Genomic DNA, 72,089 nt, shown 5'->3' with positions numbered 1-72,089 from the left:
TATTAGCCTATGTCCCAATGTTGGGCAAAAGCCCTGATCCTTCCACGAATCACGATCCTGCACTACTGATATAAAAAGACTGCTCTCTCGCATAAACCGATCCGCAGTAAAACTACGACAGTATTGTGCCGGTACAGTAAACATGGCTAGGTCGGGCGATGCTCAGCGAAACGCGCCGATTCAATTCTGTTTTATGAGTCAAGTACATGCTGAATACACAACGCTACCAGCTATATGTGAAGAACAAGTATTTGTTACGAATTTACACTTCGTTTGACTACTGGAAAGGTTTGGTTAAATTAACTGTAAAACATTAAAATTACGTTAGGAAAATCAAAAGTTGCAATTATATTAGTTGAAAGTTAATAGAGTCAATGTGTACCTAGTTAGTATGGCTGTCGACATGGGAAGGATAAGTATAATGTCTCTCTTTAGTCGAAGTTATATTTCGATTACAATATGGCCACTTTCAAGTCACTTTGCCGTTTCAGGATAAAACTGATTGTGTAGTCAAATACTATATTAATAAAGCGGCATTATACAAAAGTTATGCACGAAAAATATGCCACCTTTCAAGTTAAACAAAATGCACGCCTACAAACATTCATTGTGTATTCTATAAAAAATAATAGGTGCATTTGAGCGTACATTGTAATAAAAATAAACAAAATGGTCTATATAATATCGAGCCAAGCCCCCGGGCGATGAAAAATAAATAAAAATGTGAGGCCGGGGAAGAGCGCGCCGGGAAAAATGAAAAGCCACTTAGTACACCCTCCTCCTACGAGTGAGGGATTTTGTAACAAACTAACACCCTGCCGCGTACAAAGAATTTTATAGACAGCTTATACATAATATGTAGATGTATATATAAGTATGTAATTATATATAACAAGGTGAAGAAATAAATATTGATTATCTATACTTTCGGTATGCTATGGAAATCGTGCAAATTTGTTAATTTTGCTGCTTTTTCACATATTAGGAAGAGGCTTTGGCGTTATTATATTCGGTGAAGGTTCCGTTTATTCGCTGAAGGTTCAGTTTCGGTAAATAATGACTACTCAGTGCTTTATTTATAATATTTTTAATGAATTAAAATTTGATTTAATTGACATGGAAAACCTAGACAATATTAAAAAGATTATTAGGCATCGTCTTTTACAACAGATGATTATTACATGGGTACGTTCTGATACCAAACGTTTTTATAGTCCTCTATTTATATGTTTTGACTGAATTAAAATTTGATTTAATTGGCACGAAAAGCTAAATCTAGAACAATATTAAAAAGATAATAAGTATTAGGTATTGTTTTTTTCAACCGATGATAACTACACGGGTACTTGAAACCATACAAAGTCCACCTATCGTAACATTTGAGGCGACTGGGCATTTTTTGCGAAGAGCAATATTTCCTCCGAGATAAAATTTACGAGCACTAATGACATTGGGCGGACGAGCCGCGAATCGGCCCGGTCGGTCATATTTCATGATTTTCCGCGCTTTTCCCGACAATATATTATTTTTTCACGGCTCGACGTCGTCGCTGCGCTTGTAAGAACCACTCATGTTCTGAATATGAAATCGGTCTTGGTTATAGTGTGTCAAAGGATTGTTTCTTTTAAAACTTTACATGTGTACATAATAATAGTAAGGTAGTTTTAAATATTACAGACATACAGTCTTACTTAAACAAATTGGCTAAGCTATGCTTAGTTAAAACACAAATTTACTCATTCAGCTGTAAGTCAAAACCCGCCATCTTGCCTCTAATAAGGTTTAAACTAGGAACCGGTGATGTTTTTGACAGCTATTTAAGCAATTCTTAACTACCTCTTAACACTAAAACAAGTTTATAAGTAACACTGTGACTTATAAATTCGTCTCATATTTTAATCAAATGCTTTGTCACCGATTACCAAAAATTTTACTTAAATAATTGTCAAAATTAAACATTTCCAGTGATTAAAAGTTTAAGAGCAGATTAGTCAAAACGTCACTAAGTATAGATTTGCAAAATTTTTATCAGTTAGAATGTTAATATTAAGCGTAGTTAATGAAAATGATATCAAGTACGTATTTAGAATAGTAAACCTAATGAGATATAATTGCTATCGTCCAACGTTTTCATAAACTTAATTTATGCAAAGATTTTTAGGCATCGTAATCCCATTTCTCATTGTATTAATATTATTATCCAGTTCTGGATTTGTAAATAGGCCGTATAGGCCGCGGCCTATGGGCGGCAGCCTCTTAGAGACAGCAGATTTCAGAGGACGCTCACTCGATTTAATTAATCATTCGTTTATATAACTTTAGTGCCTTCCAAAACACAAACAAATGGAAAATTATTAAGTATATATGAAACCTACATACATACATAAACCTATCTACATGGGGCGGCAGAAATAAAGTGGCCTATACTCATAAAAAATATAAATCTGGCACTGTTATCCAATAGAGAACTGTACGCATATTAGGAGAAACAAAAGCCGAACGATTTTGGAATGCGGTTTTGTTTCATCCCACAAAAAGTACCAAACTTAAAAATCTCATACTGAATAACAAATATGTAACCCTTGACTTCTAACGCGGCCACAATGGCCCACCCCTGGCTCGCGGCGGGACAGAATATTTTGCCAGATGTGACAATTACAACAAAACCCGGTTGCGATTGCGGCTGAATACATCCAGATAATCTTTTAAACGGGTCTACTATTGAAATTTCGTTCAACGACCCTCGCAATGTTTTTATTTCATCGCTGTTTTCGTACTTATTCTTTTATAAGAGTATTTGTAATGAGAGTCAATGGACTCGATATCGTTTTAAAGTGGATGTCGGAGTGTTTGCGATTAAATTGTTTAAGCAGTTTAGTTTTCGCAATGGTACTTTCTTATTTATATTGTTAGGTGTTAAGTATTGTTACTAATAATTATGTCGCGGACACTCATAAAGTATTATGTCGTGAATTAATTTTACCTGAGAAATATTACTAAAATGGATCACGCTATCTCCCGGATATTATTATTATATTTATTAAAGAAAAAAAACTAGATATAAACTAACAATTAGGATACTTTTTAGCTTAAGTTTATTACTAGTTATGCGTACGAACGCTTATCCCACTTATGTTGTTCCAAGGAAGAAGGAATTAATAATTTTCATTATAAAATCTGTGGGCTTAATAATTATCAATCGATATATATCGGAGCTCAAATATAACTAACTATAGTTTTGAAAATAAAAAAAATGCGTCCATGAAGTATCATATTTTGAGCATGTTTGCTTGTCAATAATTATGGAACTTCATAAACGTGTTTATGTCAAAAGTGAAATAAACGGTTGGACGTAGTATAGCATCTACTCTCAGTAGAACATTCGGTTTATTAGAGATGGGCAAATGTTGCCGAAAAGAGATAACAGATAAGAATAATTGAAACATGTGTCGTGGTGTCACTTTTGACAGACACTGCCATTGTTTACGACTCTTTTAGCGGTTACTGTACTTTATCTACTATCTGTATTGGAGCAATAAAAGCTGTTAACCAGACACCTGTCATTAGTTCGGTTATTGCGTGGCTATTTCAGTAAGTGCGTATCTCGTAGATAATGGTGTCAAAAAAGGCAATTGATTATGTCTCCCTTGACTCGTTTATATGGTTAAGACCAATATAGTGTACCGAAAATATTGTACATGCTAATTTATTTGATTAAAACTTTTTAAAATTGTTTTCTCAAAGCTAATATCAAATATTCATTTGAAAAACCGATTAAACAAAATTAAAAACGCGATAGAGATTTGAATGTGATCAGCAAGTAATGACTAGCGGGTCGGCATCGTAACTGCACCCCGTCATCTCCCGAGAGCGCCTCCCAAACGTGCCATAATCTTTAACTAGCGCATCTGTCCCTCTGCTCCGTTGGCAACCTCACAGCGTGGACACCATTAATATTCGATAGCTATTTGTATGTGGTTTACTCGATAGATCATTGTAGTCTTGATGATGCTTGAAGAAAGATGGGAATGATAACGTTTTGATCGAATGATAGTCATCATTGGATAGTAATTAAGATGACAAAATCATACGACTTAAAAATTAATCAATTCAAATCCATTCCATTTTTAAATTTGTAAACGTTCTTTCGCTATTAGGTAAAGGCGATTAACGTTCGATAAGAATTGCATTTCGTCATTCCAAATTTAAAATCTATGCATGTATTAATAACGAACGTGCAAAGACTGTCTATCAAATTAAAGCAGTTCAGTTGGTCATTGACAGAGCACGTGATATGTCGCGATTGTAAATAATAATAGTTTATTTATTTTATAGTTTTAAATATGATTCGGTAATTGAACCGGCTTAACATGTGAAAATGTTCCAGAAAGGTGAGTGTTCTAACTAAATTATAAACATATTCTAGGCAACTGAGCGTCCACACGTATATTACAATGTTAACCATACATAGTGCATGAACAACGGACCGACTGCAGTAGACTGAGGAGCTCAATATGCATCGATTTAACCTCCACGTACGTCGCCCGATATTGCATGGTTCTACACTACAATTTCACGTCAGTTTTCTATGAGATAGTAGTATCTCAGTCCAATCAAATTGTAACCGAAACATACGGCGCCTACAAACGTTTTAAATAAACATAAAAAAACCAATTGTAATTAAAAAGAGTCGACGTGAATAAACCGTTATATTCCGGAATGAAAATCACGGTGGAGTGTAATCAAAACTCTATTACGACACAGTCAAGTGCTAATATAATTGGTGGTGTTTTAAACTGAACGCAAATAATTAGGCGGGTGTCATACCGGTAGGATTCCGCGTTGTCTATTTATCGAAGTTGCGCGCACTTATTCTGAACACCCCTTTATATTTCATTTGGTGTCGGTTTTATTTTATTATTGTTTTTAAACGAACTATGGCTTCTCTAGAAATTTGGTATAAGCTTACTTCATATCGAGGTTTTCGGGTCTTATGTATGTTTTACTACGTTTTGCTCGCAATTTTATAGGAGTAAAAGTTAGGGGCTAAAATAGCTAGTAGCATTCTATGATAACATAACTTTCTGCAGATGAAAAACAGATTTAAATAACTAATTTTAGACTAAAATACTAACGCCCACTTCTTACATGCAACGCTGTAATAACTTTTACAATATTGTAATGTATCGACCAAGTTTGGTGGGCTTTTAAAAAATCAATTCATAGCGTTTCCTTGCAGATTGTTCATTTAGATATATGGTTAAGAAAGAAATATATACTTAAGCTGGTGACACATATGGCGTTGGGGTGTTGATATCCATAGTTCTTTATGCATGCCTATAAATAAAATTAACTGATCATGCTCTTCAAATGTACGCAATACTGATAAACTTACTTCTTCCGATTGTTATTTGCTATGTTGTTTTAATGAGCTCACTAATCATCCATTGAAGTATAATTTCAAGTGAATTTACTTTATATTAAAATAATGAAATAAAAGTAATTTTGAATATAGAAGTCACATTGAATATTATCTTATTCCATAGATAAATGGCAATACAGTCATTATATTCGATCGGTATCCATTTTACATCTACGTATTTCTACGAAATACAATTTAGTAAATTCCGTCTATACCTTGTGTTTTCTGTACTTAAAGACAAATAAATGGTTGTCAACATAAAAGTCGGCACCAGAATATATCTGAAGTGGAGCCACATCTCGCCCACCGCCGCCCAAGGTAGGGGGAAGCTATTAAGCCAAGCCAAAACTAATTTAAATTAAATCCTAGTGAATTACCCGAGGAGGAAATTGTCGAGCGCACCCTCGATGCTCTCAGAGACGTACTGTCAGTAACAGAAGTATTTAATTTAAATATTGTTATTAATACGAGTTTTTTCACGTGGAGAAATAAACAGAATTTTAATGCTAGTCCACAGTATGTATTACATCGTCCTCACTTATTGAAGCGCAATGTTTAGGCTTAGTGTTAGAAAGATCTTATTGGCAAGGGATATGTTAACTTTTTTTTAATTTAATAATATTTCTAATAATAATATAAACTTTTTTGAGCCGTTAAACTTGAGTCGATTGCTTCGCAGACAACTCATTTAACACTATTATTCCTTCGTAATACGATTCAAGAGGTGTCAGCAATACCTTTTGAATTGGCATATAACCATGTTGAAAATGAAATGTATACCAAAATATATAATTAACATCAGAAAAGCTTTGAACGCTTCTATCAGCGTCAGTACTCTCTATATTGCTTGCGGGCGGCGAGGCTCGGGCTTCGAGCGCGTCGTTACATGTACCATTTGAATATTATCTAACTCCCCGACACTCCGACCACCTCAGCCCTCCTCCCTCTCAAGAGTTTAGACACAACCGTGAGGCCTCAGCGCCTTAATTAATGCAAATTTGAGTGCTAACAAGATTATGAATCCGGCCGCTTTTTGAGTTCGTGCCTACACTTAAGAAGCGCGCCACTTAAGTGGCTGTATGCATTAATGTAAGCATTTTGTTAATTTTGAACAACACTTACCGTTGTGTTTAGGTAAACTGTCGTATTCTAATTAAGAGGGTGTTATGTTTTATTGTTAATGCTTTAGTAATTTGACGAGTATTTGCGGCTTATGTGCTCATAATGTATGTTTATCGCTATATTCTACATACATAATAAGTATTTATGATTATGTTTTAAATATATATGTTTTTTTAATGAAGGTATCGTTTCGATTTTTAGGACGACAATATTAAGATTACTGTAAATTTATTTTTCTTATCACAAGTGTTAATTAGATATACAACCGATAATTCCCTGAGAATAATTGCGCTAACTTATGAGCCAGCAGCCCAAAAACAATTTATTGCATAGTTTAAAACAACCAATACTTCTCTGGGAAAATTTACGCTAGCTATATGAGCCACCACTCCAAAATCAATGCATTGTTTTGAACTTTTCGCAGAACAAAAAGGAAACATTTGTCCATCGTTAGAACATCGACTCGAAGTCATTATCGATATAGACCATTTATCAATCGGGATCGGTTTTCATTCGCTACACATTTGTTTGGTTACGATTCGCCGCTAATGATCATAACCCTAGAACAAAAAACGATTTGGCGAAATTCGTTTATCCCAACCCGTTCCCAGGAAGCTGGGGCGTGACGGCCCACACCGCCGCATCAATCATTTCTATACATTTTCTATTTAATTTTAAATCAATTGGTATCGCGCGTGCCCGTCATCCATCTTGTTTTTATCAATATTTATAAAAACATTAGCTACGGACGGGTTGAGTTTTTTAAAGGGGTTGCAAATGGAAAATCTGGTGACTTGGGTAACAGTTTCGTCTTTGAAGGAATATTAATGTTTGATATATTCCGTGTAATTATACTTTAGTTTAATATACGAGGAGTTTTCAGTTATCTTCGCAAGTTGAATTATTGGACCACAATATTTTGATTTTCGATTGCGCTTTTTTTAATCCTACTACATATTTCATGATGTAAACGTTCAGAAAACCTTTATGTTATAATTTAGCGAAATTGATCGATAATATTAAAATTAAGAAGTTCTTAATGTCCAAATTAACGAATTTTCCGACATTTCCAAGGATAAGGCATGAAAATCATCGATTAAATTTTGATATCATTCAGACATCATTAAAATACTTTACACAATTAAAAAGTAACCATAAAGAAATAGTCACAACCTAGTGAATGCAATGCATCATCAATCATACGAGTTCATTTCTCACAGCTAACCCCCCTGGCCCCACTCCGCACCCCGCCCAACCCCACGTAGGCTGATTGCTTTCACCTGAATAGCCAATAAGTGGGTGACACGAATGTAGGTTGCAAAATGGTTCCTAAACCAGACACCTAATGTTGGCGTTTTGAATGTGATTGTGGAGTTTATAAAGGAAATGTATTTAGAGAGACCGGAGTAGATTTTCCAATAGGACTTAAAGGTTATTAAAATATGCATACTTAATATTTCGCCATATGTAATGCATGTTATTTTGTCTCGCTTTAGTTTCAAAAACGATGTTAGCCTATAGTTCTGAATTAACTATATTTCGTAGTGGATAAAATCTGCATTGTTATAACATTGATAGTCAGTTTCGCTACGTAGTCGATAAATAATGAAAATGACTGAGTTCTGAGGTAAGTAATATAAATAAATACTCGTTGAATTGATAACCTCTTCCTTTTTTTTAAGACGGTTGAGAATAGTAATAGTTATTTTTGAACTGACGCGTATGTTCAGTTAATATTGACAGGAATCCTATAGACTTTTTTAGGGATACTCTAGTAGTAGATTGACTATAATCCGTGCCCGTTTTCGCTTCAATAAAACACCATTGGATTCGATACAAATCCAAATTTCTTTATTAGTGAAATGTGAGGATACATACAATGCATGAGAGTTGATCAAGTATAAATATAAAAGTCAATCAATATAAAGCGGCTTTATGGTAGGATTTACATTACATACTTAATACTAGCTTTTGTTCGCGGCTTCGCCCACGTGAAGGAGTTTTCCGGGATATTTTTTTTCCGACTTACTTGATATGTATTTATATTATGACGTAATTACACAAAATCATTATAAATTGTAGCCTATGTGTTACTCTGATGTATAATCAACATTACTATAAAGTTTTATCCAAGTCCATTCATTAGTTTTTACGTGAAAGAGCAACAAACATACATCCATACATCCATCCTCACAAACTTTCGCATTTATAATATTAGTAGGAATATCTACAAATATACGTTTAGTAATAAAACCAGCTCTGTATATATAGATGACTAAGGACGGGGCGACTCTACTACGAGATTGTTAAGTCCTTTATCCACTACGTGTAGTGCAGGTTGTCAGAATTCTTGGACACTTAGGTTTGCTTAAGATGTTTTCCTTTACCGTTAAAATAAATTATAATTGATGAACAATACATATATAATGTCGAAAAGTTTGAAGTTTGTGCCTTGGATTTGGAGCCTGCGGATTTTCGTCTCAGTAATCCGTTTTTTTTTCCACTATGTTATTGTACATTTGAATATGTAGGTAGGTATATTATAAGCTAACATTTTTATGGCTCCTCACGACCTTTGTGATCCAGGTAAATGACTGTCAGCAATCGTATATAACGATGTATAGAAGGCTAGAATTGAACGAAGATTTTACCACGCTGAACTAAAAGCATGTATCGTGTAAAAATCACAATAAAAAAGTCAGAACGTTAAATAATATTTGCGCTGGGTTATCGCATGCTTAAAGTTTTTCTAGTTATAAGGTATAACAGATTCCGAATTTTCCGGTTTTAGTAGTTTTAACCGATCCATAAAATTCATGAAAAAAGTATAAGAAAGAATGCAATCGATTTATTGTATAATAAAATGATAAACACGCTTTCACATAAGATCAGCAAGGTGTGCATAATACCAGTATGTCTACTGTAGGAAATAAAAAACAAAAAGATAAAATTCTAAAGTTTTATTTCGATTGAATTCGCGTAAACTTAAAAAATCATTGGGAAAATAAGTTATTGGTATACGGTAAAGATTAGCTTATCTTAGGCCATCCAGAAAGGACACGACATATACTTATTGCCGCAAACACAAAATTCTGCCAACAAAACTTATATTTATTTGTAAACGAGCACGATAAATTGACCCCTCTGCACTTGATGGTAAGTGTAGTAGGGTCAAATAGAATGTCGACTGACGGGAGATGATTACCCCTCGGCAGTCGACACAATTATGCTGACCTGTTGGAACCAGATATACACAGGCTGAACCCAGAGCGCGACCCACTTACGTGGGCCACTACGGCACCTTAACACCTTGCGGTTGTCGCTATCCGGACGGATATAATTATATCCTACCACTAGCAAAATGCAACACTATACTTATACGGTTTTGAATCATGAACGCACACATAAATACCATACACTAGTCTGTTATATGCACACTATTCTGACAAATACAGCAGTTTTTATACATATGTGTATGTGCATTTGATCTTATACTTTAAACGGAAAGATCATACAAGCCATGTCTTATGTTGTTGAAGTTGTAAAGCATGTATACGGCATTTCGGCTAGAGAATAACCTTACAGAGAAGTAACTACGCATTACAGTGGTTTCTAGGACAAGGTAACTGGAATAACGCTAGAAGGAAGAATAAAAAATACTGTTTTTAGTTTTTTCTATTTTAATTGAATGACGAGACAAGCATCACGCTCGCCTGATACAATACGACAGTCTATGAGCATAGCAGAGACGGTAATACCATCCAGAACTTCGAATTACAAAGTACTATGTGGCACTCCACTAAGCTCGTCACCTTGAGATATAGGATGTGTTTTATAATGCCTAGTAATTACGCTGGCTACAATGTCCTTCAAAGGGGCTACAGAAGCACATACACACTGCTGCTCGACGGAAGTAATAGACAACCTACCACTAGTTTCATCTATATAGAGGAAGAATAACGTAGTAATCCGTCTGCAATCGTCACATGGTCTTGAGACTCTAACCAATTCCTATGAAGCTTTGGTTGATTATAATTCTCTTTTTGTAGGTGTCGATGCCGATTATATCTAAAATATACGCAAACTTCTGTGTAATATTGTTAAAAATTACAGGTAACTGTAAGGTTTATGATTAGGAAAGCGACTTGCTATTTTTCTTTTCTAATATGGCTTAGATATATGGTATGGTATGATAATGGCTTCCACCATTTATCGGTGATTTCATCAGTAAAGTAGAATCAATAAACATGGCATTATTATTAGTAGACTGATTAGTCCTTTCCTCGTCATTTACGATTAAATCCAGGTACTCACAAATCGCAGTTCAATTTGTATGTGAAAATGTACAACTGAAAAGCCCGATATTTATATACCTAGTCTTGCCATAAATATTGTAATAAAGAAAAAAGAAAATTGTTAACTGCAAATAACATTTATTACTTTTACAGTGTGTCAGTTTAATACATAAATATAAAACAATTAAAAATATAAAAAGCTTATTCGAAGTGGTCTCCATTGGCTGCAATACAGTCCTTTAAACGATGAGGCCAGTTATCAATAGAAGCACGCACTCTTTCCATGGGAAAATTCTTCACTGCCAATCGTATAGATTGTTTTAGGGACTCCAAATTATCATGGCGTTTAGAGCAAGCTGTACTCTCTAAAACTGACCACAAATCATAATCCAGCGGATTAAGATCGGGACTAGACGACGGCCAGTCTTCAGCTCTGATGAAGTCCGAAACGTTCGATTCCAACCAAGACTGCGTGGACCGAGCTTTATGACCCGGCGCCGAGTCTTGCTGGAAGGACCATACTTGGTTATTGAACATGGTGATGTTAAGGGGCTTAACTACCTTCTCAAGAATGGTATCTTGATACACTTGTGCCGATGTTTTGATACCTTTTTCACAAAAATATGGCTCAGTCACTCCTTCATAGCTAACACCCCACCAAACCATCACTGAAGTCGGATAATGTCCACGTTGCACTCTGTCGACTAATTGGGAAGCTTCCTTAGAGCTTTGAGCATAAATACGGTCATTTTGTTTGTTAAAATGTTGCTCAATTGTAAAAATTTTCTCATCCGTAAACAAAATTTTTCTGTGACCTCCCTTTGCGTACCGCTTCAGTAGTTGTTTCGATTTTACCACCCTATTCTTCTTTAAATTATCAGTTAAGAAATGGCCAGTGCGTCTCTTATAGGCTGCAAGTCCTAAGTCATCTTTTAAAATACGCGACATGGTTCTAGGTGCTATCTTCATTTCCCGAGATAAAATCTTTTGCTTTCGGACAGGATTTCTTCGAATTCTTTCCCTTACTGCTTTGACCACCTTTTTCGTACGAACACTACGTGGACGGCCAGATCTTTTTCTGTCACAAACAGAGGAGGTCTCATTGTACCTATTAATAGCCCGGTACACAAACATTTTACTAATACCAAGTGTATGGAGAGTTTTAAAAATTGCATTTGGCTCCATACCTACTTTGTGTAATGCTATCACAGCGATTCGGTTCTCTTTATCACCCCACACCATTTTAATATCGCAAAATATTTTACAATGTATTGGCGCCAAAATGAGAAAACACAATGAACAATCGTATAAAAATGACAGATTCGAAATTCAAATGTAATATTTTTTTATAATTAAGTGTAACAGTATTTATGGCCAGACTAAGTACAAAATAAAAAAGAAGAAACAGAGCAATGCAACATCAATAAAATAACTAAAGCGCCCCATTCCCGACAGACAATACATAACGCGCGGGCACGTAAGCTGCGACCTAATGAAAAGTAACGATGCGCGCGTGTATGGCCCGCCTAATGTTGTAGAATAGGACGACCATATACGGCCCACTGTGTGTGCGAAAGAGACAGGGGGATGTTCGTGATTTTTGATGGTTGAAAATGTTGATAAATGCGATGTATGTTTGCGGTTGAAAATCTATTTGCACATAAGTATAGATGAAGACGGTTGTACACTGCATTATTACGCAACTTAGTAGTGGAGGAAGTACGATGTATGTAAAAAATCTGGTATCTTCTCTATATCTGCATAGCAGCTCCTACAATAAGGGCCTATTTCCCACATTCTGCGTAAATGCTAGTTATCATATAAATGTACATGTCGACGAAAAAAAATCACACTCTAATCTACCCTAAATCAATGGTAATAAAATGAGTATTAAAAACAATCTTTTCAATACGATAGATGACAAGTCTAATTTACTTAAAGCCTGTAAAATAAGCCCTTATACATTGTAGTCCAAATCTAAAGTATCAAGACTTAGTATTCTTCAATTAACGCCAGAATATTGTTACTTGTCAATAAAAAGTTCGTGATGAAGAAAATAATTTATTTCCAACATCATTTACCGAGCTAAGCATTCGAAGTCTCTCGTATGCGCAAGATCATCTGGGCATATGCCGCGAGTTTGTCCAATTCTGATGTTAATTCGTCTCATGGTGACGAGCGCCGCTAAAATCTGGCCAAGGTTTTAAAATTCGATCGCCTTTGATTGTTGCTATGTTTGATACATAGTCGTGATTATCATTAACACGCAAGAAATAAGTCATTTAATAATATGAGCTCTATATTATCTACTGTCCCACTGCTGGGCACGGGCTTCCTCAACTACTGAGAGGGATTAGGTCTTAGTCCATCACGCTGGCCCAGTGCGGGCTGGTAGACTTCACATACCCTAAAATTCTTATACAAAACTTCTAAGATTCTTAGTCACGATGTTTTCATTCACCGTTATACCCAGCGATAATTTTCAAAGAATACACACATGATCTTTTAAAGGTCAGAGATGTGTGCCCTTGGGTATTGAATCTGTGGCTACCTATTCGTCCCGAACAATCCACAACCAATTAGGCTATCGCTACTTTTACTCATTTTATTCAAGTAAATAAAGAAAACAAATGATAAAGCTTGATGTCACCAGAATTCATCATTCTAAGGGACCATCTGACCCTAGTTGGTGTAAATTCGATTGTCAGATGAAGCGTCATTGTCACTTAATGATTTCTTATGTTTACGCGAATGTTAGACATTGAAATTAAACTAATTTTCGGATTCTATCGCGGTGTTAGTATTTTATTTTCTCCCGACGTTTCGAAGACTTTGCAGCCTTCATGGTCACGGGGGGGACTGAGGTGTTGTTCATCCGTAAAGTCAAAGTTACAATATCTACCTACATTACATACCAACTAAGCTTGAGAGCGCTTCGCAGATTTGTTCTTGCCAATTAGAAATACTGTAAAAATACTATTTTTATAGCTTTCAAACACCGAATGGACCTTACCATTCGTACCATTCTTACGATACCTTTATCGTATCAACAATAGTTATCAGTTAAGATAGGAGTACGGACGCTGTCATCAGCGGAATATCTTCTGTGTATCTCGTTTGAAGGAAATGTCAGGGCTTGACTAAAAAATCGCGAAGTGTCCCAACTGAATCCATTCTATGCGTAGTATCTTCAAGAACCGCACTATATTGGGAGTAGGTGTCAGAGTATAGAACTTTCTTAAAGCTACGAGAGGGAAATGATAGAAGTGAGATAAAATTGTCTCTAACTGTTCTGTAGAGCATTTCCTATGGAAAATACTTTTACTTCTACTAGGCAGTGGACCCATTTATAGTTTAGTTTTATAATCTTTGACATAGCTAGACTAAGGAGGTAAACTATGTTAATGAAATAAATAACACAGTATAATGTGATTTTTAATAAATACATAACTCTATATTTAAGTAAACATGTGTGTCCTCCGTGCCCGATCGAGAAGTTCAATGCCCTGTCATCGATCAAATAAAATATTACAATATTAATAGGTGACATAGCTTAAAATGTCTATGAATGCTATAACTGAGCACGAGTTTCAAAGCTCTAAAAGAAGAAACCCCTGTATCAAAACTATAAATGCAAAAAATGCTCAAAATAATTTAATTTCACAAAAAAAGCTCAACAATGAAGTCTTTCATAACATTATTATACGATAAATGACTTAGCCATTAAATAACCAAACTCAATAGGGACAGCTAAAAAAACATATTTCAAAGTGTTGAAACTCCAAAGAAATTCCATCAATAACCAATTATCCGAAGCGAAGAAAATGGCCGCACTGAAAACACGAAGAAATCAGAACGAATCCGGCGAAACTCTCATTAAGCGTGTTCTAATTAAAATGTAATTAAATTCGCCAGCGAAAAAGAGAGCACCACATTTAACTGATACTAATAAGATCGTCAAACAATTACGAGCGGCTCATCTGTGGAGCGGCCGGCGAGGCGAGAGAGACGCCGGGTCGGAGAGACGCGCGGGCACCACGCACGCGCTCTCTCTCGCGCGCCACACCGCTCTCTATTTAACTTTTAATTTATACTCATTCCTTTATATCTTTTATTGCTTCGCCCATCGCGACTCCTAATGCGCCCGAGGTGCTCCTCACACTAATTAAATTCATGCAACACTAAGCTTTGGGAGCTCACCCCGCCCCACGGGCGCGCCGCCGCCGCTCCGCCGCCGCTCCTCCGCCGCTCCGCCGCCGCGCCGCCGTCGCCAATGGGCGTCGCGCTCGGGCGCGGGCCCGCTCGCCCCGCCGCGCCGCGCCGGTGGGCGGGCTGCGGCGGTACACTCAGTGCGAGATTTCTGATAGAGCTGTCATGTCGCGTCCGAGCGCTCGTTACGCTCTGTCTTGACATATTTTATTATTATTTATGTCAATTACGTTATTACTTTTTTGTTTAATGGAATAAGGAATCGGTTGTGAAATTGATTGCCTTTCGCTTATGATTCATCACTGTCAAAAATATAATCCGAAACGTGTTAATTCTGTATGATTGATAGTTGGGCCGTCATTAGAGCGGTTGGACAGAGAACGGACATAATCTAGTTTTACGCAACTCTATTGTAACAGGCTAATAACTGTGGCTCGGTTCCTAGTCCGCCGCATTAGGCGTTGATTGCTCGTCCGCCAGTCTATCACCTGTCAAATTAGATGAAAAATGAACCAAACCTCAAATTATCTGCTCGCAATTACATTGCCTTTTAACACGCAGAATAGTAATCTTCTCTCATTGTTGCCGATCTACATTAAGACTCATTTACAGATATAGACACGCAAATAATAATAAGTCATTTATTGTAATTGCATTTTTTGGACAAAAGCTATTTATGCTTCTTCTTTTCGTAAAATTAGAAGAAGTAAAAACATGTAAAGGTTAAACATGCTTGTCGTAACATAACGTTTGCGAGTTCATAACACATTTGAGGCGAAATTCCACACTATAAGATCTTGCCGAACGTACGCTACATGTCTCTTTGTGGCGGCGCGGCGTGCGGTTAAAAAAGATTATGACAACCCCACCGACCCGTGCAGACGAACGGCAACCCTATAAATCCGATATCCAAGCGACAAACATTCGATAACGGACACTATTTGCTCGTAAATAGAGTCCATTTCCTCTCGCAGCTCGACGTCGTCCATAGTGCCGTTAATTCAATGTATGCCGTCCCTTAATTTATTACCCGTTATTCAATACAGATCTGTAACTTTGCGGCATAAGGTTTGAAAGCGTTTAACAGCACACCGCGATGTACTGTCGGAGGAATAAATCTATAATATGAAGGAGGCGGAGAATTAATTTGCGTCGGGGTGGGGGCCGGGGGTCGTCGCTCCGCCCAGCGGCCGGCGCGCCATCTCAGTGCCGGGCCCGAGTGCGCGCGACCACCACTCGCAGTAGCGCCGCGCGCCCGACGTATGTGCCGACCGTACGCGCACCAGTAAACATCGCACCACCGCCGCCGGACTCGCGACTACGCGGGACATGGACCAGTGTTTGTGACAAATACTATCACCGAAACAATAGCGTGTATCCATTACCGAACATGACATTTGAGAATGCTATGTGCTCGCACCAGGAGCGTCTTGAGCTCCGTCGGTGAGCGGTGTAGTGTTGTGCGCGCTGTCGACGAGCAAGATACCGAGCGCGGGCGGCGGCGGCGGCGTCGGCGGCGGCATGGTGCTGGAGGGCGGTCTGCCGGCGCCGCTGCAGCTGTACGCGGCGGCGGCGGCGCACCTGGCGCCGCGCCCGACCTGGCCCCCTTTTCTGCCTTTCTTCGGGGTGCCCCCGCCGTTCCTGGCGAGGCCGCGGCTGCCGCACCCGCTGCCCGCCAGGGCGCCGCACGGCCCGCCCAGCGAAGATTCCAATGAGGATGGTAGCAGTAGTAAAGGTACGCAACGGTTTTAATATTTAGTATTTACGTTAAAAAATCAAAATAAATAATGTCTTTATTTAAGTTGTGTGGATAAAAAATCTCGTATTATACCATTGATCTTACTATTACATTGGATGTAGTTATATATGCCGAGGATAATTTTTGAGATATCGGCAGTAAATTTTTCAAACATGTTTTCTTCCTCTGTTATTGTAAATAATGTAAATTTTAAATTGTTATTCGATTCCCGTAGTGATGTGTGAAGTTCATTAACGTTTTTAAAACTTTAATAAGTCCAACATTTGAACATACTCGTTAATTAATCGACAGCCGGAAAGGTTATCATTAACAAGAAATACAATTAACAAACGAAATGATCCCGAGCGTTATTCTAATGTAAAAAGCACCAGTATAGCGTGAGATTAGCCTATATTTATGATTATTGGCATTCATAGTTTTAATTATATACCATTAGTACGTTATACGTGTGTTGTAATCAAACGCAAGTGAATATCTAACTCTCGAGCTGACATCATAATTTATTTTATGTTAACTCATAAATAATTACTAAATATTTTTGTGTGCGCATATTCTAATCAGAATAATTCAACAAGTAACTTAAAAAAAATAATAGAATAAATTATTTTTATTATGAACTCAAAAGAGTTTTGTTTATTTACAATTAAGGAAGAATTAGGCACCGTTTCATTAAATTTAAAACTTTACAATCGTGTCATGCGTAAAATAATTACCGAATTAATGTCTATTATTACAGCTTTGCTAAATTAAAATATTTTTTATAACATCGATAATCATGTATAAATCAATAAATCTTAAAACTAGAGATGAAGTATGTTAAATAATAAATGATTTATATTATAAGATCAAATATTTAAATAGTATCTAGGTATTTCAAAGGAGGTTTTTATTAGAAGAACATGAGTATAAAATCATCAAAGTATCAGGGCAAATAGGATTAATTTTTATTTGGTAATCAAAGTATAACTCATTAAAAATAGGGAAAAAAAATTGTTTTGTATAATTTAAAATTAAAAAACTACATAAATAACTCTATATATAAGTGCAATTGTAAACTATTCAATTCGAACAAATGATTCCAAACCTTTGTAATTTTTTTACACATAAAGAATCTCGTGTTTATTTCATTTCTAATATTTAACACTGTTTTAGTACAAATGGTTAATATTCATCATTTTTACTATTAAACAAACATTATTTTGAGAATTAATATCTGGGTAATAAATAAATGACCCAAGTACAAATGAGAAATAAATCTAAAAAGGCACTACATGCATAAAAGTTAATCAAATAAATAATTATTTAACAAAACAACAAGTTATTAAATATTTTACAACAATAAAAAAAACTTTTTTTATTGAACTGTTATTTTGTGCGAACAATTGAAATATGGGTTCCGTCGGCATCCATATATCGTTTATACAGTTTTAAATTACTTTGCTACACTTTAATTTCACTCTAATTTATGTAATCAATTAAAGTTAGTCAATAAAAAATATTCCATAGTAAAATAATCTTAATTTGTGGAAATAATCGACTTAATTTAAAAGAAAATTTTCTTGGAATAATGAAATATAAATGAGAATTAGACAATTACAAACAATAATAAACTCCTGAATATAATCATCGCATACAATAATTATATGTAGTTTGTTTTTGAGCAGAAATAATTAACTTACGATTTAGATATTCGGTGGAGGTTCGGGCCGTGAAGGTTTCCATCAATAGGCTCGCTAAGTCTATTCTTTGCTGTGCCATTAGGCATGGAATATCTCGCGGCTTTAGAATAGTTTGCCGGCGTGCGTTTTCCCTTCTTCCTATCATCCTGAGTCCTTCTGCCGTAGCGTGAAGAAGCACTGGAGTAGGCCGGCATGGTTGTGTCAAATAAAATACGGCTTTTGAGGGCCTGTGTCTCTACTTCTTAGTAATCTCACACTAAACTATACTCCCAAATAAATGGTAATAAAATAAATATTATTTATATTTGTTGTTTATTATGATGATAAACTAATAAAATTAACTTGTAGATTTGAAATAGGGCTTAAATATCGCCCCGTTCAATGCTAATCTAAAATATTATGCACCCATTCATCGTTTTGTAACTTTGAAACGAGAATTCATCGTGTAATAAATACAAACAAATAAGGTAAAAAAGAAAGACAATAATTGGTAAAGTATGATAATCTTCTATTTTAGTCCGTATTTGATAGCAAAGAATATATCGACGGTTGAAAGGCTAATTGACTAAGGCGAATTTTTTTTTTCGATTTTTTAAACTAGTTTAAAAATCATAGAGAGAAGAGCTGATTTTAAATATGTATGACGCTTAGTGTCCCAATAAATTTTTTTTTAATTCAATTAGCCTTTCAACCATCGATCTTACAGTATTTTCTGATAAAAAATAAAATAACACATCAGTCTAATAAATCGGTAAATCAACCCGCTCTACAAAAAATGCACACTCACATACACTCAAGCCGTTTATCCCCGAAGGGGTAGGCAGAGGCGTAACTGGTGCACCCACTTTCTGCCGTGTGTATTCCATCCCATGATGTGATAGGCGGTGAATTTATTGTCATATTGGACGCAATATCCAGGCTGATAATGAGTAGAAAAACTGAGTCTGAAAATTGCCAAACATAATATAAGTGGCATTGCGGAAAGGAGATTCAAAACATAGATAATATATTATAGCTAAAAACGACCTTTTTATAAAATCATTAAAGAGTTCGTCAAAGCTACTATGGCTTTGGGATAAATGGATTATCAAGATCGCAGTCTGAGGTTTAATAACGGAGCACGAACAGGCCTCAGATTTCGTAAAGAATAGTACATTTAGTAAAGTCTAGTATCTCTCTAGTCTACCTCTAAATATCGATAAGAAAATGATACTTCCATAAATAGTAAATGATACTTCCATAAATAGCAGTGTTTGAGGTATACAATTGAAATGTATGTGATGCCGTGTAAGTCGTGGATACAATCTCTACATTGAGCAGGCGAGAAGTCTCTTGTTGGTATAATTCCGTGTCCAGTAGTGGAACAATTCATACATACGTGTATAATTTATGTTATTAAAGACTTTATTGACATTTTGTCTAATAATTAGGTTTATTTAGGACACGAAAGGGAAAGGTTGTTGATACTTCAGTTGATTCTAAAATATTAAGAGGTTTGTTTTGGTACTAAATCCAGTTACTTAAAGATTATATTGTTTTCTAGCGCAAAACATTCTTACAAACGCGCTCTCAATGTACTAATTTTCTACAATACTGCATTTTGCAAATCTACACTATTATGATAGTACAGTCAAAACCTATTTTTAATGTTGTCAAAGGTACAGAAAAATATTTAAACTCTTGACTGGTATTCCTTTGAGTTAACGAAGTTTTCATTCATCAGTACCTTCACGTAAGTACCTATAAATAATATTTAACACGCATAATAATTATTAAATAAATTTTATTATTCTGTACAAGGAAAGAAAGGTTATAAATTCCAACCCCGGAAATATAAATCGGGTTTATATAATGCGCAGAAAGTTATAGTTATACTCGGACAATTATCGAGTTGTCGCAATTAATTGTCTTCGAGATAGCAGTGACAGCCGCAATCGCGCGGCGGATTCGCGGTCACGACTTTAAAAAAGCGCGCGGCATTGCGCCACGGACTGCGTGTTCACTCGTAACCAGTCAAAATCGCTTATGAATTAATGGCATCTCACAACTAATCTTATAATACGCTAATCAACCGACGAGGTCAGTCGCTCGCTTTAAAAACCTCCTTTGTTATCCAATAATAAAACGGCCTGACCGGTCACAGCCGTTCGAAAGTATTCCTGACCTGAAGATTAAAAACACCCAAATAATGAAATAAATAATGACTATACATACATCGGCTCGCCACACTTATCCTCTAGGCGTAAATTATTGCCTTTGTTGTGTAATACGTATTATTTCCGAAATATTTTCGGTTCTCGTTTGAATAAATTTTGTATTAATAAAAAATAAACGTCGGCCAAGGTGCTAAGAGGCTAACGAGCGTAATCCAAATGTAAGTTATTAGTAGGGCGCGGGGACGCCTGCTGCGCGCTGTGCCGAGCCGCGCCGCGCGAGGCCGCGTGTAGAGCGCGTCCAACGCCCGCAGTCCATAGCCTGTACGTCGATAGCTTGATTTTATCGAATCTTTTGTCGGTGCGTCCGCTGAGGTGTTACTCACGAAATTAGGATGTTAAATGTTTTGTGCATGACGCACGCGGCACGGCCCGATCTCGCTTTGTGCTCTCTATCGGTTTTATACCTTTTTCATATATTCATAATAGAAATATCAATAGGTTTTTTTTTTACATTTGTAATAAATTACGATGATAATGTGTGAAGTTATTATTTATACAAACTAGTTTGGATGTTGTGTCGTTAGGAGCGTGCTGTCTAATTGGAACGATTCTGGTATAAGCGATGCACGATCGATGATACATGTGTGTATCGGCTTTACATTTTTTATATAATTATATTATTTTTTGTTGGAAAACAGTTTATAGTTCTTTCACATTATTGTATGATAAACATACAGCCACTTACGATAACATATTTGCCAGTTGTGTAAAAGTGGTTACCAAATCATTACTTAATAATAAATTTAATTAATATTGTTTTTTAAATATCATATAGATCATAAAAATTACAAAAGTAATTATTCGGTGCTTGTAAGTTATAATAAAGTTATTTTTTACGTCGCAAAGCACCGTGTCGTTGTCTTTCTAATTGTAAACCGAAGAGTAACAAATTATTTAGAGTGGACATTGGGAAGATTGTCATATAAAAATTTTGCGCTCATGCTATAGTCATTCAATCTATCGCGAAATAGCAAAACACCAATGTAAAATACTTCAAATTAATCCATATCCTGATTTGCATGTTTTTAATGCGCATAATATTTTCTGTAAATATGATATTTTTGTATTAAACACATCTTGTTACACGAAAATTTCCAATAAGACAAAAAAAGAAAGTTATTACCGATTGGTAATAACTTTTGGAGTACAAATATGGTCTCGGTGCCCGGTCTATAACTTGACTGTTTAAAGTCTATCGTAAATAAACAACGACGGCTGCTAAGTCATGTCTATCAAAATAGTAACTTAGTATTTTAACAATACAGCCTATAATTCAATTATTTAATTTATTAGAATACAAATTAATTTAAAATTTAATTTATTATTTTTAATTTATGATTTAATTAATTTATCTGACACGAATTTTAGACATTGATATAAAACTATTTATCGGATTTTTAAATGTAGATATTGTAACATTAACTTTTCGGAGGACCACCTCAGTCCGTCCCATGGCCAAGAAGGCTGCTAAATCTTCGAAACGTCGAAATAAAATTGAAATATACAAAACCACGGTAAAAAAAAAAAATTTTATTTCAACATAGACTATGATTAAAATTATGTTTTATCTAATTGTCGGTATATTAGTTGCATATCTGTCATTATAAGTGTTGGTATAAACTATAGTGTAATAATGAATGACTTTAATAAATAACGTAAACGCAATATTTATAACATATCTTTCCAAGGTGAACATATGTTAATAACAATAGATCAAGACCTTTATTATTTTCTATGTCTAGCGTTGTTATCACTTTTTATTTTGAATGCATAAAGCCGTGCGACGGCGAACATTCTTTGTACAAAAAACTAAATAATAGCAAACTGTATCCATCAAATAAAAAGAATAATGAAACAATAATTCTACATTTAAAATTTTTTTTATTATTTATGCCAATATATAAAGCAGTAGAGTTTGTTTGTTTGAACGCAATAATCTCAGGAAATATGATACCGTTTTTTTTTTATCTAATAAGAAGCTACATTACTTCTGAGTGCTATAGTCTTCTTTTTATCCCGGGATTTTTTTTATCCCGGAAAAACTTTTTACCGTGGGTAGAGCCACAGGCAAAATCAATACTTTCTATTTTACCTAATTAATTATATAAAAAGCCGAAAAAACTCGCAAATTCAAGCATTAAGTAAAATAGAATAAAACATTATATTAATAATAAAAATAAACCTACATTCTATTGGCAACAAATCAAACGTATAATTAAATCATTACTGATTGATACATGTGTTTACACGCTGAAAGTAATTAAACTCATTATCATACGTAATATAACGCTGACAAGACTATTGTTCAAATGCTAAAGGAAAGCAAACTTGTACGCATTTTTTAAAATTAGAACATAGATATTGTATATATTATCTATGGAGGGAACTGAAGATAATTTGGTGTGAATTTTACTTAATAAATAATAATTAACGTGATTAATTAAAAATTTGGTTCAATTTAGAAAATGTTATTATGTAATAAACATATTAATATATCGCTGTAGCATATAATTTTTTTTTTGTTAATTCTACAAAACAAAAACACAAACCTACATAAGAGCTCATCTCCCGAACATAGACGAAACAACGAATATGATCTCTATAGTCTTGTATTTGGCTATTTCCGAGATAATTTGACAAGAATGTGGAACGGCCTTAAATCAGGAGTGAGACATTGGACAAATTCAAAATAAGTACAAATTTTATTACACAGTATCTTTGAACCGGATACCATGATTGTAGTAAGCGACTATTGTATTTTGATATCCGCCACAAACAACGGTTTATATTTACTTCCTAAGTGTAACGCCGGAGAAATAAGACCAAGAAACTCTTGGAATTAGACCTTTGTCTTATTCGGAATACGTTCTAATATTGAGTTGGCAGCATACAATTTGACTTGCTTTTCCTATGGTAAGTATGTACTAATTCTGAATACCTATTCCATTTAAATCAAAGTCTTAATTATGGTTGATTTATAAAATAATATCTCACTCACGGCTGATGTTTTAATAATTTTCTTGCAAATGAAACAATGCCTATAATTATGTACTAAAAATAAATGTTTTCACAACTTAAGAGAAGTCTTCATGAATTTGATCACGCCTGCGTCTCCTAAATCCATTATTGTAAATAATCTTTACATTATTATTAACTTTATTTATAATAGAACTGAATCAAATTATTTAATAGCAAAATAAATTATTGTATTAAGACGGCAATTTAAAAAGTTATAATATGAAATAGAAAATCAGAAACGGCCAGCATTAAAAAATAATACTGGCTGAATAAATACCAAATGACAAATGAATTAAAATTTAAAATTCGAAAACTGTTTAAACCTCTTTTATGGAAGCAAAAAGTGCTGATATCAAAATCCCGTCGGCTAATACAAACAGTGAACCGTAACATTCTCAACGATTATTTTCATCGATTGGGAAAGTCAGTGAAAAAATCCAAGGCTATTATCGGACGTCGACTGAACAGAAACAATTGCAGTTTTTACGAACTAAGTATCGGAACAAGGTTAATCAATTGGATATTTCATTAGCTATTGTAGATTATGAAAAGCGGAAAACCGTCTCTATTAGAGCATAAGGCGTTATTAAATCATTATAAATTGCCATTTAGCTTTTTTATTATTTGCTATTGTTATTAAATCTATCTATCTTTGAATTTATTTGTATTGTGACGCAAAAGTGTAAAAAGAAATGTATTATTTGAGTATGTACAATATGAATTGTGATCTTTTAATTTAATGCAATTTTTTTTGATGTCATTAACTTTTGGGGCACCCAAAATTAAGAAAGATCCAAACATAACTGTACCTCATTTATTTAGATCTAAATATCATTAACTGGTTTCAAAATAACATAGTTACATACTATACGTTTGTTAATCGACTGATACATAATAAAAGAACAACACTATCTACGTACCTACTTAATTAAAAAATTAAAGCAAATCATTCTCGCTCAACCGAAATTGTTATAGAATAAAGTTTATATTTTATGTGCCTTTTTTCATATTTCAAAATGCATCACGTCAAATTGGCTACACTATCACTGTTGTTTATTTAAATTTAATCACAAAAGCCAAGTAACTGATCCATTTTACAAATAATATATATGATGTCAACGAAATATTGCGTCACAATTAGTAACATTAATTTAAGGCATTTTTAGCACTGGTTAATCTAATGGAAGATTCTAGAATTCTTATTTCGTTGGTTTACTGCAAGAACTGATAGTTGCCAATAAACATTAAGTTCAGCTTATAACGCCCTAAAAAAATTATAAAATTTAACATACTTACTTGATTTTAAGAATAAAAATATTCAAGAATATAATAAGTAGTATTTCACTTTTTTTAACATAATTATATCTATGATGATATAGGGAAAACAATATAACAAACTAAAAGTGGCTTAATTCGTGCTTTTATATTTGTCAGTTCATTTTCAGAGTTCTTGCAATAAACCCACGATGTATAGGTAAATCAGGCCATAGTTCTTAAAGCACTAAGTAACTAAAAAATCTTTATCTCAATATCTGAAAGAGATCTCAGACATCCCCCAACTTAGCGCGCACTAGACGGAAAACAAACAAGCCTCAATAACAAAGTTGAATGGGCTAATAAACAGAAATCACAACTAGTGAAAAGTACATCAATAAAGGGCTGGCCCATTGTGGCGGCAAGGGTGGCGCACTGTAATGGGCCAACGAATAAATTATACCACTAGCCCCTTGAGTTTTACACTCCAATAGACCGGCTTTATTTGTAATTTTTTAATTCAGTCACATTAAAGGAATTATAAGTTGTATTTCTTTATGCAAAATATTTTAATTATTTAAGGTATAATGGTAAGTTGATAACACAGGGCTTTGCAGGCGTAACTAGTTCTTAGTATTTTTTAAAAAGTAGCTTTAAATTAAAATGATATGGGTTCGATATATATTACGGTTTAATTCTTTAGTAAATTAGAAAATATTGATTTCAGTGCCAAATATAGATCATGTCTCGTCTCAAATTAAATTTAGACAATATTATTATTTATTAATATAATAATTAAATTAAGAAAAACACAAAGCCAACTGTGCTTTCATATTATAGAAAAAATTTGTAAAAAAATAACTTTGTAGACCATAATCCTTCATAAGTCATACAAAAATTAGTTATAACGTATAACCATAAACCGCTTGCAAATTATTTCGACCGCTTTCGAGACTTTTAATATCGTAACAATGTTGCGGTTAATTGAAGACTGGTTTTTGTTATCATAGAGAATTTAATGCTCCTTCATAATTTTCTTCATTGATGTTTGGCCCTCAGGCTTTAATTTGACCGTTGCAGAGCGCACGGAGGTTAGGTCAAAAATAAATGGAAATAAATTCAATGCGCACAGGAAAAAAAAGATTTATTTATCAGTCCAAATTTAAAAAAAGAATCTTTATATTCTAAATTTAAATTGTCTAACATATTTAAAATTTTAGGTCGACTCAGCGTTTCAACTTCTGTTGATACTTATAATTTACTTGAAATTAGGAAAATATTGATAAAGGATCAAAACATTGTTTAGATCTCCTGAAATATATATTTACTAATAATATTTATATTGGATTATTAAATTGATAAGTGTATTTATTCCGTTATTCATAATATTACAATCATCACAATTGCAAGTAGCTCATTAACTACATTTAAAATGTTTGTAGTTAACATAATTTACCGATAATCAATAAAATAGCATTACTTACTGCGCAAGAAATGTCATTACGTATAACGAGTGACAAATGGTCGAAAAACGCGTATAACGAGGCGTATTAGGGCAGTCGGCAAGGTGTGCGAATGTGCGGGGTTCGAGGCAATTTCAAGGGCCATTTCCTTACACCACGGCCCTCCCGCTTATATTGTAAACAAGACCGTCTATTTATGAGAGCTTGTTATAAGTATAAATAAATTGTAAAGAAAAAGATAACGTTTTAAAACTTGTACTCCGTTCTTGGTAAAAAAAGGTACGCCATGTGCTTTAACTAAAAACTGCTTTTTTGAATTCCTTAATTAATATATTTCAAATATCGGCAAAGTGATACCAAGAATATACAATCGAAGTCATGAACGTTAGTTAGTATAAAACTAAATGACCGAAGCGCCATATAAGAGCTTGATATACAGCTGTTATTTTAATGGACAAATGAACGATTCATGTACGCATTAGTCGTTTTCATGACGGTATTTATTTTTTTATAATACGCTCTTAAAGATTATTAACAAGGTAATGGTCACACTTGAGACGCAGCTTATGACGCCAACGCCTGCAATTTTCTTAATATTAATCGTAGTAATATTATGTACAACCACACAACTATATTTAGTGTGTTAACTGCTTTATATCGCATCGGTGTAATGAACGCGTGCGTCATACAAGAACGGTAAGTTCCTAGATTCGGTATAAGAATTTTTTTTTGGTTTAGCCAAGAATTTATGACTTATTTTCAGGTATTTATTTACGAATCTGAAATGTTACAACTATACATAATACGCCAGTAATTGCTCTCCGTTAATTTCCACGTCTCGAATAATATTTGTGCTCATGATAATAGGGTAACTAAAATGTGAAAATGGCGAACAAAACAAAAAACCAGCGCAAAATGCTGAAGCGCTTTGAAATTCATACGCTAACAGGCGACGGCTGTTAAAATTTGATTGCTCCTAAATATAACCGCTCGACATAGCATCTTGCGGCGCGCGCGCAACGCGTGTCAAATCGGTCGTCGCGTGCCCCAAAACACGCATTTGTCAAATTCGCCACGCTTTTTTAATGTTTACTTTTTCATAGCGCACCATTTTAGCTCACACCCTTTCCAGAAATTGGTCACGGGAGACTAGTGTGATACGCCAATATGTCGTGAAGTTTAGCGGTTTATTGCGCGATATCAGAATAAGCCCCGTGGGTATCGACATTCAGGTACTTGGTTCGGTGTTTCATTTTGATGGCCATTGAGGGATTCAATGATTTAAGAGACGTTACGGTCTATTACGGATGCGTGTTTAGGTTATCATTAATTAAACATTTTACATTCAAAACAGCCTGTATATTTAATTATGGTATCTAGCAGAATGTGATTGGAGACTTGTTTATCTATATTGAGGCTATAAAATTTGCAGATATCTACATTTATTACTTTGTTTTTAATATATCAATGGCGAAGTTATATTAATCAAAGATGGTTTAAATTAAAATTTCAACCGTCGAATAACCGTCTGTCCCACTACCGATTTGTGAGCGACAGGCTATCCTTTTTTTTCATAAAACCTTAACCAGAAATGGTATTTGAGAAATATGTACAATGTATGGGAATAATCGACTTTTTAATTTGGTAGTAATTTTAACTAGCAAGTTTATCACAGTGGCAAGAGGTGTAAAAATGCTGCGAAATCAGAATGCTTCCTAATCTTAAGAGGGTACCCATACCACATACCTTGAAAAATGGAATAGAATTTTAGCTTGTCGCTAGTCGTCGAGGGTAGAATAAATGGCTTTAATAATTATCTGCAAATTTAATATTGCCGTAAACACAGCTGATTAAATTTAACGACGAAAGACTCTTGTAAAACATAGATAGCTTACATTATATATCTATAAAGTGATAAAAATTCTTCTTCAACTGGAAAATGTAGTCTACATAATAACCACTAAAATTGAAATAATCTAGACTAGACCACAAAACATATTTTTCCACCCATTGCGCTGTTAATTTTTCACTCCAATATTTTAGCACAAACCTTCTAACAAAATTCTATTACTTAAAAAATAAATACGTCAGTGAATTAATGAAAAAAATCCAATCAAAAAAGACTACCAAAAACAAATCCGCATAGGATGTTAAATTAAAAACGGAACGAATTGATTCAATCTTATTAAATATTAAATAAGTTTTTGCGTGGGACTAAAATAAAAAAATGTCACCCATGTTTTTTGTAAATGGAATTATAAAAAAGGCGCCAAACAAATTACTGGCAGATATGTAGCGTGAATCTGTAGTTTTTTATTCATGCATACATCATAAACATTTTGCAGGGTGTTTCCATTTGATTTTTATTAATTTGTTTTACGGGTATTACAGTACCTAAAAAATAATACTTTTCTTTTGAAGTGTGTAATAGTATATATTTTAAAACATTCTAAGAATGTTATTTGTTACCACGCCTAAAATTTTAATAAGCTACAACAAAGGAGAGAGTCAGGAATATCCGCAGTAGTAATATGGAGGCTGGTTGATACATTCTTTAAAACAAGATACCATAGTCTTGGCAACTTGCTTGTTACCTATCAAGTTTACTGTATTCCCTATTCCGTAACGAGGTAATAATTTTTTTTATGACAATATCTAATTACTTTATTTGACACAAACACCAAAAGAAATATTCCATGCCTTTATCATAATCTTGAGTTATGCATAGCGTATGAAGTATGAACACATACACAGCGGTCCTGGTACGCAATATTTTTATCTGTTACACTTTTAAAAACATCACACTTGACCTTTTACAATGCACTGCCCTTTAAAAAGCAGGATGTATAGCTCAAATAGATACGAGTGGAAAATTAAGCCCGTTTATTACCATAATACAAGGAGATAATCCTATAGAAACTAACCCGTAACATATTGCTAATTCTGAGAAAGCAAACAGGGGTCTGAGAGACCCGGCACCATAACTAACCCTATTAAAAAGTGGCTCCAACCCTCCGTTGTATTAATGTAGCATAAAATTAACCCGCGCGTCACGCCTGATGCGCGCAATGTTTTAACTACGACATTTCTGGTCGTGGGGTACAAAGGGCCGTTAGGATTTTTGGTCACTTCAAATTTAAAAATGAACTGTTTGTATTATAAATTGTAAACCAGATAACAAACTACAAACTCTGGATACCTCCTTTGCGAATGTAATTCTATTTATGACATAAAATCGATAAAATCATTTGTGATCAATAAATTCAAACTATGTGATTATAATTGGAGTCGTAAAACGATTTTGAACAGGTAGCCGCTTGTAAAAAAATGATGTTTTGATTTATTAATTGTGAGATAACTCGATGCCCTAGTTGAACATTTGATTCAATATTTATGAACGACTTTATAGTTTCGTGGGAAAATATTGGACCAACATAAAAGTGCATACAGTCATCATTTCGAAAATAATAAAGCTTTATTAAAGTAGGAAAAAAAACGTTGCTTGACGTGGCAAGAATAGTATAGGATATAGTATTGTATCAACACATTATTAAGTTTAGTATTACTCTTAGAAATAGATAAAATCTTTTTTTGCACAAGAAAAAAAACAGCACACATACATACACGAATAAAACGAAAAATTGCAATATATTCCTTTCATAATATCCAAATAAGATGTGGGCGAAATTTGAAGCGCGTAGGTCTCCGGAAAGGCAGATATGATAATAACACCAATAAATCACGCGCAAGTTACTGCCGCAGATAATACGGCCCTTGTGTGTGCCGACTGTCTCGGTCTGTTATACCCGCGCCTATTGAGGGGTTAACGTCATTGATAAACTCAATTTTGATGTTTACATTTTTATGGCAATGGCATTGTTGAATGATGCAATTTTGTTTAAGGCCAATATATTCGCTGAATATGTTTGTATTAAACACATGAGTGAATGAGTTACGATCAAAATATCACATGCGATTAAAAATACGTAGAGTTAAAAAATGTCTTAATTTTTTAATTAAATTCAAAATATTTTGCAATACTACGTTCCTATTGTATTAGTAATAAATAACATGTAACTATGTAGGCAGCCTTCACACATCGGGAGCCGACAGCGACTGATCTATCGGCCCCGCGGGACCGAACGCATTGTTTTATAATAACGACAATAGATTATCCAATCTGCGAGCGCGTAGCGATCCCGAGCAAATTAATTAGATGTTATGTTAGGTTCACCTTGTTTTATATTGATATATTGTTAGTATTAACGTTGTTGGTGAAGAGCATTCTTGATGTAACATCTGTATATAAGTTTAATATTTTAAAGCAATGATATCTTCGGTATTTTATTTCTTACCGAGTTTTTAATGTTTTTTTTTATATTCTCATTTAATGGTAGTTTTATCATGAACTTGATTGATTCACTGTATGGGTTGTCGATAAATTGTTAGGATCAGTTGTTGGTGAAGAAAATTTTTGATGTAACTTCTGCGTGTAAATTTAATATTATTTCAAAGCATTTATATTTGTAATAAAAGTATAATAACCTCATAACGGCATTCCTAGATATCGAATAAGATATTTATCTCAATAAAAATAAGAACCACTACGATTCCCTATACTTTTCCAAAATCGTAGGAACATATTTTTACGCTTCTTGAATCACACTTCTTGATCTACACCTAAATCCAAGATATACAATAAACAGTACTTTTCCATTAATTTACTCAAGTCCTACGTAATTTTTACAATCATATCACTTCTAGAGCTATGATCTTACGTAGATCATTAAACAGCCCCTCCAACAAACAGGATAGCACTGAGTTATAGGTCCCGAAGGACGCCCGACGGGTAATGTACGACCCGCCACAACTGTTCCACTTTTCCATACAAAAAATATTAACTCCGATGATAAGACCCGAGATGAGAACAAGGAAATATGCTAGAAAAACTGTGCTCACATATAAATCGTGAATATTGGAGGATAAAAATGTTATTTATTTAGTATTTGTAGGTGAAGGTTAATAGCAATTAGAAAATATAATGAAATCAGTTCTATTAAATATTATACTGGTGGTAGGGCTCTCATTTGTAAGATTCTACCTGGATAGGTATCATCAAAATGTTTATTTCTGTCGCCAAGCGACAGTGTGTAGTTACTGTTGTGTTCCGGTTTAAAGGATATTGTAGCCAGTGTTACTACTGGACGTAATAGGGCTTAACATCTCATGTCTCAGGATGGTGAATACAGTAGTAATAGCAGTGGAATACTTTGCGACTCAAGGTGATGGATGATATTTCTACTGTTTATGGGCGGTCGTATCGCTTACCATCAGGCGAACGCACAATGGCCCGACTTTTTACGGGCTAAGTGCGGAAAAAGGAGCCCATAACCATACCATCAGGCGAACGGCAAGGTAGTCTCGTCATTCAAAGCAATAAAAACATAAGCTCATGTTCACGGTTGTATTTTATTGAAGTTGGCAGATATTATAAAGCATACAATGAGGTAATCCAAACACTACTGTTAAGTTCTTCAAAATAAAGATATAATCTGATTGTCATTATAGCTCCTTATTGGATGTTATCAGTCACTCACTCAGTTACCACTTACCCTGTATATACAAACTTACAAGCTTTAACCGCGTGAAATATTAGTATACATATATTTAAAAATAACCATCTTAAATATTGTATAAAATTTCCTGACGATTAATAAACGCTTCCATAATTTATTTATCAGCTTTATCTTGTATGAAATAATTATAATCTATAAAGTTTAAAATGACGTAACAACGAGACGAATTGATTGGAGATTTTTTTAAATACTACTCTGACATAAAAAATACACACCTATTTATAACAGTTTACTGAATTATCATAATAAGAAAATATCGTAAAAATAACGATGAGCATGTCTTGAACTGTTTTTATAGGGTTCTGCATATATTAACAAACAATAAAATAAACGTAACTTTGCCGTCTTAATTCTAGTAGTGATAAACCCCTTGAAGCATCAGAATGTTTGCCGGCAAACATGACAGCTACATGACATTTACGTGTGTCACGGGAATATAACCTTATATACTACATAATAATTCCTTGTGTTAGTAACAGTTTTAGTTTCAATTCTTTAATTTTAAGGGTTGCAAAGTTATTACAGCTAGTACAAACCTAATCGACAATGGCTTATTGTAACATTATTTTGAAAATATTTTCATAAAACTTAATCATTTTATACTCCCATTGGTACCATAACTAACGACATATTTTATTATCAATACAATATTCCTAGACAGCCACTAATAAAAAAATCACCAACTACGGAACCCCAAAAACAAGCCACAAAGAATCGTTTAACATAGCTTTGTCACAACACAGTAATTAATCCCGGCATCGGCAACCGATGGCAATCAATATTGTTTTGGTAAAAACATTAAAATTTTATTACACCTTATTACCGCCGGTCGTAATGGCGGGTAAGGACCCCGCGTATGGTAGTATCGATTTATCATGTTTCAATCTTCCGCTGCGCCGGAGTAAGCCGCCGGGCGCCCGCCAGCGATATACTTCAATATATTCACAACCCATGTGAAAATAGCCATCTCCTATTTTATAGATTAAAAATATTTTTATAACGCAAAAAGATGAGTTTTAAATTATTATAAATGCCAACGTTGTGTGAAGGAGAGTGATTAAGGCTTGTCTGTGTTATTTATCTGGAAATTTTTTGCTTAGGTGTTGAGTATCGTTGAGTATGAAATGTGAGAGCTGTGGTACAATCAATATGCTCGATTCTTGTCACGGATACATGTTTTTTACACTGACTCGACAAAGTTACGGTTCATTTAAACGATGCTTTGACATGATGTCATGTTCTGTCAAATTTGACATATTGTGACAGTAACTGACAAGGAAAACCTCTACATTTTACAGAGAATAACAGCGTCATAAAAATAAGAGAACAATCGAGAGATTTAACTCATTAGAAAAATATTGCATTTCAAACAATTAAGATAATAGATATATACAGATAGATACCCATAATGTATTACTAAAAAACAAACTAAAATTAATATACTTTGACGAGAACATGAAATTGGCATAGGCAGTAGTTATATACTTTCTTGAAGACGGCAATTATTTCATACGCGTAGACTTAACTAAAAAAAGCGAAAGAGGAAATCGTACAAAATAAATAAATTGGAACGCAACACGTTAAACGTTGATGATTACCCGATGCATTTAACTCTCGCATGGATTAATTAAAAAAGGTGCAAAAGCTACACCACTTAAATAACCAAACAGTTTTTTATTTTAACGAAGATAAACAAGCCTACAAGACTTCGTTAAAAAGTGTATGAAAAAGCATCAGTTTCTTACGCAGTGCACGCGCTAATGCCCTCAAATGGCATGTATATTGCTCATAATTTCGAAATTTCCTTAAACATACGCCATTAAGTCGGTCGTCGGTCGCAATTATTAAAGCGGGATGACAGTTCGCCTCAGGGTAATTTCTATGCATAATTTGGGCTCGGGAGTGTGGCAAACATTCATATGTATGTTTGAGTATAATTCTAGAAGGCAAGTTAGAACAATCCATTTTGGATTGGACTTCTCAGCAACCACCAACCGTTCTTCCTGTTGGTTAGGTCGGAAGTAAGCAATAGGTTCTGAATATGAGCACGAGGCTACGCCGACATTGCAACTCCTAATATCCTGGAAAACAATTATTATACTTTCTATAATATTTTCCGTTTCACCCATCTAAGTATAGAATCATGTCTAGTAGCTATTAGTCTAGATCTTGTTAGGTTTAAGTCGATATTCAACTTTATCAGGTTTTCAAGGCATTATCCTTTCCTTTTTTCATTTACAAATCAGATGCACTGGCTTGTTTGGCAAGTTTTGTTCATATAATGTTATTTAATCATATTCTTTATCACAACAATACCGTCATGACCACTTACCTCTGTATCACATTATCGATCTATAAGTCCACTTTGGATTATACATTACGTGCTTATCTAACTTGGTAACGGAGGTTAGTTAATATATCAAAATATAAAGGATCACGCCTCGGTGGCGTAGTTGTATTGCACGTCCGGTACAATAGCGCTCTGAGGTCCTGGGTTCGAATCCCGGGTCAGGCAAAGTGATATTTGGGTTTTTCTGCTCAGTATCAGCCCGGAGTCTGGAATTTGTGCCCGATATGGCGATAGGCTCGCCCCCTATCACATCATGGGACGGAACATACTTGGCGAAAAGTGGGTGCCCTAGTTGCGCCTCTGCATACCCCTTCGGGGATAAAATGCGTGATGTTATGTATGTATGTATAAAGGATCATGTTGACATTGCGTTAATAAATCAATCCGCATACTTTTCTTTACCTTTGCAAATATTGTGCCGGAAATCATCAATTACCGACGAATATTTTCACCAAAATTCCTAGTTTTATTTCCTGGTTTTTTGATCATATGTAGTTTTGGTGCGAATATGGCGTGTGCGTGAGTGCATTTCTGACTAAAAGCGTGTTGTTGCCTCTGCGACGAATATTCTTAGAGTAGTAGTAATGGGAATAGGCCTCAGAAAATTAAAAAATATTTTTATTGATAGTTATTATGTTCGAAACTTGCACTTTTATATTACACCTACGCTTCGAGTAATTTATTGTAAAAGTGTTTTTTTCAAGACGATAAGTTAATGGTTATATTTAATAACGCAATATCAAAATGACCCCGATTAATATTGTTGAGCGTATAAATATAATTCTTCAAGACATTTAATATTAAATAGGTTGCCAAAACTTATAACTTCATGAGGTTTTCGCTTTTATAGTATACTAGGTATTTGCTCGCGGCTTCACCCGCTTGAAAAGCCATTTTTTTACATTTCGTATTTATAATATTCCTAAGATAAGGTAAGAAGTAAGGTATCAAAAATGTCTAACCTCCTACTCTACAAACTCTATATCTTAGTCAAAAAGTATGATCGTCTCATGGCTGTCGCATACACCCTCCACAAGACTCATGTTAAGTAATAAAGCACTGGTATTCAATGTGTTATATAGTACATTTAACTTCTATTTCCTTTTACCAGTTTTGGCAAAAATTTAAAAATTGAATATGATAAAATACCAGGGCGCCATCTTGGTGAGCAAAACATACTCCAATCTATAATGTGCGCATAGTTAGATAAACCAACCCAAATTAAATATGCCAGTTCGTAATTAGCCCCAAAACATTTCTATGATTACACAGGAAAACCTATAGATAATTGGATTTTTCTTGTTTTTATCGAATAAAAATAAGCACTATTATATGACCTCTGATACATTATCATTTTTAATTAATGTTGATTTAATTTTAACTTTGAGATTGTCAACTCTTTAAAATAATGTAACATTGGGCAATATTAAGGAATACATAGGATGTTCTTTTGACATTAAAAATGCTGAATGGCTAAAAAAACTATTCCATCGTCTGAACTTTGACTTACCGTTTGGAAAGCATACACGCTACTTGCGAATAGATTTGCCATTAACAGCTTAGTTTGGGATTCGGTAGGTTATAGTATAATTATCATATTTAATACTTTGCCATTCCATATTAAAAAATCATAATTTAAATGTTATTATATACTAGCTTTTGCCCGCGGCTCCGCCCGCGTTATAAAGTTTTTCGGGCTAAAATTTTCCGTTATAAAAGTCACGCTATATATTTTCCCGGGAGCCTATGTTCTTCCCAGGGTCTCAAACCGTCTCCATACCAAATTTTATCCTAATACGTTGGGTAGTTTTTGAGTTTAACACGTTCGGGCAGACCGATGCAGCGGGGGACTTTGTTTTATGATATATTTTTGTAGAACGTTTTAAGAGGAACAATCCCGTCATACATTATTGTTGCATAACTTTAACCGTTTACGCAGCGCACGCAACAGAAGCTCTCAAAACTAATAAATTGTCCCCGTTTTTGCATCATGTTTCATTATTGCTCCGCTCCTATTGGTCATAGCGTGACGATATATAACCTATAGCACTCCAGGAACAAAGGGCTATCCAACACAAAAATATTTTTTCAGTTCGAACCGGTAGTTCCTGAGATTAGCGGTTACTGCTCCGCTCCTATTGGGCATAGCGTGATGATATATATAGCCTATAGCATTCCAGGAATAAAGGGCTATCCAAAACAAAAAGAATTATTCAGTTCAAACTCCTAGTTTCTGAGATTAGCCATTACTGCTCTGCTCCTATTGGTCATAGCGTGATGATGTATAGCCTATAGCACTTCACGAACAAAGGGCTATCCAATACAAAATGATTTTTTTAGTTCGAACCGGTAGTTCCTGAGATTATCCATTACTGCTCTGCTCCTATTGGGTATAGCGTGATGATATATAGCCTATAGCACTCCACGAACAAAAGGCTATCCAACGCAAAAAGATTTTTTCAGTTTGGACCGGTAGTTTTTGAGATTAGCCATTACTGCTCCGCTCCTACTGGGTATAGCGTGATGATATATAGCCTATAGCACTTCACGAACAAAGGGCTATCCAACGCAAAAAGATTTTTTTAGTTCGGACCGGTAGTTCCTGAGATTAGGCATTACTGCTCCGCTCCTATTGGGTATAGCGTGATGATATATAGCCTATAGCACTCCACGAACATAGGGCTATCCAACGCAAAAAGAATTTTTCAATTTGGACCGGTAGTTCCTGAGATTAGCGCGTTCAAACAAACAAACAAACAAACAAACAAACAAACTCTTCAGCTTTATATAATAGTATAGATGAGCTTAGTAATCCTTTTCAAAGCTCCAAAGTGCTGTGTAAGTGTATTTTTGCGAATACAAAAATTATAAATAAATCTGCTTCATGCTACACCTTACTTGCATGAAATCATCAAGCTTGTAATTCGCATTTCCTCGCACGACCATCAAAGACGGTGCACTATTGAAACGCATCAAATCGCAACATCCGCTGAAAAAGCTGCTAAGTTCATGCAATTAACAATGTTGTACAAAGTGTAGTAGAGAGCGATATCGTATACAAATTCAATTAGACCGGTCGGAATACGCGCTTCGCAGAACCGCTCACTCCGCGGCCCGCTTAATGAAGCCACTTTTCGAAGCAATGTCTTCATCGAGACGCACAGGGCCGCACTGCCGACACCGACATGATTAATTGATTATAATTATCGTTATTATGAAATTTATATACCAATTTACACCGTTAGTTTTTTATTATTAAAATTTGATTGGTACCGGTTTTAAGCGCGAGATAGGCGGGGATTAGAGTTGTTCTAGTGTCGACTCTTATATAATGATCGTAGTTGTGCGACATCTGCGCCGGCTGCAAATGTTTAGCTTAATTATTGAAATATATAAATACCTATAATTTAGTCACATAATAATTTATCAGTCTGATGTATTTATAGACTTAAGCAAAAAATGTGTTTGCATAAAAATGGCGCCATGTGGAATAAATTAAGTTCCGATTTCGCCCCTGCAGGACGCGGCTGTCCACACGGGCAGGTACCTATTTTGGTTAAAAATTATAACTTTATTACTGCCGGTGATTTCGGAAATTAATTTCTCGGGATCGAAGGCAAATTACAGTGACCGTGGAGCGCGCTCGCCACTCGGGGCTATGGGAACACGACGCACTAAACTTAACTGTACCCTGATTATGTTTATTTTCCATATAAAATAATTACGACGCGATTCATAGGCTACGGTTTACATTTTTGTAATTAAGATTTATCGTTAATTATGCATCCATCATCATTTTTCACTTTATATAAGTAGCTACGAAGAAAGAGTAGCATGGATGTTCATCCATCTTTCACGACGGTAAAAATTAGAATTATTTACCGTTGAAAAGGCCAAACAATGTGACTCACATTGTTAACATATTTGTTCAAATAATAAACCAAGTTATTTAACTGGATAGGATAACTAGCGGCAATTTGTTCAAATTATATGTAGTATAGCAATCAGAGTGCTAACATAATATATGTATGAAAACAAAATGATGACAAAGTAACAATTCGGCCGAGTCGAATCGCGACACCCTCCATATTGTTTATTTTGCAATTACTCCATTTTGCGAATTACATTCTTATTTACCAAGAAACATTGGCCAGTGCAGACCCATAGTGTGAACTGTTATAAGGACAAAATTATACGTCAGTGCGATATAAGTACGCAGTGCTGTTAGGTTGTTTCAACGGAACCTTATTACTGGTAAATTTTAGCAAATTTTACACCCGAGTCCGGCCCACGATGACCGATCAATTGATTCGCAGAATAATGAAATTATAAAGCAATGCATCCAGTATTTTGATTGCTTGCTGCAAATTTTATTGCCTTTAGTGTTTGCACATAAAAGAGATTCTCAAGAAGGTACACTTAGCAGTATTCTTATAATATTAAAAGTATGGTATACGCCTTCAACATTTTTTTATATTACAAATGTATTTACTTATCTAAATATAGTAATAACCACTCAACTTCGCAATAAAATATTTATTAAGAAGCATATACAATAACTTTTATTTGCCTTTTCGCTCTTCATTATGAGAGATAAAGTTATCAATCCGTTTGTGCCGTCACTATAATTATGTTTTCATTACCTACAAAGTTCTACGTACGTTGAACACTTCTGACAAATTGTATCAGTTGTTTTTATTGCTCGCAAAGGCTTTTGATAAAAACGTAATAACTTGAGTAACGTCAGTATCTTAATAGTTCAACAAGTATAAAATAAATCATAAATTAATAACACTAGACCTTTATTAAGTGAGAAATGACATTAAATTTTAATACGAACACTAAACATTTTACTGATCGTTTAAAGCTACAGCCGAGATTGTAAATTAATAATAATTTGGTAAATGCTCTGTTTTAGACGCCATTGACGTAATGACATGACCATTTTCTGACAAGTCAACACACGAAAGCGAGCGCCTTATACTTAATTGGTCAACTAACACATTATGTTACAAAATGGCTCAATATTGTGAGCTGGTTGGCTGAATACGTGTAATACTGCCTAATTTATTGTATATTATTATTTATTAGATAGAGTTTGCCTTCTGTACATTTTATGCATTGTATTAGTAGTTACACTTTTTCTATACAATTTATATATTTTGTTAATATTCAGTAAATTAGTTTCCTTCTTAAAAACTAATATATGATATGGTTGTGATTCTTGATATTCGAAACTAGAGCTATAATTCTGAAGATTCTCTTAAAAGAACCTATAACATTATTGATTTATTCAAGCTATTTTTATCCTTAAACGGACACTAGCGTGCAAAACCGCGAGCAAGAGCTAGTCTTTATTATAAATTTGAAACATAACACGTAGAAAAACCCAGTATAATAACGTCCACACTCAAATTAACACCAAAAATACCACGATTTGTGCGTGTCTAAGTTTATTGATTATTAAAAATTTATTTAGGCAACGAACTCGTTCCAAAACAGTTTAAATCAATATGCATCTCATTAACAGGCTATTTCATTACCAACCTTGTATTAAATTAGGATTTTATTATAATTTTAGTAATTTATAATATTCCAAGAGATATTACTGTAATAATATTCATCGACGAAGTTTCGATTACGGTCTCTTCTAATCTTGGAACTCGATTTTGCGCTGGCTATTGAGAGCCTTCGAGGCAAGCTGGGTAGATAAACAGATGCTAAAAACGTATAATTAATGTAGGTATTATCCTGGCTTTAAGTTTTGTAGGACCATTGTATCTTGATTTTTTTGAATTCTTAGCATCTGATATGCTATATGAATCTTACTCAATGAAAATTCATAAACCAACGATCATGAATTTTCGTGAAGTCAGATTTATAAAAAATAATATTATTATTTATGTAGTAGAAATTAACGTAGACAACAATCTCAGTTTTATAAAAAATAATATTATTATTTATGCAATAGAAATTAACGTAAACAACAAAATATATTTGCAAACAATCCTCAAGATTTTTAGTTTAGTAAGTTTTAGTTTTCTATAATATTCCGAGCCCAAATACAAACAAATTGTCAATAGACACAATGCACAACGCAGCTCGTGAAAAAGCAATCAGACAATACTCTAATAAAGATAACATCTCGGCTAATACAACTCATAAATTATATACAATTCGCTATGAAAAGTGCTCTCATAGCGTTCCCCTACAGTTCACGTAATAGAAAAATAAAAGGCATCACAAATAACGGCAGTTATTGAATAGAAACATTTAATTCGGCGATGTCGCCATTAGATACCGCTTCTATGAATAAAATAAAAATATTTGTAAGTGAATTTAGAAATATGCCTTGTTGTGAAAATATTCCCGTGGGCATTAATAGCACCTTAGGCAACTAAAATGATAAAAGTTTGCTTGATATTATATTTTTATCGGTTATAGAGTAAACAAGATCTAAAGTTGGCAACACAGGGAATTGAATGGCTTCAAAATTGACTACTCTGTAGAAAGAGACAAAGCGACTGTGCGGCCAATACCTCTTTTCCGTATTTCTGTAGCGCACAAGTTAGTCATGTCAATGAATTTATAATTTTTAAATATCTTAATCCTTCCCCTAAATATATTCAACATTATGTTTTGGTTCAACTATATGATAACGTCTAAAGCAATATTGATCAATTTGAATTACATTCAGTGATTTGTCTGCGATAACTTACGATCTAATTAGCTTAATCAGTAGCTCTCATTCAAATTTACACTTAAACACTTAAACGTTATTCAATAGGGTACAATGGCAAAAAAGCACGAATATGTATCAATTATAATTTCGAAAATGACAAACGTTATGTGGAAATAAAAATCTCCATCAATAAGCAAAACAAAGTAGGAATTATTAACTGTACGAATTTATTAACATCGTTCCACAGCCCTCAAATAGATACTTAGTAAGTCCTCCCCGACCGCCACAGGATCCCCCTTCCCCCCACCCCGGTGACATTAAAACATTGAACAGACTAAATTAAAGCGCGCCAAAACTGTTGTCTGCGTGCCCAAGGCGGTCGTTTGTTTTAATACAATAACTGCAATACGTCTCTCTCACACATGCTATCGGCTTCATATTGCCATCTCGCTCCTTCGCCAGTAATTTAGCCTTTTCTCTTAAGGCGACAGCGTAACGTATCGCCCATGATAACAAGAAAACTTTTACTAAGAGTGATTTACAAATTAATTGAATCCAAATAGAGGCAAATTATTTAGAATCGAAAGTCGTATTCGCTTGATTTGCTGTCTGAATACTAATATTTGAGTTACGATTTACGAGAAGTTACTTGTTAATTTAAAAGTGGCATTTGAACAGTAAAGAAATAAATGACAGTTATATTTCGATTAAAACAACATAGTGGCTACTGGCTTGTATGTTTCTTTTCGATTAAACATTATCATTCGCCATACAATAAAAGTCACAAAGATACGCTCCGCACAAAACAGAAGCGCGTACCTCTTAATCACTTCTAATTTATTTAGCTCCTCCGAGGACCGAGCGGGTAATTTATAGCCGTCCCTTTCCAACCCCAACGGCGGTTCGGTGCAACCATCTCGCTCTCCCGGGACCATTTTTAATTAAAATCACCGAGAGAAAATTAGAAATTATATTCTATTTTCAAAAACTTGTTCTGACGCTTTGTCGGAGATTATCTCTTTTTTATGAGCCCCTGGTCGCGGCTTTGTTTTAACTGCGAAGGAATTGTCTAAATGAATTTTGTTAGCTGCCCGGTGTCTTTTATGGTTATGTCTTATTTAATTCCGACCGCTCGGTGATTGGAATGCTACAATTTTATTAATTTAGTTTTTTATGACAACGTTATTAATTTTCGTATTATGTTATCGTCATTAATGTAGTTAGGAATTAATGATGGTCGTATTGCGTCACAGCCTCTTCTCAGAGACGATTTATGGACTCCTGTTAATAGTGCCAGATAAAGTACCATTTAATTTAGAAAATATCTATTACTCATAGTTGCCCGGTATAATTTACTGGTTATTTATAACCTAAAACAAGAATAACTTGAAGTAGATAATGAAATTTCTAGTATGGCGGCCATAATACTTGACGCCTCTGAATTGTAGAGACGGTCTAGCAGGACTTTTTATTATAAGGCTGGTATTATTATTGGCCTGTGTAACTTTCTAAACTACAAAATCATAAAATCATGGAATAGTGGTCATACAGAGGCCGAAATTTGACCTTTAAATTTAATATATTTCTAGCACATATTATACATAATTTAAATTTTTCTTTACTCATTCTCTATATGAACATTAATTGTGAGAAATCTTACACTAATCCGTGTGCTCGACGTGTTTAAGGGGTACAAAGATTTTCTCTTCGTATTAATCTTTTAATTAGCTACTACAAATATTAGTTATGGTTGCCGCTATCTTACTTCCAAAATATTATAAAAATATTCTTATTCTAAGGTGGTGTTGGTGATGATGACGGAGACAGTGGCAAGCGGAGGCGGTCACGGACCAACTTCAACTCCTGGCAGCTTGAGGAGCTGGAGAGGGCGTTCCTGGCCTCACACTACCCCGATGTGTTCATGAGAGAAGCGCTGGCGATGAGGCTCGACCTCAAAGAAAGTAGAGTTGCTGTAAGTATTATATACTTAATAATATATATACTTATTTATCAAAAATATATCTGATAGTAATGCATGCTGAGGTCCAGGGATGAATACTCGTGTTGGAGAAAGTGATATTGGGATTTTTTACTGAATATCAGCCCAGAGTTTAGAATGTGTGTCCGAAACGTGGCTGCACCAGTTGTGCCTCTGCCTACTCCTTCGGAGATAAAAGGCGTAAGTGTGTATATATCTGATATTACATACTACAAATTAGATCATCGTAAAAAGGAACGTACCCATTAGCTGTGTATTAAAATGGTATTTGTCCCAGATCGAAAATAATAGAGCTAGTGTATCGTGTAACAATTTTTTCCTTTTAAAAGAACAGAGTGCATAGTACAGATTATTATATAGACTAAGAGAACTAAATTAGTTTTCTTTTCTACCATAATCTTTCAACTTGTAATGACGAGCCAAATCGTATAATAAAAAAACTATTATCATTGCATACTTAACTTTTAATATCGGATTGATATAAATAAAATAACAAGAACACAAACACATGGACTACTTGTACAATAAAAAATATAAAGTCGTGTCTATATTTTTAATAGCACTAAACCAATCATAGCGTAACGTAGTGAATTCCAGGCTGTCAATAAAGAAATGAAATTCTCCAAACTAGTTTGAACATTGAAGAGGTTGTAACATGAAAGGCACAGGAAACATATATCAATAAATAACGGCACGTGCCGATCCGCATCAGTGATATTTATACAACACATTAAATCCTTTGTCATTCGGGCAAGTTATTAAATTATATTTAGCACGTGACGAAAGGCCGAAATGTGTTATGCTTAACGTCTTAATTCCTTTGCCTGCTAACGTCAGTTTACGAGCCGTGGACCCTCTGTAATTATTGTGTCCAACGTCCAAGCGCTTCACCTTGTCGAATTATTTAAGTCGTTATAATTTCTTTAAATATTGTATTGGCCGTAGTTAACACGATAATTTAGTTTAAGTATTGACTAAACATATTTCATAAGAACAGAAATGTATGATTAATTATACAGTACCCATGTCATTATTAAATGATAATTTAATTAATAGAAACGTATAATTCAACTTCATAAAATATATAATAAAATTGTTTGTGCAGCTTTTGAGTTTACATCTGCCAAATGTGTAAATTATAGATTTTTGAATTTCTATGTTATATAACCAAAAATTCTACTTAAGACTTACCATTAATTGAAAGGTTGTATATCAAAAACGAGCGTCCATCCATTGGTATATTTTGAATTCATTTTGTTATCACTCACATTTCTATTCGGAGTATTGGGCAAATCTAATTAAATCATGAAAAAAAAAATGTTTACATACAAGAAAAAATCTTATAAAATAAAGATTAGTTTCTTGCATATTTCTATGACTTTTCTTGTTTCCATAAATGATCTTGAAATCCATACACTCATGTAAGCAAAAGCAGAAATAAGGTACTCGTTCAATATAAATGAGGTACGCTTTCCTTTATATTTCCCGGATCTTATGAGGCTAAGCGGCCACTTGGGACCCGGGGCCGGCCGCCACAACTTTTTATACAACCTTTTGAAGTCCAAATAATGTTTGACTTGAGATAATACAGTTTTGAATGGGAAACGTTTTGGGGACAACCGCAGCCCATTGATTTTGTTTACCTTTTCCAAAATTTGTTACGATTAAACTTTTAAAATGTATGAATAGGTGAACTGTAGAGATAAAAAGCTTTGTAAGTATTTATTTAAAACTAGTAAATAAGGGAAACTTGCGTATATTTGGGTTTGTATTTGTATCCTTTATATAATGGACTTTGTAATTGCAAGGCTTTACTTCAATTACAAATAATTGCCGATTTTCTATATAATTATAGATAAGAAGGTCAGATAAGTCATTGGACTTATATAATCCAGTGGCAACAGGTAACATAGGTAGGTTGAGACCGAGCAGATTTACAATTTTTCCTTAGGTCAAATATTATTTACTGTCATTTTATAAGGCAAGTTTTATAAGAGATTGAATCTTCGTAAAAATCTTATTGCGAGCTTCATACACGTTGGAATAGTCTAATGGATGAATACAAAGAATATTCTAACGATTAATCTATTAACCCAATGTATTGTAAGAACATGTCCTATGAAATAAATAATATAACTCTCTCCGAAGATCTTTGCGTCCGATCAAATTACCCTATTAACATTACAACGATCGCAAGTTGTACCCGGCACCTACTGCATTTCTTCATTACAATAATTGAAAACATGTTCAGCAAGATACATTCTCATAAAACGCCATTCATACGCAAGCTATAAATAAATCTATTTCTATAATCAGTACTGAGGTGGATGGTATCTGGTACATTTATCGGCGCATCTCCTCCGAGAGACGGACAATCCCGCACCACTCCTAATAGTTGGTATAAATCAAAAGATTGCAATCTCGCCGGCACCCCTGAGACGTGAGCGAGACGGCACGATTGAATAGCATAGATTTAAATGGGCGGGTCAGATAAGGACGGATAGAGATCCCGCCGCGCCGACCTCGAGCGCCGCGGCTCGTAGGGACGTCACAATTCGATTACAGCTCAATAAACTTAAAGTGAGTTGTTTGCGTCTGTAAAGTGGATTTTTTTCCTCTTCCTTACATTTCTGTTTTCTCTCGTTTGATTTTCCTAAAAGGGATTTCGGAATATCGACTTGCCTTTTTATTTGAGGGTTTAACTTGTCAGTGTTAACGTTACACGTGTCTACAAAGAGTTTGTAAGTTAATATATTATGTTGTTCTTTATAACAAGAATAGATTTATTACCGTTGATTAGTGAAACGAATGAATCTATAACAAATTCATATTGCGTAGGTGTTATAATATTCTTTATCGCCGTATATGGGCTGTGTAGGTTTGAAATGGCGACAACAATCGCGGTTTTAAATTACGCGAGGGTCCCACTCAAGCCGTTAAAAGCCCATACTTTACCAAAAGTGACACGTACTAATCTAATTTCATCCCCGGCCGACGTAAACTTACGAGAACGACGGCACGCCGCGAGCGAGGAAGTATCGACTTCATTTTAAAATTCATAGCATAAAATTTACATTTATATGCCAATTTCATTGCCTAACAGGGCGTCGGCGGTCGCACGCACACATCAGTATTCCGCACACATCCGACGTAGGCAACCCTCAAAGTAAAAAACATAGAAAATCGCCTTACATTCCCCGCTCGGTTGGCAAGAAAAAAGAATGGCGCTCGGTTTAAATATGGTACACTAAATGGAACGCTTAGGCGACAAAATGCGGATAGAATATAAAATTTAAGAAGTGTCTTCCTGTCCCTTGCTCTCTTGTGTGAGGGTGTGTCGTTGTTTCGCGTCAGACATGAGCCCCGACGCCGTAGGCTTAGCGGTAAAAGATAGACACACTACGCAGGGCTGTTCCCGGGGCGGTGAATTATTTCGCTCATGAATAATATTCGCACTCTCACATAAGATTTGCATTATGTGGAACGCTTTATTGTAATTAGTTAATAATGAGATGCGTCAAGTTGTACTTTTTAACTTGAACTCCTTTAGTATCACCAATCTTATTAAAATATTTGTACAGTAAAACATAAATGATAACGATATTTATATCGTATTTTTAAAAGAATTTAATATTTTAAAATCGTTTATGTATCTTTATTATTATTATTAACTTAATGAGATACAAATCATCGTTGTGGAACTGGCTGAAATAGACAACCCACTTTCAGTGCATGCAATGCCATAATTAGTTTGTGAAGTCAAAAATGTTTTTCAGTTATTTTTATTGCACTATTCAAATATTTTCCTACAAATCAAACAAACGAACCAAAGATCGTTGACAGAAAAAAATATATATACAATCTCAAATAGAGTATCATTATTCTGTATTAGGAAATGACAACCCTACGTGAATAATGCTGAGCTGGCAAGACAGTAGGGCGTGTGAAATTTATACCTATCTCTATCACACCAGCGAGAGTTCCTATATCAATTTATAAAGACATGAAACGGGAAGTACACCTTTCCAATACAGCGCTTCAAGCATTTCTTTGTATCCGGAAAACGATCGAAGCATTCTTTATTGTAAAGTTGTATTTATTTGTTTTCTATAATTCACTATTTGTTTGGATTGTACTACATTTTCCATTGCAGGCAGGGAGAATTTGTACTAAAAATTTTACAAAAAATTGCCTCACGTCGGAAATAAATTATGACATAATTCAATCTTCTTTGCCACGCTGGTCCAGAGAAAGTTGACAAGTCGCTAAAGAATTTTCTGTTAGTTATTAGGATGCGCTAAATGTAGGATAACAGTTTTTAAAGTCTTAGAAACATAAAAAATATATAATTATAATACTAAATGTAAAAAAAAGATATCATAAACCGCTTAAAGCGCCACAGTAGTCAAATATTTTGCGAGCGCACGGAAAACCTCGAATATGGGAAAGCGGGGAAAATGACAGTAAATAGAAGTCAATGTATTGCCGAATCGATGGGGGATTCTTATTTACACCGAGTCTTAAGTTAGGGGAGAGACGGCAATTGTGCACCAAATGCTATTGTCAGAATTCCGAATGAATTTGTTGGTTTAATTCTAGGGTGGTGACAATAAGCGGTGATTTCTTATGGTGTTGAAATTATCGGAATTTGTGTGGGAATTGTTTTTGTAACTGTATTATTGGGGCGCGTTTTGAGTATTATCACAAAGTTTTTTTGATAGAAAATAATTATTTTTATTTTCCAAACTAAAATAAACTAAAACAAAGCTTTTATTATAGTAAGTAAAACCAAAAAGCATTAAATATCTTCATCAGTAAACAGGGACACAATATGAAAATAATCCAGATAGATATATACAAATGCAACACACCGGTCGTAACAAACTTTATTAATCCTAAAAACAAGCTAATCAAGGCGCGACAATGACGAAAATAAAAACGAATATAAACAAGTCAATACCGGTGTTTCAGTATTAATGACACTCCTAACGGCGCATGAGGTCGGAGGACAGAGGGAAGGGTCAGTCTACGTGCCTCATTAACAGAGGGCGCCACACGGCGGCCATTACCGCTCGTACTGATTCTATTCGGAACTTAATCAATGTGTTTCGATTAGTTCCAAGAACGGGGATTAATTAAAACCTGCTTTGTCCAGGTGAGGTTTCATTAGATATTTCGGTAAATTGGCAAAATAAATCTAGACAAAATGAGATCTTCAAAAGTCTTAATAATTATAGTAGAGAAAGATATTCTTATTGCTTACCTTCCAATCTAATTTTCGGACTAAGTTACTAGTTTTATTTACGTAGCGCAATATATTATTTTATTTCCTATTATATTTGCATAAATGTATGGGGAAAATCATACGCCATATTATAGCTTAATGCAATACTGTAGCATTTGCAATCAATAAAAGCCTTGAATCACACACAATAGCAATTATTCGATTTCTTCACCTCAATAATAAACAATACTAAATAAATACTTTTAGGTAGTCATTAATCGATTGCAATGAGAGGATAAGTTATTTAAAACAATATAATCTGCCGCAATTCGACGCGGTAATTTAGTGTTCCATTGTGTTTCTGAATAAGTTTGGTATCTTATTTATTATATTATCTTACTTTGTTATATTTATATAATTGATCATGTCCAATTAAAATCAGGTACTTATTATTTTGAAGAGTAGTGACAGCCATTGTTAAAGAAAATATTTTTTTGGATGCCATAAAGGTTTCTGATCAAAATAATTATCATTGTGGTCGCATGCTTTTTTTAAATGACAACTTAAAATCTGTCCTCTAAATACATAGTAATATAATAATAATACTACACTAAAATGTAGCTTCCTATAACTGAAAACAGAATTGGAGCAGAGTTTCCAAGTTCAAATATACAAACAATAATTTTAGCTTTCTATAACAACATGAATGACGATTAAGTTTTTATAATTGTGGATTCGAGAAGCTACGAAATATACCATTACTACATTTTATTTTACAAGCACAGGCTACAACTAAACTCTAGTGCTAATTGAGTGTATATATATAAATACTAGCTTATCTAAATACTAGCTTTTGCTGGAGGCTTCTCCCGCGTGGCGGAGTTTTCCAGTGTCAAAATGCCGCTTTATAGCTTCCCGGGATAGAAATCCTATAACCTTCCCAAGGTCTTAAACTATTTCCACACCAAATTGCATGAAAATCCGTACAATAGATTTTGAAAAAATCGATAACATATACACAGATGGGGGACTTTGTATTATATGTATAGATATATACACACAGTTGTCGTATGTATGTAGTATATCGTAGTGACGTCAGTAACATAAAATATTCGTCCCACATTTCGTACTAATGTAGGTTTGATACTTCGTCGGCAAACACAGAGGTCAGTTTTACAACCGCCCCATCGCATTTTATGGCAAAAGATGTATTTAACGAGGCGACCGCTCCCGGATTAATTTGGATTAATTTAATAAAATTAAACATCACGCTCTTTAACTGCGCGTAGAGCGGACATGTGCTTGAATTTATGTCGATGCCATTTGGCGGTGTTTTATGTTACTACATCAACTTCTTTGTTCTGTACTTTTTAAAATGAAAGTACAAAAGGATAAGCAGGTTTTGGGAGATTATCATATAATGAGAGTTCTGAAAAGTTTGAAAGTAAATTTCATACGCGATAAGATGCTATATTGAGGAAGGCGTATCTTAATGATAGAATTACGGTTTTGAACCTATTTATTAATCACACGAAGCTATTTTGTAATTATTATTATTATCTTTATACGTGCACTGCAAAATGCAAAACACACTGACCCCACTGCCCCGGATGGTAAGAGAAGTGGGGCCCAATGGAATGTCGACTGACAAGAGATGATTACCCCTTGACAGTCGATACAATTATGCTGGCCTCTTGGAACTAGATATACAGAGGCTGATTCGACAGTTACGCGACAGGAACGCGACACTTACGTGGGCCACTATGGCAGGTTTTAACACCTTGTGTGCGGTGGTCGCTATCCGGTCGGATATAATATATATCCAAGCACCAGCAAAAATACGATGAATATAGATTAAATGAGACAATGCAATTAATTAATTTAATATCAAATATGTCAATGTCTATTCTGTATGTATTATGCATAGTAATAAGCTAATGGCCGACACATGCATATGGTTAAGACAATCGTTACACTATAACTGTTACATAAATTAATATAGGATTAAACCACAACTGGCATATAATTAGCACTTGATCCAGACATATTGTAAGCTCTAGATTATATTAAGTGCGCATAAACAGTTCATTACATATACTCCTAATCTATTCTAATATATAAAGTTGAAGGGTTTCTTTTTTTGGATGCGCTAATCTCAGGAACTGCTAAACCAATTTAGAATTTTTTTCAGCTATATTATCCTGAGTGCTGTAGGTTTTTTTTTTTAATATTTATTTTTTAATTTAAAAGCTAGTATTAATAAATGTGGAAGTTTATAGAGAATATTTAGCCACGTATAAACCGCTGAATGTTGATTTAATTTTATATTATATATAATATGTAATATACAAAATCTTACAAAACGGTGAACAACACATCGTGAGGCAATCTATGTACCTAAGTATTATAAATAAAAAAATGAGGCAGGAAGTGTGACAGTATAAAACAAGGCAATTCGTTTCTCTTCATTTTAAAAGTTTCATTTTGAAATTTTTATGTATATCATAAAGATATAAATGCACATAAAATTAAGATAAAAATTAATCACCCTCCGATGGCGGAGAAAAAAAAATCAAGCCACCGGTGGTTAAGGATTCAAAGTGAGGAATCTCCTGACAATGCATGTTGTGTCCAGCAATATTGTCTTCTTCATCTAGCCTTTGACTGAATGGCCAATTCAGAGCTTCTAAAGATGTTAGTCTTCGATATCAACTCATGGACAAAAACAATAATCAAGACAATAATTGTAGAGTCCACATCCAACATATTAGTAACCTCGTATGTCAAGCCTAAATATTTAGACACATACAAGGCGTCCTTATACCCTAAACTATACAAAATAATAATCTCTTTGCACGGGTTGGATTTACTAAAACCCCACCAGCTAAAATATTCTAGATTATGTATATATCTATAAATAATGGTGTGTATAGCATATCAATTCATGAAGCGAAGACATCCGTGGCGATAGGGGCGTCGGATGCGCGCGCACGATCGCATCCCATTAGCATGTTGATGCGCGCGCATTGAAATTTAACGTCTCAATCCGTCCTTGTGCGCACATACCTATGTACATATTTCATGGAATTTCACTACACGATATCATAATGGAATTTGATTTGAACAGAAATGCAAGAATTAATATTATTACTTATGTCCCATATTGAAAGTAAATCAAGGTACTTGAATGTCAACCATTTTTTTTAAAACTCAGAGTTTGTTATAACATATGTAAATATAAAATATTTGTCATATACTATTCCATTTTATTAAGAATTAGTAATTAATTACAAACGCATGTGCGGTCGTTTCGCGGTAGTTCGCTTATCTATGCCTTAAATAATATATCAAACGTATCGCCGGGTCACACGATCAGAACCCTAAATCTAGCTGTTTGAGATCATTTGAAATATTAGAAAATTAACCTCAATTTTCTAAACAATTATTATTTATCTACCATTCCTATTTATACACATCGCTCATGCGTTAAATCATTTTCACAACACGTACTTAAATTAATTGCTTTGGTGACATAGTTGACGTAGTTGTAATGCGCATGCATTGCGAGTACGACTATCGCGCTGAGGTCCAGGGTTCGAATACCGGGTCAGGCCAAATATAATTGCGATTGGGTTTTTCCAACTTAAAATTACTCAGTCGCAGCTGCACAAAAAGCCATTGGTCCTGCACCTGATCGCTCTTTAGTCATGTCATATTGCCATCTTAAAGGACTGTGAGAGAGAAGGAACGGAGTGCACTTGTGTATTGCGCACTATTTCCTGCGTACCATAATGTAATTAACAGTATAAGTTACGTACGGGCTTGTACTTCAGAATTAAGATTTTCCTGAAGTATCCAAGGCACGGTCTATCTTGGTACTATAGCCAGACCAGCACAGAGGTATCTGCGGTTACAAATACCCCATATCTTTATAAACTTTAGCATTAATTTACTTATATGCAATACCATAAGAGTTATTAACAGTACAGCGGTGTTAAATAAACAAAATTGGTATTTAATAATTGATCTCAATACACTTGTGGCCACTTCTGTGAATTATACGCTTAAGTAAAATAATATAAATATTCTAAAGCTTTTATTTTTTAACAGGTATGGTTTCAAAACCGTCGCGCTAAATGGCGTAAGAAGGAACATACGAAGAAAGGTCCAGGTCGGCCGGCGCATAACGCTCATCCCCAATCCTGCTCCGGTGAGCCGATACCCCCGCACGAGCTTAGAGCGCGCGAGAGGTGAGGGACTCATAAATCACTTTCATTTAGTTCTTATTGTAGAAGCAAAGAAATCTGTACTAACCAGCTTTAGTTGCGCGGCTTAGCCCACGTGGAAGAGTTTTCCGGTAACAAAGTACCGCTATATATTTTCCTGGGATAAAAGGTAGCCTATAATATTTAAGGTTTGGAGATAGTTTAAGACCCTGGGAAGGTTCCCAGGGTCTTAAACTATCTCCAAACCAAAATTCATAAAAATACGTTCAGTAGATTTTGAGAAAATCGATCATATACAGGCAGAGAGAATATGGGATTTTGTTTTATATCATGTATAGATGTATAAAGTTAAAGAGTTTGTCTGTTTGCTTGAACGGGCTAATCTCAGGAATGAGTAAACTAGTTTTGAAAATATCACTAATTTCAAATTACGATTACTCCTGAGTGCTATAGGCTGCTTTTTATCCCGGGAAAATATTCATCTCTCAAAAACTTTCACGCGGGCGGAGCCGCAAGCAAAAGTTAGTCTAAATATGCTAAATAAAATAAGACATCTAATGTCTCAGGGTGACAAGCGAAGAGTAATGTTGGCGTCTGCTAGCTAAAATGGCGTTATCTACAAAAATTTTAGGACATACGCAAATAATTGCGCCGAAATTTAAAAATCAATGAAAATTATTGGCCATATTCTAGACTTTAGATATCAAAATATTGGTCTAATATTGTTGATAGTTATCATGGAATTATATTTAAATTTCGGTAAGGTTTTGGCCAGTATACAAAATTTTTTGCGAAGGAGGATGGCTTAATGCCCCGTAGTGCTTTTAAATTCCAATATGGATGGTGTTGCTACTAATGTGGAATAGCATTGCATTAGCACACCCAAAACACTATTAACCCTAAAAATTTAAAAGATTTTTACTGTAAATATATGTTTTTTTTTTTGCAATTTAGATTACTATATCTCTGTAGTGGTGTAAAATAATTTAAAAGAATGAAAGATTTGAAGGCACCTATCAAAGTGGAATTTTGAAGCGACATAGTCGTAACATGTGACAAAGCCTAAACAAGGATTATTTTATAATGAAATAAAAATCCTGCTATATTGATTTGTAAATTTGTTATGGCAAATTCTTATAGTATGAATTTTAAAATCACTTTATCTATTTCCACCTTCAAGCAACACTGTGCAAACTTTACCTTATTCCGATTGATTTGTTAGAAGGACTACAGATCAGCCTAGTGCAGACGAAACCTGAGCCGAGGTCCGAATCTGGTTGCATTGAAAATATGTAGCAAAAAACAGCTAACTTGTCTGATAACTAATTGACGGATGTTTTTGAAAACATTTACAACATATCAGTTAGCGAAATATTATGTTCTTATAATAAATTAATAGCGTTGCGTAATAGTTTTATTATTTTGGATTCTCTTATCAAGTTTATATTATTTTTTAAACAATCATTGCATAATTATAACACATATAATCGAGATCTTTCAGCGAATCATTAATAAATATAATAAACATACAACCGACCTTAATATATGGTGTTATCTTATTAGTTTTTATGTTCCCTTGGCAATAATGAAATGATATAACAACTCCTAATTACATATTTATAGCGGGATTGCATCAGAAACTTAAAGGCTTAATAGAGATCACATTAGGTGTGCTTAACCCCAACGATAATTTGCAAATTGTTATAAAATAAAAACTGGACACGAGGTCATCATAATATTTACTGTAATTTTATTATTTACAGACAAAACTAATATAACATAGATAAGCTAAATGATTTGAATGTCGCATGTTCTGTGGGCGATTGAAAATTATTATACGCTAACGTCGTGTCGCCGTACTATGAGATTCTATAACTAATTAGACCCTGTTCCCTTTGTTGACAGGGCGCGAAGAAGGAAGAAATTGGCGAAGGCGTTGGACAGACAGGCGAGGAAACTACGCGCGAAAGGTATAGCGGTTGATCTCGAAGCTCTTAAGGCCGAGTACCTCGCGCAACACAGGAACAGCGGCCTCTACTCCGACTCCGACGACGGGGAGGGCGAAGAATGTATGATAGACGTTGTCGGAGGCGATTCCTGTCACGACTCAGGGCCCGAAGACTTCTCATTAACAGGAAGACTTCGCGCGCCGTCCAGAGCTGACGGTATCAACAACTCCGACAGTTCAACATCAGACGCACACTCGGGAAGGAATTTCAGTCCGTTACCAGACCCTCAGCCGTCCTTCTTCAAGAACTTCAACACCGCTGCTGGCAACTACGAGAAATTTGACTTTGACTCAGGTCGGGCCGTCTCCTTAGACCTGAGCGGCGGAGGGACGGCCACCGAGCAAGACCTCTCAAAAAACGGGGGAACAAGGAAACATAATCCGTTCAGTATAGAATCACTACTTAATACGTGAAAATGACTTTAATATAATGAATAGAGGCTCTCTGATTTCGTGCACCAGTGACATTTGACAGGCGTTTCGTGAGATGTTCCTTTGCTTTAATGTCTAAACAGTTATCATTAGTTGTAATCAGCTTCGTTAAAGACTTGATACCATTTAACATATCCAGTGTGAATATTAGATGTAGGTACTCTTGTATTATATAGCTGTAGTGTACATAGACGGTCTTTATATTTATTTTCATTTAATATTAATGTAATCCAATTCGGGGCAATAATTATTAATGTTTGTTGATGATGTGGTATTTTATATTCTTTGCGATTTTATATTTTATTTTATGTAGAAATATGGAAATAATATAAGAACTGAATTGCTAGAGATCTTATTAATGTACATGAGGATAGATATTTTTGTTTTATTTACCCTAAATTAACCTCCAAAGTTTAATTAGAACTGATATAATAAATAATATGTATTATATATACACCAAGGTTTATAGTGATATAGTCTGTAAAAAAACATTAATCCAGTAAATCCATTTGTAAACACTTCTCGTATAAGGAATAATTATAAAATTTTTGTTACGAAATTGGGTCGAAAATAAAACATATAGCATTATTTCAACATTATACAGATTGTTTTCTTACTAAAGCTTATCAATAGAAGGTAAACCTTTGCAAACGCTGTAAATATTGTATCTACCTTCCTCCTGGAGATTAGTAAATATCATCTCTGGATTTCATATAAAAAAACTCTTGTATAATTTGGAAACAGCATTATCGAGTTATAACGATACGTTTTTCTTTCTAATGACGATTTACTTAGACCAATAAATACTAAATGCATTAATAACTATGAAGGCATACGCACATAAAAATATATAAAAGATTAATTTATAAAGGAGCGTATTTAATTCAGCGCGGCAAATCCCATACATTATTCACACCGAAAACAATCCAATATCACAAGCGAAACGGAATAACAATAATACTTTCCCTCGACTTAAAATAATTAAGTTTATCACCATTTTCATTAAAAAATGGCGTCAATACAATTACCATTGGCGAAAGGAATACAATATCTCGTAAAATAACAACGATTAATGGATGTATAACGCGAGACGGCCGATAAGGGAGCCAATTAGCAATACAATATGGCGGGTACTGCTTTATAGCCATTTTTACTTACGCACACAATTTAATAGGTACATAACGAAGTGTGCGCGGATTGGTCACGGGGCATTGTCTCGGATCGCTGGCACGTAAAATTGTAGCGCAGCATTCGTTACCGCAGCAAATATATTGTTTTAATTACGTACCTTTGGATATCGGGGACTAGGGTTACATATTTGATCAACTACTTTGATTCAATCATAGATATATTTTCTCCATTGTTTCTTGACTTTGAAAAGGTATTCAAATTGTATCTCGCTTACATTTTTTTTTTTTTTTGTTTTCGCGGAGAAAGTGTCTTATTATCTTATTATCTCGTTTACATCATGTTTTGGTAGTGCATATTTATTTTTTTAATAGTAACAGTCAAACTGTAATGACGACCCAAATAAAGTAAAACATCGTAAAAACTGAATAAAAAAAATGTTTCTGTCTTTACATATTTACTTTTTATGAATAAGTATCCACTTTTAAATTAAGAACCCAAGTTACTCCTTGTATGTCGATTTATTCGCATATACCTAGTAGATTAACTTGTTAAATATAAAATCCCTCATGAAAATGCGCGTAAGTAAATAAAACAATAAATAAATTATTATGTCCTCCAAGTTATTATTTTGTTTTGAATATAATATGCTAGTCTATATTTTCTTTAAAAAATTATAGGTAAAAATATTTTGAAACTGATTGGACAATTTTAAGATCTCTAATAACTAGCTAATGTATAAATCAATCATTCTCTCAATGTTTCACATAACCTATAATACAAGGACAATGAAATATTTAGTGTTTTGAACTAAACATTATTTTTTTATCTTTTCTGGAATCGCTCATTCCAAGAGTAATACAAAATTAAAAATAATAATTTGTCGATATTTCATAAAATCTTTTTTACTGGACAAATAATACTTCGGTGTAATAAATATTGTTCGGGTACACTTTATTTTATTTATTCTGATATAAAACTCTTTGTATTACAACGTTACTCTTTGGTACATTAATTTAATTTCTCTACGACTGTTAAACTTCGGAATAAATAGCATAGTTATAAACTAAATGGTTGATAATTGTACATTATAGTGTTATTGCGTAAATATTTTAGGTACAAAACGTATATTTATTTAAGTTAATTTATATCAACATAACTTGAAGTGATAAACACAAGTTTGTATATTGGTCATCACTTGTATGTAAGTTGTAAAAAATACGTTACGTGAGTAATTTATTGAATCAAAATATAATATTATTAAACACATTGGGCGAAATTTTATTGACACTCTTCTAACGAACCCTCCCTCTAACTAATCTAACAATCATGTCTAAGCGACAAATATATTGAAAATGAGTTAAGTACATATTTATAATTGCCAGTCTATTCTGCGTCGTTTGATGTAGGATTTCTAAGTGATGGTAGCGATGTTGATTTGGCCGGCGAAAATAAATGGAGTTTGTAAATGTAGGATAATGTTTATATTATAAGACTTTATTTTTATAGAATAAATATTTTCATTGTTATATTTTTTTTGTTAAAATCAAATATTTAAATCGCTTTACTCAAAACTTTACTCATTGTCGCTTATTAAGATTGCTTTTCAAGCGCCAGAAAGAAAAAAATTGTGAAGCTTAAGCCGTATACGCATATTCGATATTTGTAACATTGCTTTATGTTTGCAAGCTTTAGTATGTGCATCGCCTTACTGAATACAGAATATGATAGGTATTCCATAATTCCAATATCCGGTTCCAACAGGCCGGCAAAATTGTATCGAATGCCGAGAGAATCTCTCGTCAGTCGATATTCTATTCATCCCCATTCCACTTACCATCAGGTGCAGCGCGGGCACTTTGCCGTTCAGGTATAAAAACACGTTTAAAAGAATATTGCTAATTAATACGTATTAATAAAAAAAAAAGTTGTCTTTGCTTTTTTTTTAAAATGGTTCCAAACACTGATGTTTAATATTACACTTGCGAGCCTGGTAGTTCTGCAGGTACAAAAAACACGTTTAGAGGATATTGATAAATAATACATATTAATAAATAGTAAAATGTCTTTGCAATTTTTCCGAAATAGTGGTTCCAAGCACTGTTGTTCAACATTAGACTTGCGAGTCTGGTAGTTCGCAAGTGCTTCCACGGTTTTAAACTATATGAACCTGTCATATATTTTTTTCTATAATCCGGTAACCATCAAGGATGTTTGATTATTTAAAATTGTTTCGATTTATTAAATCCGTGAGAGAAATTGGAATCTTGGAGCAATTTTATATGGCGTCTACGGATACCTTGTGAAAGGCAAATAAAATACTGAATTTTAATTACTTTAGCCTTTTTGAATAACATATTAGTTATTCAGAAAGGCTAAAGTATATACGCCGCCTAGAGATTACCTCTATAAATATGTCATAAAATATTAAGTTTTAATATTACATAAATTACATTTCAATACACTGAACTAATGGCTCGAATTACAAATGTTTCCCTTTAATGGAAGATAGGAAAATTACGTTTGAATTACATTTGATTTTTATCTACCATGATCATTAACGTCAGTATCCAACTATATATTCAGTAAAATTGTACTAAGTGTTGAGTAGCAGGACCGACTAGAGCAGAATCGAAGCGCGCCGAATCGAATCGCATTTAAATTGTACGCGCGGTTATTCCTCGCCGCATGTTCCTAATGGACGCAGTTTCATCATATAGATAAATTAATGCGACTTGATAATTTAGACGCACCAACTCAGCGTTGGGCATAAGAGAAAAGTATTCCAAAACCCGCTGACGAATGAGCTCCGTGACGAAGCACGCACATGCGACTTAATAATTTTAAATGTGCTCAAATTATGCGCCAAATTTGGACTGCGGTCCACGGCTTTGATATCCGATATCCGTGTAATGCGCCGTGTTTCGGACACCGAGCGTGACATTTAAAAGAAAGAACGCTGTAAAATCGGCTGAGAGAATGCTTTTACGTGTGTTTTCATAAATTTATTGGTAATACTGATTTTAATTTATTAAAAAATAAATAAAATATATAATCGATAATATTCGATATAATTTTTTAATAAGTTTACATTGCCAGAATAATTAAAAAAAAAGGAACGAACACACATTGTGTTAGAAATTATATTATTAATATCCAAAAAAAAATGTAATGTGTAGGGATAATTCGTTCATTTACGCGTCATTTTAACCTCCTATTATAACAGTGTTACAAATTACACCCGCACAAATTAAGACATATTTCACATACAACTTATTTCGACTATTATAAATAGGAACAGCAATCATGGCGTGAAAAAAGTTATCAAGTTAAAACATTAATTTGGCACTTTCACACGGGGTATCCATCTCGGAGGCTTAATAAATAGGTACAGTGGGGCCAGCACATCAGCATTCGCAATTTCTGTTATTATTCACAATTTATTTAAGATATTACACGCCATACAGAGCTAATGGCCCGGTGTTTAGTTAAATTACGCTAGATTTACGCGGTTGTACATTTGATGTAATTTTTATCAGTCCATCATGGAATGAGCTTTGCATTTAATCGAGTTGGTGTGATTATCTGCGTAAACCTTTTAATATTGTTGATTATATTATGTGGATTATTGTGTAGTTTTTAAATTTGAAAATATGTCCGCAATGTCTATTTCTGCCGCCAAGCAGTAGCGTGTAGTCACTGTTGTGTTCAGCTTTGAAGAACATAGTAGCCAGTGTAACTACTGGACATAATAAGACTAAACATCTCATGTCTCAGGATGGTGCGCGCAGTGGAATACCAAACAATACTTCGTGATTCAAGGTGTTGGTTGGTGTGTCTACTGTTTATGTGCGGAATCGCTTACCATCAGGCGAACGGCAAGCTCGTCTCGTCATTCAAAGCAATAAAAAAATAAAACTAATAATCACCCAATCTATATTTAACCAATAAGCCTTTTAATCACAATGTTCAGGACATTTTTATTTCCTAAGTTACGAAGATCTAACAATAATTTTAAATCATACTTAAGTGTTTGCTCTAAAGTGATAAATTGTATAATAAAATACTTATATAATTAAATCAAAAATACATTACGACATTATCCGGCATCGAATTATAGATTACATGGATGCAATTGTAAAACAGATGAAATAATACATCTTATTTACAATTATGGCCGGCACAGGAATAATTGCCGGCTATTTACATTTATAAACGTGTTCACAAATTACTGTTCGCATAGATAATAGGTTATTAACAGTTATTTCTTCGTTTAGAATATGGTAATGGATTTAAACTGAATGTTAGATTGCCTTCTTAGTAATATTCTATACTTAAAATACAATTATTAAGATACATTCGTGGCGCAAACTGTTGGAAGCAGTTGTAGTAAAAGTAATGAAGTCGTGTTTTCAAAATGGTGTAAAGATTATATTCGAATGGAAGTATTTGGAATCTTAGTGCTTGTGATTAGTCGTAATATTGATTGCCAACAATCAATAACGAATATGCCAAAAACAACTTTAATTTATATTTAAAAAAGATTTCGTCAGAATTTCTCATTTTAGAATTGGAATTCCACGAATTTCAGTGACATATTTTTGCGGTTATGTCTACAAATTGACATGGAATTGCAGTCAACGGATTGAAGAAATTTCGAGAACGTTTTTTTATGTGGAAGTATATATTTTGTACCAAATTTGATTTGAATCCAAGTATTTTCTAGTAACTGAATAAAACATAATACGAAATATGATACATAATGTGATATAAGCTCATATGCCGATAAAATAAAAAATTTAAGACGTCAATCCATTAAGCGTAACCGAAATAAAACTATCATTACAGATGTGATAATCAAAACAGACGTAGCTAACATGTTTATTTAACGTAATATTTTCATTACGGCACACAAAGAAGGCAATGAATTACAAACTAATTATAGCGTATGCAAATGAACGTATTCATTTCCAAATGATTCAATTCGGTGCCGGCGAAGTTTTCATTTAGTAGGTTTATCGTAACGAATTAATCTTTCACTTGGGGTGAGCAATTATTTCGGCCATATTGTGTGCTTCGAAATTATATCATTTATTTTTACTTTTGTAGATCATTATACAAGGCAGCCATCCATCGCGTGCCCTACGGAAGACCAACGTTGCTATGCAATGGAAGAGCATGAAGCAAGATTTTTCAGAAACATCGTGTACAAACTATTTAATATATTTATTTAATAAAATATATATATTTACGACAAATGTATTTTATTTCTAATCACCGTGTTGCTGTGTACTCGAGCTTAATAAAACCTCATTGAAGTTTTTTATAAGATTAGACCAATGCTTACATTCACTTTCCTGTTTAAATAAATACAATTATTCGGAATTTGATTCGTTACAAGATTAGTTCCATTAGACAAAAAGTAGTTCCTGCAATTAATCCGGCATCATAAGTTATTTATTCTTTTAACTTTGTTAGTAGATTTCAGACACGCCTTAGATTACCAGGGAAAGGCTGGTGGAATCAAGACCTTAGTGCCTTTGGCAATAAAGACTGCAGTTTTTTCCTCCTTATTCTTTTTTTAACTACGTCTTATCTCTGATAGCTTAAAGAAGTTCCTGTTTAAAATGTAAATTGTATTACGATTTTCTTCCATTTTGATCTAAAGCTTTTGATCATATGAACCAATCAAATGCAATTAGTATACGATCAATCACTAAGGCCTTTGGCCATCGGACTAACCCATGAAATACGAGTGCCTAGATTAAGTACAACCTAGATTTGCGAGTAATTTTACCCACGGTTAGATGGGCAATGTTGCCTAATGTAAGTCGTGTGAAGAGTCCGTGGGTCACTCCGCGTGATGCTAATGACCGCCCAAACATTGATACAAATCGCGCGGCGGACACGCGTTCCTAACGTAATCACTTAATTATTGAGCGACACCTTAACTCTTACCCAGGGCTGTGCCCTGAAGGCTTTTTGGATTCTTGATGGTATATTTGAGAAAAAAGAAACAACAGGACTAACATCGCTAGCAGTATTTGTGTGATTGTGCCTACTCCTTAAGTTGAGGCGCAATTCTATATCATTTTGTAAAATGTAATCAAGTAGTGCCTTCTTAAGATTTAGTTCGGACCTTTTTTATATGGACAGGTTAACTACATTCACTGAGTCAGATGGTAAGTGAATGATACATTAAATGCAATAGAGATTAAAATATTGTAGTTTTAATTAACAGTTTACCTTTTGTCCTTTAATATGGTATAACGGTAGTCGTTCCTAATGTTTTAGATCGACAACCCTCAAAAACTGTTAGCATATTCATTACACATGCTATTTCGCCATACAAAGCAACGGGATCTACAAGCTAGTTCTAACACGCGACATGTTGAATTCTGGATTTTGCAGTAGTATGCTCCATCGCAAACTTTACAAATGATTTCTTAAACATTTAGGAATAAACAAATCTGCAGACCTTTCAATGTGAAACAATTTTGTTTTCGCACTTAAATTCAATATCATTTAAATTAATAAAACGTATTTGTAATTTTTTCAACGGTGTAATTTCTGGAATGTTTACTAAACCTATTTGAAATTTACTTCTAAACAAAAAATTCTACTGCGAGCGAGTAGGTAAAATAAACAAAATTTTACTTTCATTTCATTTATTAAGAGAAAAGTCTTGACTACGGAGTTGTAAGTAAACACAAATAAACGTCCAGTAAATGAATGCCTAAGTAAATATTTGAGTTAAATAAAGTCCTGATATCCCACAGCCCTGTCCGCACAACGGCGGAGTTAACCATACTTTTTATTATATCAATTTGTGCCCATTGAAGGCGCAATTTCGGACTAATTCCTTTATAATTGTAGGATCGGACCTTTCAGCCTTCCACAGCTATGTGAACACTGCTTTATCAGATTTGGAAGTCGTAAGCGTTAGAGGCATTAGGAAAAACGGAAAAGTTGCTTTTAATGATGCTATGGGCGTGACGCTGTAATGTGGCCACGTAAAATATTGTGTATAAAATAACGCAATGGCCTACTAACCAGTCTAAGGGTGATATTTTCTGTAAAGGAATCCGACACAACATATAGCATGCATAAATGCGATCTGCAAGTTGTAATGATTATTAGATTTTACATTAATTTCGAAAGGGTTAAGGGGATCGGGTTGTTTGGACTCTTTCTACTAATATAAGTTTAAATACTGTAGGTTCGTTGTATGCATTTTTACTACAGTTTTTTTATGTTTTTTTAAGTTATCATATTTAAAAACTAAGTGAGATAAGGTATATTTGCTAAATATGTTATTTCTCTAAAATGAACTCCATTTCAAAACTCAAAATTCATTACTCCAATAGCGAATATTAGAACTTCGATTATATCGTAGTACTTAGAACTGTATGGATTTCTGATGAAGTTGTATTTCGTGGAACAAGTCCAAACCTGGAAATAGGCCATTTTAAATGGAAAATCTAATTCGTAAATAATACACACATAAGTTTACGCCTTTTATCTTTGAAGGGATAGGCAGAGGCCCAACTGGAGTACCCACTTTCCGCCATGTGTATTCCATCCCATGACGTGATAGGAATCACTATTCCGGGCACAAATCTCACACTCCAGGCGGTACTAAGTAGAAAAACCCAATATAACTTTGCCCGACCCGGGAAGCGAACGTTTGACGTCAGCATTGAAGTCGTCCCGAAACAACACCGTCGAGGCAGTACGTAAGCATACTATTTGCAGTTTTATGAGTAAAGAAAGAATCTATGCGTTACCTTCAAACTACTTCATGCAAATTCTTTCAAAGTAAATCAATGATTTTTAATTATTCCTAAGTCGAGCGTGTATAACAGTTTTTGTGTAACATTACACTTAGATTTTTTCCATAACAATACCATAAATAATTTCCAACAGGAAATTAAATGTGTACAAGCAAACTAATATATCAAAGGCGAAATAAATTGTGGCAGGAGGAAATTGTTCCAAACTTTTACAGCGTTCCGTAACAGCTGGTATTAAAGCCTGATACGAGTTCTTACGGCTAAACGGGACGGTTTTTAAACAATGCTAGCCCGAATTTGACCGAGTAATCAAATATCGTAAAGAGAAGTAGCTTCTACGTGGTAAGATAGCCAGCACTTTATAAGTGACTAGTTTTTACCAGCGAAATATTTAAAAGAGCTGTAGCTACTTCTACGTGATGAGATAGCTAACACTTTAAAATTGACTAGGTACGCTCGAGGCTCCGGCCGCGTGAAAAAAAATCCGTTTAAATTATTTTCACGGGATAAGCATATGGCACTCAGGAGTATTGTAGCTTTCTATCAAAATAATTTTTGAAATCAGTTTAATAGTTCCAGAGATTATCCTCTACAGACTTTTCCTCTTTACAATATAGGTATAGGTGAAACCTTGCTATATTAGCTGGATCCTAGTTGCACTCTGGGCTTAGACCGCATACTTTTTCCTTTGTATCGCTAATCCCTTATTAGGCGAGCGATTTGCTTGTTTTATTTTTCAATGTAGGTATTTATTATCCGTAGGATTATAATACGTATAACAATGCCGTTAAACTTTAAAAACAATATATTGTAATTTTTTTTTCTTTTTTTCAACGTAAAAGACGTGTTATTCAACATTAAACGATCAGATATAATGCTAGTAGTCGTTTGCTAAAACACAATACGGTCGTTTTTCACGGGCAAATGTTCCGAAATGATTACGTTGAGTTTCCCCACATATCGGCCGATCGCGCCGCTACCTAACAAGAAGCAATTTTTCACAATTTCCATTCTTTTCCTTCGCTCTCGTGTAGTGTGACTATGATATAATTTGCAAAGAGTTTGTTTCAAAAATTGGATGGATTTAGGTGGAACAAAATATTCTGCATATAAACTCAAAGGTTTAGTGAAATAACTTATTTGTAAAAGTGCCTTTTATGGACCTTATATTTAAATTAAAAAGAACACATTTTAGAATAATGAACAAGCTCTTACCCGACTTTCTGGCTCTTATAAAAGTGTTTACCCGAATAAAAAGTTAAATGTGAATGAATATTAAGAAAAACCCATTTAAACAGTTAAAGACCGATTTAGTAACAACCCAAACATCTTCAGAAACTCTTATATTAGAATGTTATACTAATATTCTACTCTACATTTATTACACACTAGAACTATCAAGTAAACGTGTAGTCCGTTAAAACTGTCAAATCTTGTACACCCTAGTCCCGCCAAACACGAAAAGGCAGTGCCGCCGTATGATGAAGTGATTACGTCACTTACACATAAAGAAATCGTATTTTTCACTTGCCTATAAAGATAATTAAATAATGGCATATTAATATTAGTTGGCGGTTTTCCAGCTTTAAGATGAACAGATTATGTCTACGGTTGAAATGCTAATAGACTAAAGGGATATTTTTTTGCGACACTAAATTTAATATATATAATTAAAATCAGCACTATTTTTATCTTTTTTCAATCTAGTAAATTTTTTTCGAAAAATAAAGTCGATGTGATTTGTTTTATAAGGTTCCTGTTGTAGGATTTCGACAAACGTTAAGAATAAATATATACCATATTATCTACTTGATTGTTTTCAATAAACGACCCCAATCGCTTATTTCGACCTATCTCGAAAATGGACCAATCAGAACAAAGTATTTTTTGACATTCTTAAAAATTACTTGTTCTGATTGGTTTGCTCTCAAGATCGGATGAAAGATTAAGATTGAGATCATTTGTTGAAAAAGCTGTTAAGTTACAGCTCATAATAATATTTGTAGCACTAAGTTAATCTAACTTAATATATAGCTCAAACTAACCTCTGTATAATGGCATTTCCGGTTTGTATTTGATTATCTTGAATTTCAATTATAAGATTTATTATTTTAATGTTATAAGTATTATCAATAGCGACAGCGAGTTCTACAAACTATATGCTATAGAATTTAATGACCACAGGTTGGTATATTATGAGCTTTATAGTGAGATATTTACGTATTATTCGTTTAAAACCTTATATTATTCTTACCCCCTTATTCATAGACATTATTTATCTAAGAACGGAACATTGCTTTGATAACAAGTTTGTTTCTCAGCTTTGTTTATCTGACAGCCAACTAGATTCAAGTTGTATCTCAATATTCGTTAATCACAACGGCTCTATGTCTACGCACTGCGAAGACTGCCATGCCGTCAGCATTGACAAACAGACTTGTTATCATAGCAATGCTTCGTCCTTAGATAAATAACGTCTATGAATAAGGGGGTTAATCTGAATCTTTTCAACTATCACAATTTTTTTTACAACCTTTCTACAATATTTGTATTATAACACTCAATATTTGTAATATATAATATAGTGTTTGAAGTACTAGGGTGGCAGCAGTGTAAGGATCTGTAAACGAGTTGTGCTCGCTAGTATAACTAACAATCACAGAAGGTGGGCGGCCGATTATCCGCCATGCAACAAGACATTCAGCTATGCACTCGCGTATTGGATGTGGGGGTCAAATTTTTCAAGTTTTATCCTAAATCTATACTATTATATAATTTTTTATCCTAAATTTATACTATTATAGGAGTTTTTGTTTGTTTAAACGCGCAAATCTCAGGAACTACTGGTTCTAAATGAAAACTAAATGTGTTGGAAAACTCATTTTTCAGGGAAGGCTATAGGCGATATAATATTTTGTAACAGCACCTAAATTACTATTACTCAACTATGAATTATATATGGGTTACATGTTTTAGTTAAATATGTTCAGAAACAATTCCAATATGAGGATTTATTAAATATGTCCTTTTGGGCTCTACCACGCAAAACAATAAAATCAGAGAGCCCTTTTCCATGTACGAAGGTGAATCCATATTTTTGAAATTACGGGCGTTCTAATCAAAGGATAGTTTTGGTAGCTTAATACTAAGGAAGTAATCCAAACGAGCGTCGTTGACTCATTTTAAAAGATTGATTCGTCCCCGAGATAACTAATTGAATTATAATACTTTCAATATGTTTAAATGTTTTATTTAAATAAGATTATTTTTTAAATATTTATGTTTTATTTGTAACATAATCTTGGTCCCATTTCTTGCCCCTAATTCCCAGCACTGAGCCCAAGTTCGGACCACGCTTTTAATACATTCATTATATAAAATGTCGCTTTACTGCCACAGCATTTCAACGTCTTGGAATGGCTACTTGGCGTAGATAAATTGTATAAATACAATTTCGCGTGAATTATTGTGAGCGGTATTAGAAACCAATCACAACATGAAACGATTTACAAGTATTTCTGAATTTGACAGTTATGTATTGATTAGATTAAATTGTACTAAGTTAAGCAAAAGAATATCAGACATTATATTTTTACAAATCAACGGAATGCTTAAGTGAGTGTAAATAAGTGTAAGAACCGCTCTTTGCTATTTTAAGGATATATTTTATATCCGCCCGGATAGCAGCCACCGTACACAAGATGATAAAACCCGTTATAGTGGCCCATATAAGTGTGTCGCGTTTCGGGATTAGCCTGTGTATATCCGGTTCCAACATGTCGACATAATTGTATCGACTATCAAGGGGTAATCATCTCTCGTCAGACGAAATTCTATTGGACCCGACTCCACTTATCATCAATAATTATTTGAAGCAATGTCAATAACGATCGCTTCAATTTCAATAAAAAGCTTTGACAACAAAGCATATTATATAAGCGTAATATATTAGGTGAAAAACATTATAAATATGAGTACCATTATATTTGAGTATAGGACTTTCAATAACTTGACTTTCAATCGTCAATAAGAAAAACTAAAAAACTAGTTTTCAGATTTTATAGTGTTTTTAGTATTTTATTTTCTATCGGGGAGAAACGTGCTCGACAGCATATTAATAATAATATCAGCCCTGTATTATATACTTGCCCACTGCTGAGCAAGGGCCTCCTCTACTACTGAGAGGGATTAGGCCTTAGTCCACCACGCTGGCCCATTGCGGATTGGTAGACTTCACACACCTTCGAATTTCCTACAGAGAACTTCTCAGATGTGCAGGTTTCCTCACGATGTTTTTCTTCACCTTTAAAGCGAACGATAAATTCACAAAGAATACACACATGATTTAAATATATAAATATTTTCCGTTTATTTTTATATATCCTTAACCAATCCCTATCCATTTGTAACAGAGTAAAAAACATAAAAAAAGCAATATAAATGGCTTTATTAACATTTATACAACACGGTCCTAATCGTTCGATTGTTTGAAACAATTTCGAACCACGATTCTGTATCCAAATAATTGTATCCGTCGAATGCCAACCGTATAATCAAAACCGTATCAACCAAAATCAATTTTTCATCGGCGTAGTCGATTTAAAAATTATCATAAAGAGCCGCCGGGTGACGCCCACTCTAACGAGATACATCGTAAACACAAAGCATAACGTTTATGTTCGCAAATATGAAGGACGCATGGCTCTATTTAAATTTGTCGGATGTAATTACTTATAGTGCTGGCGCTAGTCACCAATCCAATTGATTTAAATACTCCCAGATCAATTGCAGTGTAGAATAATTTGAATACTATCAAAGCATTTAGCCGTTAAATTATAAACTAACTATTTTATTATTATTGAGTTATAGTCGCGAATTAAGACTAGACTAGAAATTATGTTAAACTGCGCAAAAATTTTGTTTGACCTTTCGAGCAACTTTCATATCTTAGTAGTTACATGCGTGACCGAGTAACATTACAGAGCTAAAGAATTCTAATATGTTAAAGACGTCGATATAAACAATAACACGGAATGATCCTGGCCATAAACAATGTAAAGTTCAAGCGGCCCACATTGACACCGCGGTGGCGTCGCATATTGAGCCAGTAGTTGCGTGTTCCGTAGTGTTGCCGAGGCAATTTGCACGTCGTGTCGGCCGATCGCCAATTTACTTGTCAAGCCGACTCCCAGCTATTACTGTACGCGTCTAGTGCAAGTAAGCACCTCAAGCCGCTGCACCGAATTTGTTAATGCATGTAAAATGTAACACCTTCATATAAATCAGGGGAAATTGGCGGCGAAACGGCTTCTTTACTCGGCAAATGTAAAGTATGCTAGTTTGTGAATATGTACTTTTTATTTATGTTTTACATACTGGTTTTATTTTTCTGAAAGTGGAGTTTATCGTCAATAAAGTTTAAAATGTCTCCTACTGATGGAGTTAAATTTAATTTGATGCACATTTATTCAAACTATATTGCAACAATAACGGCTGCATCAAATGATGTTGCATTAAATAGTTTATAGCGCCATTAAGCTGCATGAGGCTTGCTGTTTAAAGCGAACGCAGCTGAGTTGCACCGAGCCCGCGCATAATTAAGACATTCGCAGCCCTAACGCGGCGTCCGACCGCGTCGGCTAGCTCATTAGAAATTAATTTACACTCACCAATAAACACTCGACAGTGTAGAAAGTATGACGGCACGTGATGCCACGCGAACGTCTCGCAACAAAAAAAACTTACGCTAACAGATTACACTCCAATTACATCGAGTCAACATTCGGAATCAAACTCGAGACGTGACGCCTCAGTACGTGTAGCTGTTAGCGAGCCGCGAGTACGACGCGACCCGCGGCCCGACAATTTGACCACCATCACATTCAATCACCTACAACTAACGACCGGCCGCAAAAAACGCACGACAGACTCTCAGGAAGTCGGACAACAATAAAAAAACAAATAAGTAACCCGAGCAAATTAAGTTATAACCTAAAACACGTATGAAGCCATCATCCCAACGGTGTAATCATATTAACGACTACAAAAGGAGCGGCAAAAAACACAAAAATTAGAGGATCGGAAAATGTGGGCCAAACAAAAACGTAACGTATCGCCTAATTATAGCTGTTGGAGGAAAAAACAATTTTATGTTCAGCGGGCCGGTGCACACGGGGCGCCTTTATGGTGTTTGATTATAGCGTGCTGGCTACTTAGCCGCGCCATTATGCAATGATAAAAATAACGTGCCAAGCTCCACTCGCGACCTGGTCCACCTTTAGGTACGAATTTCAAATGAAAGCTGGCGTGCGGCATTACTTCAAGCAGCCAGTTCGTGTTTCAATTTTCTTTTCAATTACAAAAACTAACTTACGTTCGATGAAAATATAAACGTTTACAAAGCAAATATCGTTCGCTACCGTTGGAAAGAATATTCGAATATTATACAAAAGTGACCCGTGTAGCCCGTCGTCCCCGAGCGAATCCTTTATTATTTCGACGTGTATATTATTTTTATTTTGTTCCTTCCACGATTATTATTTATGAATTATTATTATTTGGGAATTTATTATTAGCTTCGAGAGAGCATGCGCGTCCTTTTTCAATTTGCCACAAGGTGCCGGGTCGCGGGCTCTCAGGTATTCGAGATTTTGCTTTTTTGTTTCTCCTTTTTTTTTCCTTAATACCTTTTTGACATCTCCTTGAATATAATTAAATTTCTGTTTAGTTGCCCAGATGTTACAAATTGATTTGGTCCATAATTTAATTATGCGTTTAATATCTTCGGCTCAAGATTAACGGGCGAGTATCGCTATAATGACTTGCGAACGAAGATTGGAATGTCTCAGACAGATGTTTATGCTCAAATGAGGTCTGAGATCATTTCAACGGGAACTTAATTAAGTTCTTTGGCAAAATGAGTTTGCACCACTATATTGTTTGTACAGAATTGTGTTTAAAGTGGTCGGGTTTAACGGCTTAGAGAATTAAATTAAATTCAACGTGTTATATCTATAATTGAGTTAGTTGCTTGTTCTCAAATTAACCTTTTAGAATTATGAGTGTTTGATTTTCGGATGAGGCTATTAAATATGTAGTTGGATTCGTAGGTTTCTAAATACTATATTTTTTCATAATCTCGTATTATTTCTTTGAGCTACAACTACAAGAATAACTAATGTTTCCTCAAAAAATAGTTTATAAACTTTAAATTTGATATATTGGGACATGGACGTCACACTCGAACCTTCTTAATCAATACAATAAACATCATTATCTTACCTTACTCATATTGTAAATGTGAGTTAGTGAAACTATTTGGACATTTGTTAGAAGTAAACGCAGAAATAGCTGAACGAATATTGATGATATTTGACACACGAATAGACCATGTTCTGGATTAACATACAGGCTACTTTTATCTCGATAATTTGCTAATACGAAATAATGGTATTTTAACGTGACTTTTAAATAGATGACATTAGCGTCATGTAGTATTTAAGAGACTTTTGTAGCGGGAAAGATTTATGTCAACCTATTTAACATCATTGCAGACGAAACGGATATATTTGTCTGTTCTCTGAGTGAATTCACAAAGATAGCGGCCATGATAATTTCATATAAAATATGGGGATTGTAAGACAAAATACTGTTTATTTGTATTGTGTTACACTACTGCATTAGGTTATCTTGTAATAGTAGATGTAAGAGAGGAAAATAAATACATAAATGTCGCGGGTGAAGCTACGAGCGAAACCTAGTAATTAATAAGTATCCTTTTGGTTACATTTGTGCATTTGCTAGTAATAGATTTTACCGTCCTGATAGCAAGCCTTTACACCACCAGAAATGTTCCCGAATTATCACTTGCTTGCGTCTTTCAAATAAATATAATAAATTATTCTGAACCTTAAACAAGGCAATAAAGAATCATTTTACTCTGCTACTCTCTATAGCTAAAAATATATATTAGAAAAAATACTAGGCAATATTAAAGCCAATTATACCACATAACATTTCTCCGCACGTCCGTATCTATTTAGTGTTCACAAATCACGATGTAAGAAGACTCCATGCCTATTTATCGGCACTATAAACTCGAGTAATTTATAACTGGCTGTAATGTGTGGACTATGGATGTATGGGCATTTCAAATATCGAAAGCGGCTTCACCA

At 34.3% G+C, this 72,089-nt stretch overlaps 1 protein-coding gene across 2 annotated transcripts; it reads left to right on the top strand.

The window, feature by feature from the left end:
- Nucleotides 1-16,242: 16,242 nt before the first annotated feature.
- On the top strand, nt 16,243-57,392 carry LOC115443660 (homeobox protein unc-4). Of its 2 annotated transcripts, none has more exons than XM_030169146.2 (4): nt 16,243-16,783; nt 42,905-43,077; nt 52,439-52,578; nt 54,469-57,392. In XM_030169146.2, exons 1-4 carry the CDS (start codon nt 16,570-16,572, stop codon nt 54,974-54,976), a joined length of 1,035 nt encoding a protein of 344 aa, XP_030025006.1. In that variant the 5' UTR covers nt 16,243-16,569; the 3' UTR covers nt 54,977-57,392. The 2 variants fall into 2 exon arrangements, with proteins under 2 accessions (XP_030025006.1, XP_030025005.1); XM_030169145.2 differs by having other exon boundaries at nt 16,244-16,783; nt 54,460-57,392.
- The last annotated feature ends 14,697 nt before the right edge of the window (nt 57,393-72,089 follow it).

Source organism: Manduca sexta, chromosome 12 (genome assembly GCF_014839805.1).
Source record: "Manduca sexta isolate Smith_Timp_Sample1 chromosome 12, JHU_Msex_v1.0, whole genome shotgun sequence".
NCBI classification, from domain to species: Eukaryota; Metazoa; Arthropoda; class Insecta; order Lepidoptera; family Sphingidae; genus Manduca; species Manduca sexta.
This window is presented reverse-complemented; position numbering and strand designations above follow the sequence as displayed.

Excerpts from the sequence above, each read along its gene's own strand:
- LOC115443660 (XM_030169145.2), top strand. The coding sequence starts at position 16,570 with ATGGTGCTGGAGGGCGGTCTGCCGGCGCCGCTGCAGCTGTACGCGGCG. Across the intron at positions 43,078-52,438 it reads TCAAAGAAAGTAGAGTTGCT|GTATGGTTTCAAAACCGTCG; the intron begins GTAAGTATTATA and ends ATTTTTTAACAG. Across the intron at positions 52,579-54,459 it reads GAGCTTAGAGCGCGCGAGAG|GGCGCGAAGAAGGAAGAAAT; the intron begins GTGAGGGACTCA and ends CTTTGTTGACAG.